At 37.2% G+C, this 70980-nt stretch overlaps 6 protein-coding genes, 1 long non-coding RNA gene and 1 other non-coding gene across 10 annotated transcripts; 4 read left to right on the forward strand and 4 right to left on the reverse strand.

Moving 5' to 3' along the window:
• Positions 1-450: 450 nt before the first annotated feature.
• On the reverse strand, positions 451-2813 carry LOC103943419 (protein BOBBER 1). Its single transcript, XM_009353725.3, is given in 7 exon segments — positions 451-738; positions 820-903; positions 1139-1305; positions 1615-1663; positions 1883-2055; positions 2384-2427; positions 2429-2813. Coding segments are annotated over 7 exon segments (891 nt in total). The 5' UTR covers positions 2764-2813; the 3' UTR covers positions 451-699.
• Positions 2814-9533: 6720 nt separating this feature from the next.
• TRNAA-CGC lies at positions 9534-9606 on the forward strand. Its single transcript has one exon. It is a non-coding gene; the product is annotated as a tRNA-Ala (tRNA).
• A 6896-nt stretch (positions 9607-16502) lies between these two features.
• Positions 16503-20712, forward strand: LOC103943418 (probable pectinesterase/pectinesterase inhibitor 34). The gene is made up of 3 exons (XM_009353724.3): positions 16503-17509; positions 18903-19039; positions 19869-20712. Exons 1-3 carry the CDS (start codon positions 16503-16505, stop codon positions 20564-20566), a joined length of 1842 nt encoding a protein of 613 aa, XP_009351999.2. The 3' UTR covers positions 20567-20712.
• Positions 20713-25328: 4616 nt separating this feature from the next.
• Positions 25329-29301, forward strand: LOC103943417 (protein phosphatase 2C 51-like). The gene is made up of 3 exons (XM_009353723.3): positions 25329-26072; positions 28275-28380; positions 28778-29301. The coding sequence occupies exons 1-3, from the start codon at positions 25347-25349 to the stop codon at positions 29017-29019; spliced, it is 1074 nt and encodes a 357-aa protein (XP_009351998.3). The 5' UTR covers positions 25329-25346; the 3' UTR covers positions 29020-29301.
• Positions 29302-34599: 5298 nt separating this feature from the next.
• LOC103943416 (spermine synthase) lies at positions 34600-39487 on the forward strand. 3 transcript variants are annotated; one of them, XM_009353720.3, is made up of 11 exons: positions 34600-34822; positions 35883-36103; positions 36198-36242; positions 36771-36847; positions 36937-37059; positions 37837-37941; positions 38027-38099; positions 38201-38272; positions 38496-38691; positions 38927-39056; positions 39156-39487. In XM_009353720.3, exons 2-11 carry the CDS (start codon positions 35914-35916, stop codon positions 39249-39251), a joined length of 1107 nt encoding a protein of 368 aa, XP_009351995.2. In that variant the 5' UTR covers positions 34600-34822; positions 35883-35913; the 3' UTR covers positions 39252-39487. The 3 variants fall into 3 exon arrangements, with proteins under 3 accessions (XP_009351995.2, XP_009351997.2, XP_009351994.2); XM_009353722.3 differs by having other exon boundaries at positions 34600-34777; XM_009353719.3 differs by having other exon boundaries at positions 34601-34859.
• A 3183-nt stretch (positions 39488-42670) lies between these two features.
• Positions 42671-48452, reverse strand: LOC103943411 (cyclic nucleotide-gated ion channel 1-like). Its single transcript, XM_048571194.1, has 8 exons — positions 47834-48452; positions 45713-46097; positions 45388-45585; positions 44942-45246; positions 44708-44819; positions 44324-44590; positions 43588-44058; positions 42671-43312 (listed from the first exon to the last, which is right to left on the reverse strand). Exons 1-8 carry the CDS (start codon positions 47896-47898, stop codon positions 42902-42904), a joined length of 2214 nt encoding a protein of 737 aa, XP_048427151.1. The 5' UTR covers positions 47899-48452; the 3' UTR covers positions 42671-42901.
• A 3234-nt stretch (positions 48453-51686) lies between these two features.
• On the reverse strand, positions 51687-52668 carry LOC125471094. The gene is made up of 3 exons (XR_007253365.1): positions 52388-52668; positions 52183-52293; positions 51687-51729 (listed from the first exon to the last, which is right to left on the reverse strand). It is a non-coding gene; the product is annotated as an uncharacterized LOC125471094 (long non-coding RNA).
• An 8623-nt stretch (positions 52669-61291) lies between these two features.
• LOC103943415 (cyclic nucleotide-gated ion channel 1-like) lies at positions 61292-66846 on the reverse strand. The gene is made up of 7 exons (XM_048571195.1): positions 66564-66846; positions 63934-64411; positions 63629-63826; positions 63190-63494; positions 62973-63084; positions 62600-62851; positions 61292-62345 (listed from the first exon to the last, which is right to left on the reverse strand). The coding sequence occupies exons 1-7, from the start codon at positions 66689-66691 to the stop codon at positions 61863-61865; spliced, it is 1956 nt and encodes a 651-aa protein (XP_048427152.1). The 5' UTR covers positions 66692-66846; the 3' UTR covers positions 61292-61862.
• Positions 66847-70980: the final 4134 nt, after the last annotated feature.

Below are 70980 nucleotides of genomic sequence, written 5' to 3' on the forward strand. Positions count from 1 at the left end.
AAGCTTTTATCCCCAATTTTAAGGTGTATACGCCGCAAGTTTTCAATGCCAAATGGCAAAGTTAGGTTTGATGTCACTGCAAAGAAAGTACAAGTTAATGGACACAAATAGAGAACAAAACATGACCGTCGATATAAAAACTTAACTTTTAAGCGAACACTAATGTAATAGTATCACAAACCAATCAAGCACAAAGTGTAAAAATTTAGAATTTAGGTCGAAATACAGCCACAAGACGTTACAATCCACATAGGCCGCTTGAACTACAAAACCCTTACTAATGGTATTTTAAGTTGAACTCCAATAGGCTTGGCCCAAAATAGTTCGGTCTTAGCCTCATTGTTTGGGGTTGGGCTCCGAATGTCACCGGAAGGCCTTATTTCGGGGCTAGAGATGCAAACAAGAAAAAAGTAGAAACCACTTCAAGCAACAAACCAAACTCGAACGATAAAATGTGCAGGAGAAAAAGTTATACTAAAACTTGAATCAATAAATGAAACAGATCCCACAGTATTAACAGCGTTCGAAACAAATTGGACGTCCTAACCACCCGTAAAAAGATCACACACCGATGACATCAATTTGTTTTTGAACTCAACATTAAGCAGTAGCTGAATGAAAATGTGTTTTTTATCCTCTCCCTTCTGATCAATGAATACAAAGTTATTAAACAATGTCCGTGAACCGAATAGCTCAGATTTACTTTCTCTTGGCCCTTGAGAAATCCATCTCCGGATGCTGCAACAGAACGGTATATAAACAATGTAAGTAAATTTCTTGATTGAATGACTAGGGCCTAGAAGAGCCTCAAGATATTACCTCAGACATGAGCTTCTTTAACATTTCTTCTTTTTCAATCTCCTCGCTAGTGGGGAGCCCCAACTGCTTCTGTCTCTGATCAAACTGTAAAATCAAAACATACACCTCTCAGTAACTATGAATAATCAAAACGTACAAATAGCAGCGACGTGAACATGAATGGTGAACATATAAACTCGTGGAGGACCAAACAGCAATGAATGATAGTCTCTACTTGGAAACATCATGGCGAGTGAACTGCCTTTCACAGATGTTCCTAGGTTAAAAACAATTAGCAGTGAAAACAAAATACAGAAAAAGGCAGAAGTGGGAGAATTACCATCATCTTTTCAACAGTCCGGCGCATTTCAGAATCCAGTTCAGACAATTTGCTGGGCTCAGGCTCAACCTTGTGAGTGTCGATCTCAGGATCACCTTTCACCAGACACTTCCACCACTCCATTTGGTTGTGCTTGGTCAGAAGAATTGAGACAGCACTCTGATCCTCTGCAATTAGCATGGATATTACAAATTCAAACAGCTCAGATGCTCAAACCCATGGATTATAATTAGGAAATCACAAAAACATGATACACGCACTTAAAAGACACTACGTCCTAAAAGCTGTGTGTGGAAGTGAAACTCATAACCATGGAACCCTACAGGCATTCCGACGTGTTTAAAATTCACAATGTAATTATGAGTTATGAATTTATTTACTATTTACAAAAGTGAAATATATTTCAATGTGTATTTATGCTCCAATGTACATAAGCAAGTGATAAGTAATTAGTTGAACAGTGTCAATCAATATACCTATGCTCCAGTAACAATCATCGGGCTTGATAGACTGCAAAAGTTCGCCCTGCAAGTATTAAAGTTTACATTAGCCGAGGGATATTACAATCTAAACGAAACAAACTGGCAGAACAAAAGGCATTGTCTACTGGACAAGCATCCGTTGTCTCAGATCAGTCAGATGAACAACCATCTTCCTTATTTTCGATTACATTCACACTCCCCTACTGAATCATAGACAATATGTTCATCACAAAAGTCGATAACTCATCCAAATGAAACTTACATCAATGATCGGAGGCTGCCCCTTCAGTCCAACCTTCAGATGATTCTTCTTGATCTCGCACACAACAAAGCTAGATTTAGTTCCAGGCGGCACATGGACAACGACATTAATCTCCTGAAGGCTCTGCGTCCACGAGTACTTCTCCAAATCCAGTCCATTCCCTTTGTTTGGATCTGTTCACATAGATTAGTGTTAAATAGCGAAAGCAAGATTATAAATTACACACATCCAAAAACACTTGTATCCCAACAGGCATTGATGAACAATCATATCAAAGTTTACACGAAAACTCACTGTCGAATTGGTTAAAATATTCAAACTATGTTAGTAATTTATCTTTCACATAACAAAAACACACTATCCCACCTTCCAATTACTCTCAAAGAGCAAAATTTAGGAATTTATGGACAAAAGAATTGAAATTTAAGATATATCATACTATATGCACAAAGAAAGTAGAATTCGAATCAAATATGAAGCAAAAGATAAAATATTTGATACTTTTTAAGCCATTTTCCTCCTCCTCAGTTTCATCCTTTATCACCTTCCCCCCTCAGCTCCGCCTCCGCCCTCTTCTCCGCCTCCTCCTTCTTCCTCCTCTCTTCCTCCTCCTGCCTCCTCTTCTTCCTCTCCTCCTCCTCCTTCTTCCTCTCCTTATCCCTGAAGCGGCGCGCCAGCGCAAAGACCTCCCTCTCCGACGACTCCCTCTTGAAGAAATCGCTCTCCCGAGCAATAAATTCCAACGTCTTCTCCACTAAATCAAGGGGGTTCCTGCGATCAATCTTCGCGGTGAAGGTATACTCTTTCGACGACGGCGACGCCTTCGAAGGCTTCCTCTCGGGCGCCCTTTGCTCTTCCTGAATGTCAGAGATTATCGCCATGGATTCGATCAAAATTTGAGACTTTAAGCGGAGTCTTTCGATTTCGAATTTTCGAGTGTGTAGGTATTTATAGTGTTCCTTTTATGACGATAATACCCTTGACGAGTTCATCGGATCCGGGTCCGGAAAGTCTTTTTTGGGCTTTGGCTTGGTCTTTCTATGAACTCGTTCTTACACAACACCCAAAAAAGGAAAGTGGGAAAGTAAATAAATTAGTAAAAAGTAAATGACCTATTAAAACGGCGACACCCCTCAACTTAACAGATTTATTCGTTTCAGTATGACTCAGATGAGCTTCATGTGACAACGTTAATTTCGTTTAGCGGTGTGTCGTGTATGATTTATTCAAAAATTATGAAAGGTAATCATTAGACTTTCTATTTTTATTATAATGCAGTCAAATATATCATTAAATATATCTTAAACATAGAAGTTCACGGTGGTATTGTTTACCATTATGTTCTTACTCAATACTAACTTACCAAATTTTAATTTTTAGTTTTTATTTGTTGCAGTTGGTGTGTTCATAATAGTTTATCAAAAAACCGTATAGGAAACCATTTTTAGGAAAGAATTAAGGTGAATAAGTACGGAATGACTATTTTCTAACGTCAATTAGAATTCTAATTCGATTCATTAAAATAAGAAAAAGTATGAAGTTGGAGGGAAAGTGAGTGTAAATTAAATTGGAATTGAATTATTATTATGCCTCTAATTTTAAAGTAAATATTAAACTCTTTGACATTTATAGAAGTACGTTTTGAAGAAACTTTTCCAAATGCTTATTTTAGAAGCACTTCTAGAAAGAAAAAAAACACTTATAAGTGCTTCTTATAGAAGCAGTTCAAATCCCATAATACTCAAGTAAAAGTGAGAAATTTAGGTTTCATTTCACTGTGTAATGGTTTTGTATATAACAGAGAGAAGCTCTCCTTCACTACATTCAACCAAAGCATACAACAAAAAGAAGACAAAACACTTCCAAGCAACTGGGATATTACAGTGACGGTATTCTAAGCGATCAACGATAACACGAGAATGAATGCACAATCAACTAACTAAAAGAAAAACATCGCACCTGAGTTGAGCCGACTACCTGGCGTGCAAAAGCAAGGAGAATCACATTTCCCATGCAGCTGTTTGAGCTGTGTTTGCACTTGTGTCCACAAACACCTCCAGAAAGGCAATAACCATGCGCATATCAGAAAGCTTAGATCCTCTGCTGATTCTACTCTCTAGTCACAGTAAACTGCACGCCACCGTTCGCGCTAGACAACTTCCGCAGTGAGCCCTCTTTCCACGACAGCGTGACAAATGAGTTTAAGCGATTCCTCTAAATCGTCCAACAGCTTCTCAGGATCAGGTATTGCGTTTGGATCAACGGTTTTAAGGAAATTATCATTTCATCCCCGTAGATTTGCCAATGCATATGCAATGCCTGCAGCATAAGAAGCAACATTATTGAACATAAACAAGTCCAAAACAGAAGCAGTTGTTCATGGTTTTCTTTGAATTGTAGTTGACTTGGTAAATTTTCAGAGACAACTTTGTGATCAAGGAGAATTATGTGTGCGATATATAAGATATTCTAGTTTTCGCTCCCTCAAATCGAAAATATGTTGGATGAAATGGAGGGAGTGTTGGTATCTTAGCTCCTATTATTTTGGTTACGATCACAAAGAAAGCTTCGAGGGAGGGTTGTTTTCGATCAACAACAGCCTTGGCTCCGCGAACGTAATCCAACGGGTCATCTTGTAGAGCAATGGTGAAGGGGATAAGGATATAACCTATCCAATTACCCCACCTGACCTTCGACTCCTTAGCCAACATATCAGCCAGGGCCCATAGGCTGTTATGCAAACAACATTAGAGAAGTAACATAGTATGTGAGCTAGGCCAACCGAGCATCTTCCCACGATAATAACGATGTAACGGCTGAATCGCGGCAAACGGAACAAGCGTGAAGCCGGACTTGTAGAAAAAGGTATGTAGGCTAAAAATTATATTTGTTATTGATACATGAATGTGGAAAAATGGAGAGAAGAGAATGCTTATGGAAGAGAATGCAAATGGAAGAGAATGCTTATTTTTTCATTATCTTTCTCTACAAGATTACAAGGATATATATACATGATACAAATGTGTAGGTAGGACAAGGTAGCCGTCCTAGTGTGTAGGTAGGACAAGGTAGGACGGCTGTAGGACGGCTAGTGTGTAGGTAGGACAAGGTAGGACAGCTGTAGGACGGCTTGACGGCTGTAGGACGGCTTGACGGCTGTAGGACGGCTTGACGGCTGTAGGACGGCTTATTCTTCCAATAATAATATTATATACAATTACACAAGGACTCCAACCATATTCCTTATTTGTCTAACACTCCCCCTCAAGTTGGAGAGTGGATGTCAAGAACTCCCAACTTGCGTAACATACCCGAAAACTTTTCTTTCCTAAGAGGTTTGGTAAACAAGTCTGCCAACTGTTGTGCCGTACCCACATGCTTGGTCTCTATTGTGCCATCTACAATCTTATCTCGTATAAAGTGACAATCCATCTCAATGTGACGAGTTCGTTCATGAAAAACAGGATTGGCAACTATATGTAACGCTGCTTGATTATCACAAAATAAAATGGAAGGACCATCCAAAGAAATGTTCAAATCCTTCAACAAAAAACGAAGCCAAACTATCTCGCAACAAGCACCTGCCATGGCCCTATATTCCGCCTCTGCTGAAGAGAGCGAAACGGTTTTCTGTCGTTTCGTCCGCCAAGAAATCAAAGAACCGCCCAAGAATACACAATACCCAGTAGTCGAACGGCGAGTGATAGGGCAACCTGCCCAATCAGAATCACAAAACGCAGTTAACTTGATCTGGTTGTCAGAACGAAATAATAAACCTTGACCTGGAGTAGCCTTCAAATAACGAACAATACGAAGCGCAGCATCCATATGAGATATCCTTGGCTCGTGCATAAAACGGCTTAGAACATGCACAGAATAGGTGATATCCGGCCGAGTGATAGTGAGATATATTAACCAACCTACTAATCGTCGATACTTTTCAGGATCCTTGAGAAGTTCTCATTTTTCAGATAATTTTGTGTCATCCATAGGAAAAGCAATGGGTCGTGCTCCCAAAAAACCATAGTCCTTGAGAATCTCTAATGCATACTTGCGTTGAGAAATATAAATCCCTTGTTTGGAACGAGAAACCTCAATACCCAAAAAATATTTTAAATCACCAAGGTCTTTTATCCGAAAATGATCACGGAGAAAAGACTTCAGAGAATTAATGGCACTAGCATCATTGCCTGTAATCACAATATCATCCACATAAATGAGCAAAGCTGTGAAAGAAATACCAGACTTTTTAGTGAACAATGAATAGTCAGCTTTGGATTGTTGAAAACCGGCAGAAATGATGGCACTAGTGAATTTGGCAAACCATTGGCGAGAAGCCTGCTTAAGACCATAAAGTGACTTGTGAAGGCGACACACAAGATTCTCCCCCTGTCGCCGAAGACCAGGAGGAGGAGACATATAGATTTCTTCATGTAAGTCACCATGTAAGAAAGCATTATTAACATCAAGCTGATGAAGAGACAAAGACTGACTAGCAGCAAGAGCAAGAAGACAACGCACCGTAATCATCTTAGCAGTAGGAGAAAAAGTGTCATGATAATCAATACCTTCAGCCTGAGTGAAGCCTTTAGCAACCAAACGAGCTTTGTAGCGGTCAATAGAGTCGTCGGAATTGTGCTTGAGTTTGTACACCCACTTACAACCAATGGGAATTTTGCCAGGGGGCAAGGAAGTTAAAGTCCAAGTACCATTAGCATGTAAAGCTTGAAGCTCCTCAGTCATAGCACGTTGCCAATTGGGGTCAGTGGCAGACTCGGCAAAGGAGGAAGGCTCCACAGCCCGACTGACAGAGTTAATGTAAGAAAAATGCCTGGGAGAATAACGGTGATAAGAGAGAAAATTACAAAGTGGATATCGCGTACCTTGTGTAGAACCGGGTTGCGAAGTCGAAGATGGGTGGGATGGCAGAATCCCCTGCGAGCAAACGTAGTCTTTTAAATAGGATGGAGGTTTATGGGCACGGGAAGAGGTGCGGGGAAGGGGAGGATTGGTAGGTAGTGGGGGGGGGGGGTAGGGATGTCCGTGGGTAAAAGGGTGAAAGGTAAGGAAGTAGCGGGGGGGGGGAAGGAGGGGATGCCGAGAGGGCAGGGGCATGGGGAGGAACGGGTAATGGGGCAGCAAGGGAATCTGTGGGAGGCGTGGAAGGGGAGGAAGGTGGAGGAGGGTGAGGCGTCCGGGCAGGAAGGGGTGGGTTATATGTAAAGTCCAGAGGGGGTGGGATGGGTAGGGTAGGCGAAGAGGATGGGATAGGAGGGTGAGAAACGGCATAAGGGAAAGTACTTTCGTGAAAGATGACGTCTCGACTAGTGAAAATGCGGTGATTGTCGAGATCGTAAAGGGTATAGGCCTTTTGTCCATGAGGATAACCGAGAAAAATGCAACGATGAGCCCGAGGGGAAAATTTGGTGGTGGGAGTGACAGAGGTGGCATATGCCAGACAACCAAAGACGCGGAAGTGGTCATAAGATGGGGTTTTCGAAAAGAGAACCTCAAATGGGGATTTATGATGGAGAAGACGGGTAGGGAGACGATTGATGAGATAAGTAGCGGTAAGAACACATTCCCCCCAAAACTTGATAGGAAGATGGGATTGAAAACGAAGGGCGCGAGCGGTTTCAAGAAGATGACGATGTTTTCTTTCAACAACTCCATTTTGTTGAGGGGTATAAACACAAGAAGTTTGTAAAAGCACCCCATGATCAGAGAAAAAACTACGAAGAGATAAAAATTCACCACCATTGTCAGTACGAATGCATTGGATGGTAGTGCGGAATTGGGTAGTGACATAAGCAAAAAAATCCTTAATTAATTGTTGAGTGTCGGATTTATGTTTCATGAGGAAGACCCACGTAAAGCGAGAAAAATCATCCACAATGGTTAAGAAATAATTAGCACCAGAAAGAGAAGATTGACGATTCGGGCCCCAAATATCACAATGAATTAAAGCAAAAGGGAAAGTTGATGAAATTGAACTCAAAGGAAAAGGTTGACGAGTTTGTTTTGCCAACGGACAAACATCACAAATATGACTAGAATCAAAAGTGCAATTAAGAGAGCTAGATGCTAAAGCTTGCAAACGAGTGGAGGAGGGGTGACCAAGACGCCTATGCCAGAGGGAGAAGGGGATGGTAATGATGTTGCAGAGAGGTTGACGGGTGGGGAGAGAAGAGGTAAGGGCCACAAGGTAATACAGATCGCCACGTCGCTTACCCACACCAATCATCGCCTTCGAAACCAAGTCCTGCAAAACACACCAAGAAGGAAAGAAGGTTATGGAACACGATAATCCATCTGTAAGTTTACCAACCGATAAAAGGTCCACTCGGAAATTAGGGACACATAAAACATCCTTCAAAGTAACTGAGGAATTTAAAGGAAGACTGCCGGTAAAAGTAATGGGAGCGGAAGCACCACTAGGCAAAGAAACAGGCGGCAAATGTGAAGGAGAACGATTAACCAAACCTGAAGCGGAAGAAGTAATATGATCTGTAGCACCACTGTCAAGAATCCATTGACCATGACGAGAGGTGACAGGTAACAAACCTTGGGCAAAATCAGTAGTGAGCACGGCATTGGCCTGAGGAGGGGGTGGTGGTGTCACGTAGAGCAGCTAGAACACGGGAGTGCTGCTCGGCAGAGAGGTCAGGCATGGCAAGCTGCAAGTCATGCAAAGTGGGTTGGGTCCCGTGCACTTGGTGGGTCGCTGGAGTAGAAGAGGAGGCGGGGGCCTGGGTGCCTTGCACGTGATGGGCCTGGGTGAAATTATGTGGCCGGGAAGCAGAAAACCGTGGCTGCTGGGGAGGACTGGAAGGTGCATGGCTGCGGGAAGAACTGGAAGCAGTGGCACGGCGCGGTGGTCGCCACGGTTGGCCATGGAGGGGATAGCCAACGGGATAGCCATGAAGTTTATGGCAGGTGTCTCGGGTATGATAATCAAAATTGCAGTAGGTGCAGTGGAGGGGAGGACGAGCAGAGGAGGGACGGGACGGACCACGAACAGCCATGGGAACGGCAGAGAAAGCTGCCGAAAAAAAAATTAGGGCTAGGGTTATAAACCTGCTCTGTATACCATGTAGAAAAAGGTATGTAGGCTAAAAATTATATTTGTTATTGATACATGAATGTGGAAAAATGGAAGAGAATGCAAATGGAAGAGAATGCTTATGGAAAAGAATGCAAATGGAAGAGAATGCTTATTTTTTCATTATCTTTCTCTACAAGATTACAAGGATATATATACATGATACAAATGTGTAGGTAGGACAAGGTAGCCGTCCTAGTGTGTAGGTAGGACAAGGTAGGACGGCTGTAGGACGGCTAGTGTGTAGGTAGGACAAGGTAGGACGGCTGTAGTACGGCTGTAGTACGGCTTATTTTTTCAATAATAATATTATATACAATTACACAAGGACTCCAACCATATTCCTTATTTGTCTAACAGGACTTAGATTCAGACGATGATGATCTTCTTTCGTGATTGACTCCCCATGAGTACTGCAGGTGCTTTATTTGTCTCAGCTGGCTCCATGTTCACCGCCCTCACGCGTCACGCCCAAAATATGAACAGTACGACTTGTCTGCGTGGAAATTATTAAATTTAAATATGGCGACTAATAAACGAACCATTAATGGGGGTGTAGCTCATATGGTAGAGCGCTCGCTTCGCATGCGAGAGGCACGGGGTTCGATTCCCCGCACCTCCAGCCTATTTTTGCCTTATAATTTTATTTTTTAAACAATATGGGCTCAGCACTCTCTTTTTCTGATTTTGGGCTTTGTGAGCCCACAATATAAGTTTTAAAAAAATACAAGAGTTTCGCCCGTCCACATTCTTAGTTTGTCCCATGAAAGGGATTTTTTTTTTTTTTCTTTCTTCTTCTCAATTTTTTTATAAAGGGAAAAGAAGGTCATTCACTTGATCAAGTTAATTTGATGAATTTGGTGTAAGTTATCATACCATTTGTTAAGAAAACAGAGAAAAGAAGGTACAAAAGTTTTCACTCATAAAAAAAAAAAAAAAAAAAAAACCGACTCAAACCAATAGTTTTTTTTCAATACCTTTCTTAGTTGACTAATGTGCATACGAGGAAGAATACATTATATGTATCAACTAGCTTTTAGTTTGATAGTATTTATCTTCATAACGCCACAGGAGGTCCCATATCTGATTATCATATTCTTCGTTAACAAAGAAAAAAGAAGACGTTTTATGTGAACCCTAATTAATATATGTCCCAAGTGATCATACATTGTGAGCACCAAGATTATGTATGTTTAAGATTTGGGTAATGTAATAGAAACCAAATTTTTAAACCAAATTTTGTAAATCAAATTATGTGGTTGTTGATGATTGGATTATTACTCAAATGTTGATTAACCTGCTTATTTCTTATTAATGACGTATCATTTGATTTGCAAATTTAATTTAAAAGTTTGATCTCCCTAACATTATCCTAGATTATAATAGTTTTCTCATACAACGTCCAAAGAGTCCAAACTCCACAACGAACTTCCACTACATCCCCTCCATCCATTAACTCAACATGCATGGGCCATGCATGATCCCTCCATCTTCTTTTTCTCCTTTTTCTAGTCCCGTAATAGGCAAAGGTGAGGCCAGAGAGGTGACTAAACGTACAAACGACAACCATATAACGTGTGGTTTGTATGACTACTTGTCACAAACATCGCAATTTCTCAATGTCTTTGATATTGATATCTCTCGATCAACATAGTGGACAGCTGCCTTACAATTGTATCCAATAACATCTCTCTCTGTTTCCATTTGCACATAATATTAGTCAACGTTTTGTGTTTCAATGCTTAGTACAATCGATTGTCTATATATAATTTTTCAAGTGATGCTAGCGGTTTAATCATAAAATTAATAAAGGGTACAAATTTTAATGTATTTTGTATTAAATTTGAGGTCAGTACAAACAAAAAAGGCATTTGTCAGAAGAATAGTTTGGCTCCTAAAGCAAGAGTTCATTGAGCAAAGATTTCGTCGGTGGGTTTTTTTACATGTCATTTTGGGCCTTTGTTCAATGATAAGCACATTTGAACCGACAAACTGGGCCACCGGGCAAAATTAACTTAGCCGTTGAACCTCAGTTTTGTTTGGCAAATCTTCAGATATTACGAGTCATTTTTCCCTCCTGGCGCCAAAACGTTGCCTGACGAGTTTCACTTTGCCCTACGACTCTCTTCTGTCGCATCAAGGTTTTGAGTAAAACTTAAGTGTTGACTAGCTTTGCCCTCCAACTGAAAAATTTGTCAAGTAAAGTCACTTTGGGCAACAAAATTTGATTCGTAGGAAAAACTCTTGTAAAGCAAACCAAAAATTCTGGTACTGGGTGCTCTCAAACCAAAAATTCTAGAAACAAACACCCAAAAAAAAACGTCTACTTGCAAAAAGAACGCAACCAAATCTTGATTATCATTATCTTATACTTTATTAGATTAATCCTAGTTATATGGAAGTTAATTAGCTTAATCCTTGGGCTGGGCTGTGACTGATCTGTGATTTACCTATATATCTAGCCAAAAGTGAACGCGATGGGTGGAAGTTGTTTTCTATCATTTTTCTCTTGTGAAATGGCTCTACATGTAGGGGAAAGTCATGTCGTTTTAATTAACTCCTGTTGCTTTTAGAAATCTTAGTTTGGTTTAATGAATATGATTATGACGTCCCTCTTATATATGTGTTTGTGTGTCGAATTTAAATATAAATGGTGTATACAATTTAATACAATTTAAAAAATGATGCATGTATGATTGATTGTCTACAATGGATCATACTGCGCTGTTTTAGTTAGGGAAGCATGTGGATAACTCCACCATGTCCATGTCGATGCTCTTTAAAGAAAGCCTAACTATATATGAAACACTCATTGATGTATACATACAAAAGCTTCCGACGTTAACAAGTTATTTAACCGTAACATGATAAATAAACAAATACAGTGTTGTTGACAAATAATGAAATACTCACAACAATAATAAAAAAATGAGCGATTCAGATTATGAGACTATTTTGTGAAGTGAACTCATATGAGTAGTTAAATCTGTATTAAGTTACTAACTGGTTAGCGTTTGAGCCCTCATATATATTGCGAGTAAATTATTTTGAGAAAACATAATTGATGAATAGTTTTGTCAAGCATTGCTTAGATGAGCTGTAGCATTAATCAGTGCATGGCTCCAAATAATGATAAATCAATGTATATGTAGAGATACGTTAATTAGAAACAAAAATTAAACAAACCATGTGATTACGAAGCCAGCAAGAGGCCCTGTGTTCCCTACCTTCATATAATTAGGCACATGCAGTTGCATGGCAGCATGGCAGCATGGCTTTCAATCTCTTGCTTTGTAAGCTTCGCTTGGTGTGAGTGTGACCACTCTCCTCAAATTTTATCAACCTGGTCAAATCTTTCTCTTTCTACGGATCCCTACTGGATTTCGTAGGCAACCAAATCATTTTTTTTTCAGTTGCATATACAACTAATTACGTAGAGGACGTATTTAAATCAAAATAATTATTCATTGATAATACTCAATATAATATTCTTCGTAAGCATACTGTAAATTAAATACAATTTTGAGATAAACATTGTCGGTGAATCTTACTGGAAACTTTATGCTTCAGAGCATAGTATATACTATACAATTTTGAGATGAACACTATTGGTGAATTTTAGTAGGACCCATGTTTATGATGACACTAATTCGTTGGAAGAGATCGATTTTTCTGACATGAATATATTGATATGGGGCGTAACATGCTAAAACATAATCATACAAAACAAGACATGCTATCATTAGCACACAGAAGGTTTCGGTGTCCGTGCCCGTGAGTCCGTGAGGTCGTATGACTATAAACAAGTTAATTTGCTCCATATTTTAATTGAACGCTAAGCCCAGAAAATAATTATAAAAAATTCATATTTTCTTTTCTCTTTTTCCTATTATAATAACCCTTTCTTACTAGATTTTTAGTGCTGCACTTTCTTAGTTATTAGGATTTGAATTACAATTTTACTAAAGTTTTATTTATTAAATATATAAATTAATGTCACGGGACTCTCCAAAATCGTGAAAGATTGCTTTTTCCCAATTTTTTTCTTCACCACCAAATGGTTTGCCTTCCTCATCGGGTAATCAATCATGCACCTTTTGAGTCCCTTTTCTTCTTTTCCCTGTCACTGCACATCTTGGCACAAGCTCCCCACATCTACAATCCATTTTGTTATTATTTGGTTTATTATTGAGTTGCTTTGACAAAAGTGGGTATATATAAAGGCCTACATCATGGAGTTGGGCATTGAAATTTGAATGAGAAAATATAATTAAATTTATAACATCTTAATTTAATTTAATTTATGAAAGCAAGAGAAAATCTAATTAATATAACATCTTAATTGAAATTAATTTATGAAAGCAATCTTAGCTTTGACCTATTTTGGTTAAGTTATAATTATAAAACTGATCATAGTTCGTTTTCATACTAAATGTGACAGATATAGGGGTGGATATTACGACTTAAATCTTAGCAGGGTCGACAACTGTAAATGCATTTAATTTGTACCAAAAACCCTTATATATTATCATTATATTTGTACACACACACACACACACACACACACATATACGACACTACTTTTTTTACATAACTTTTGGACTTTTTAGCTAAAATATTTAATGACATTTGCATAACTTATCACTTTAATCTTTGAGATTTGCATAACTCCTCACTTTAGTCCCTGAGATTGTCCATTTGGTCATTTCGTGAAAAATCTCCATTAAATAAGAATAAAATGACAAAAATATCCTCAATTTTTGTCAAATTATTTTGGCCTATTATTTATTGAACTAAGGGTATTTTTATCATTTTGATCTTTATTTAACATAATATTTCATAGAATGACCAAAATGATTGATGGTGGACAATCTCAGGGACCACTTTTATTGATTTCAAATCTGAGGGACCAAAATGATGAGTTATGAAAATCTTAGGGACCATTTTGGCTAAAAAACATAACTTTTGACACACGCTTTTTGAGAGCCCACTTCCTAACGTGTTTCAAGAATTTAAACCGTCTATCTTTTAGGTTATCACCCGTAGATAATTTTTCCAAAAAATTAGACAAATCCAAAACCGTTAAGACATTTATTTGTAGTGAAGAAAATTGACGAATATGGTTCTAAAAAAAACCCTAAACCCTTAATCCAACAATCATATAATTGCATATTTGGGTTTTTTTTTTTTTTTTTTTTTAAGCATAATCTTTGAGGAAAGATCTAAAAGATAAACGCTACGATCGTTAAATATATTATGAAGTGATTTCCACAAAAATATATGTAAAAAATTGTGTAAAAAAATGATTTTACTTATCCGCCATCATATGAATATGGTTCTGTAATGTATTGGTAATTAGGAGGCAGCCCCTGTGTAAATCGGACCAAACGAAAAAACCCTGAACGGCTAAACACCAGTTATCGTCATCAGTAGAGTCGGTGGTCATCAGTAGTCGGTGGTCAATTCGTGGACTCTCTGGATGCATATTGTTCTGCTCACTGTAAGAGAACGTACGTCGTGGAGATGAAGAGGTTTAATTTGTTACCATCATCATCGCGTTTCGTCTCACTTTTTGGTTATCAAACCCTTAAAAGGTGCGTATTAGTCCTATTCATATTGTTATCAATTAATACAATATTACAAGTAGAAGATCAATTTGATGTGGAAGCCAGCATCACATCGGTATATCTATACATGTCACTATATACATTAGATACCATACATATTTTGGCAAAATCTACAAACAGCTATGTCATGAATCAATCATTCGGAAAATTCTATTTTAGATTTAAATGATTGAAATTGTTTTTGGGTTCAAAAGCATTTGAAATGTTTTTTGGAAGAATTACCAGTTATGTACTTCTTGTAAAAAAATACTTCAAATGTTTTTTTTCAAAATTTACTTACATATTTATTAAAAATCAGTTATAAAAAAATTTCATCAAAAAAAATTTTAGTCGTTTTAAAAATATTGCCAACGAGTTTCGCTAGATTGACCTAAATCTATAGCTCAAGACTTCCTCTTTTTGTTTTTAATTTGACTTTTCCGCATATATTACTTTTTGAAATTAGGTCCTTCCGAATATTATTACAAGTCTAAATAATTAAATTAGTTTCATAAGAAGTTATAGGGAAAATTTGAAATATGTCTAATTTTATAGACTACCTTTTGAAATAGGTCTAATTTTTAGTGATTTTTGACTTTTAAAATAAGTCCAATTTTTAGTTACTTTAGACCCATTTCAAAAAACCCCGAAGTTATATCACTATACCAGTTTTCATTTGAAAACAAGGGGCGCATGCATGTTTCGGATATATGGACAAAGTATTATTATATATGTTAAACTGTGGGGAACTTTTGACTGAGTCTGATTCTTTCAATATATATATTGTTTAACAAAACTACCTAGCCCCTTCTGAAATTTCTAATATACAAAGACAAAAGTTTAATTACTATATAAAAATGAGCTTGTAGTTAATTAAACCAAGGGAAGTTGAAACCTTTATACAGCTAGCCAAAAGCCTGGAAAGGTGATTCTTTGTTCAAATGGATTAAAACTTAAAAGTTCAACAATGCTTAAACCCCTAATTAATACAAATATACATTATAATAACTAATGCGCATCCAGCCGTTTAATTTCATCATATAACTTATGCATACCCGCTTGATTGAGCTGTTTGAGATCGATGATGCATCAGATAGGTTCTTTTAGTATTCATCTCCGGAGCTCGATCAGATGCTTCAATCCTTAATTCATATTTAGTCTAAACATTAATCTACTCTAAAAGTTTGGAGTGAAAAATTTACTTCGATAGCAAGAAGCCTTAAAAAAGTGATATTTCTTGTTGAAACTGGATTCTCTAGGTACATAGCATAAAGGAAAAAGAGCAAGAAGCACTAGTCTTAGCATACAGTTTAGCTTAAGAGCTAAGAGAATCATGCAAATGCATGCACTGTGTACAGCACTCAACTTTGATAACGATTTTGACCCTCCTAGCTACTCCACTTGTTCAAAGCAATATTCAAATAAATTAATCAACTAAAACCAAAATTAAGTAAAAATTTAAAAACAGAGAAGAAGGAAGATAGAAAGAAAGAAGACTGAAAAACCTCTTTTGGGTTTTGGGTATCTCTATAAATTATGCAAAGAAGAATTTACATATCACGAGTACAATATTACTGCAACGTTTTGTGTTTAAGTTATTGAAAGTTGCAGCCAGCTCATCTCCTCTTCGACATCGACCTCACAACAACCTCTTTTATTCTCCCACGTCCCCACTTTGTTCATATTGTTTAGATTTTAAACCTAATTTAAAAATGAGTTAATTTCCCAATCATATAAATATACAGCCCCCACTCTATATTAAAACCCCGCACTTCTTCGATCTTCTTTCATTCCCTCCCTCAGTCTTTTAGCTGCAGCAGAGCGAGCTGCTGCTGTCGATTTTAGTAATTTCACTATATCAGTCCTAACAACGTCGTAAACTTTCCATTCTCAGTTCTGCACCTAAAGAGAAATGGGCTACGGCAGACTCCAGCCGTCGGACCCTGGAGGCTCCCCAAGTCTCTACGGGGCTGAAAACCCATCACTCCCACAAACTGCCACGTCATCCTCCTGCTCCAACGGCCGCAGCCGCAAGAACAAGCTCATCCTAATGTTCCTCCTCGCCGTGGCACTCATCCTAGCCTCCGCCGTCTCGGCCGTGGTACTCATCGTCGGAAAATCCAAAGCCTCAAACTCCGCCGTCTCCTCCGCCCTCCACCGCAAGCCGACGCAGGCCATCTCAAACGCATGCGCAAAGACGCGCTTCCCCTCCCTCTGCGTCGACTCCCTCCTCGACTTCCCCGGCTCCAACGCCGCGTCGGAGCTGGACCTCGTCCACATTTCCTTCAACATGACTCTGCACCGACTCAGCAAGGCGCTCTACCTATCCTCCTCCCTCTCCTACCGCCAGATGGACCCCCACTCCCGCTCCGCCTATGACGACTGCCTCGAGCTCCTCGACGACTCCGTAGACGCCCTCTCCCGGGCCCTCACCTCCGTCGCCCCCGGCGTGGGGTCCTCGTCCACACAAGATGTCCGGACGTGGCTGAGCGGGGCGCTCACGAACCAGGACACGTGCGGGGAGGGTTTTGCGCAAATCAAGGGCGGCGACGTCAAGAACGAGATGGACCAGCGGCTCAAGGACTTGTCAGAACTGGTGAGCAACTGCCTCGCGATTTACTCGGCGGTCGCGGGCGACGATTTCTCCGGGGTGCCGATACAGAACAAGCGGAGGAGGTTGTTGGGGAATTCAGAAATGGAGCGTGATATAATGGGGGATAATGCTGACGTCTCGCGAGATTTTCCGAGGTGGTTAGGAAGGAGGGAGAGGAGGCTGCTGTCGGTGCCGGTATCGCAGATACAGGCGGATATTATCGTGTCAAAAGACGGCAATGGGACGTACAAGACGATCGCCGAAGCGATCAAAAAGGCGCCGGAGTATAGTTCTCGTCGGACAATTATTTACGTCAGGGCAGGAAGGTAACTAGAACTCACTCCATAAAGTTGTTCACTTTGGCACTTTTATTCCCTCCAACTTTTTTCTTTCTTTTCGTTCAATTATTTAGACACACCACTGCTCATACTCGCTATTGATGTTGAATTTTCTTTTAGGGGAATTATAAGGTGGACCATAACATTGTATTTAAATTCGGTAGTCGTGATTCGTGCGCTAATATACCTAATTTTATTTGTCTAAATAACATTATTTATATAATGTAAAAGCTCTTTTAGAAAAAGATTTCATCTAAACATTACTTTTTCCCCTTTTCGTTTAATTACTTTTTGGCATCCGATGTTATGTAGTTGCTTTAGATTAACATTATGTCGGTGAAAAGATTTTTCTCCAAAAGATTTTTCTCCAAACTTTGTGTTAATTCCTTTTTTTTTTTTTTTTTTGGAGAAAACTTTGTGTTAATTCCTTGTCTGTATCGATTGGAGCATTGACTTGAGCGAGCTCCCTCTGACAATACACAACCATAATCATGTGAGAGAACTTATTAATCCTTCTACCACGCCCTCCCCCTCCTCCTCCTCTACTAATCACGTTTACGAAAATACCCCTTGTTTTCTTTGAAATTGGTAAGTGATGTCATGTTTTTAATTAATATGGTGCCCATCCATGGAATTTGAATTTTTTATTTTATCTTCGTTATGTTGTGTGTGGGGTGGTTGTCGGTGGAGATTGGTCGCAAGTCATGACACATATCCATATAGTAACTGTACGGTGCACGTTGGATTTTTGCATGTAATGTGACACCTACTTGACTTGTGTGGTCATCAATTTTACTCTCTGCTGTCATGCACTTCGTAGTTCAACGATTCCTCTTCGATCCCTTCCATCCTGATCCTTTATTTTCACCCTCACTCTTCTGTTCAACTTCTTTCATCTTCTTCAGTTCATCTTCTGTTCATTTCTTTTTCTATTCATATTTTTATGTTCATCTTTTTCCCTCTTCTCCATCTCTCTCTCATCAACTCCATAATTGAAGGATCCAGAGCATCCGGAGAGAACCCCATTGATAGTTCAAAATGTATGTATGCATATGAATTTCGAGTGGAATTTTCCTGCATTTGAATGTTATGATGACAATATTTCAAGTTAACTATTGTTATATATGATCTTGTAAATGACTTGTGCTACTGAAATGTGACATTTTTTATATAAGTAAATTTTTGTCGCAAACAACACTTTACTGTAGGGACGAAAAATAATAACGCATATGTACTATGATGCGAGTTTAATCCTCATGGATCTTCCTTCCTTGACACTTAATAATTTAACCCACAACATTATCAAGTTTTTGTCGTAAGTTGGATTTCATTTTTCGGCTTTCGGTAAACTATTAAGGATGATTACTTGTTTATATTTTAGATACGAAGAGAAGAATTTGAAGGTGGGGAGGAAGAAGACCAACTTGATGTTCGTCGGAGACGGGAAGGGCAAAACAGTAATCACCGGCGGGAAAAGCGTCTCTCAGAACCTGACCACATTCCACACTGCATCCTTCGGTAAGTTCCGTCAAATACCGTCGTCTTTCACGTTGTAATTTTGAATCACCGTCCTCTTTCTCTGTGGTCACCGTAAACATGTGGGCCACATCACTCATTACCATGCATGACATGCGTTACTACTTGCACGTGGTGATGCTTGTCTGATCTCATAGCCTCAAATTACCTTTCCAACCCCATCTCCCAACAAGGGAAGCCTACCTACTTTAGAAAGTTGGGAAGTGGTTTTCACTCACTCGCTTCGTACTCTTTTAGTTTTGTTTTTGGTCTTTAGATTGAATAAATCAATAACAATCGAAGATGAGCTTTAAATATGGGTGGGCAAACCGGTCACTAGCTTATAATTTCGCATAGGAGTGTGCTACTCACACATCTCTTTTTACTTCATACATACCTTTTTAATTTGCAACCGTCGGATCGAATGATTTAAAGAAGATCAAATGACAGAAATTAATAAAGAATGTGTGAGAAGTAAAAAGAAGTGTGTGAATAGCACACCCGTTTCGCATAATAAAAAGTCACGTTGCATGAAAGTTTCTCTCTTGTTTAAGATGTTAGCCGTTTTCTTCCACTTTTTACTGCAAATAGGTGGCATCTAAATTATTCCATTGGAGGCTTTGTAAGCTTACTAATTTGGGAATTTAGGGTTAGCATCATATAAAGAAACTGATTAGTAGTCTTTGTGTCATTTCAAACCCACAATAGTTGAAAGCAAGACAAATCACATTATTGGAGGTAGGTGACTTGTCAATGGCCATATTTCATAGCCATATTTTATAGGTGAATACAGAAATATGGTTTATTGAATTTATTTCTTTTTGGTCCACAGCTGCTACCGGAGCTGGTTTTATTGCACGTGACATAACGTTCGAGAACTACGCCGGACCGGCCAAGCACCAAGCCGTTGCCCTTCGAATTGGGGCGGACCACGCCGTGGTCTACCTTTGCAACATTATCGGATACCAAGACACATTTTACGTGCACTCGAATCGTCAATTCATCCGTGAAACGGACATTTACGGTACGGTAGACTTCATTTTTGGCAATGCGGCCGTAGTGTTCCAAAACTGTAGCATCTACGCTCGCAAGCCCATGGCCTTCCAAAAAAACACAATCACTGCCCAAAATCGAAAGGACCCGAATCAGAACACGGGCATTTCAATCCATGCTTGCCGGATTCTCGCCACTCCAGAGCTCGAGGGATCAAAGGGTAACTTCTCAACGTATCTAGGCCGTCCGTGGAAGCTGTACTCTAGGGCAGTGTACATGTTATCGTTCATTGGTGATCACGTACATCCACATGGATGGCTTGAGTGGAATGCCACTTTTGCTCTCGATACGCTATATTATGGTGAATACATGAACTATGGCCCCGGCGGAGCGATAGGCAAACGGGTAACTTGGCCGGGGTATCGGGTCATTACATCCCAGGTGGAGGCGGCTAGGTTCACCGTGCGACAGTTTATATACGGGTCGTCATGGTTGCCGTCCACCGGGGTGGCATTCTTGGCCGATCTATCACTCTAAATTACACTCAAGCGGTAATTCTTGGCCCAAACCATGCATTAGTGGATAAATGCTCTTTTTACCCTTGGTAACTGTAAGAATATAGTTATTGTTTATTTTTGTTGTATATTTTTTAACATTATATAAGAGAATAAGTTGCTTTGTTCTTTTTGGTCATATAACTCAATGATTCCCTGGAGTCGTTGCCACTTTTATATGGTTCCTTGGATTTTGATTTGAAGTGTTTGTGGCGGTGCTGTCGTGACGTTTTGGAGAAAAATTGTGCTGGGAGCCAGGAATCTGACCTTCCTCGAAGCAGCTCAGATTATATATAGCCAAACTATAAAACAAATTTCATCAAAATGGAAATACCATGAAACTTAGGCCACAACTCCACAAATGCGGTTTCTTCTTGCATGGGAGAGAAACTTGCATGTAACGCATCCATTACGTGTAACTTATTTTTTTTGTCTTTCGAATTAAGTGACCTGCAATTATGGCTGCCAACATGGAGATATCACTGCAGTTATATCTCAAGTCAAGTACTATTTTTGTGTGTTAAACTTTCATACAACGGTGATATTTCATTGGTGCTTAGTTTATCTCATTAACACGGCCAACCACTGCCAATTAAGTTGTCATAAATCTACCCCGGTTTCCTGAGAGATCAAAAAATATGAACGACCTGACCATGTGATTGTCCACTATAGGCACAAAACATCCCCCATCTGCCCGGCTGAACGGCCTGATTGTCTCGGATAATATTTTCCAATTTACTTTCAAATTTTGTCAAACGAAGTGAGAAATGAGTGAAGCATGTCTTGTTAGAAATCACCATTCGATCGGAAAACCCACCTTAAAGGCCGATTTCTTGTGGTGGACAAATTGCATAAAGATAGCTAGTGACTAATGGTCAATTATATTGTCTGCGCAAGTAAATTGTATTTAAGTCAAACCAGGTGCCCCTTTCTTTGGTCTCTCCTATAAGTGAAGGTTGGCCAGGGATAGATCGATAGATCTAGACGGGTACCCTACATTCACAAGACCAAAGGCAAAGGGAATTGCCAGCTCACGTGGTGCTGCTGGTGGTGGTGGTGGTGGTGGGAGATCACTGAGTCAAGTTGATGTGAATGTGACTTTCGAACTTTTCATCCATTTTTTGCCACCAAACTCCAAATTCTCACATGGCTCTTCCCATAAGGATGTTCACTACCCAAATTTTGATATGGTTCAAAACATCATGTATTTTGAGTATTATTTTAGTTTCTTTTTCTTTTGGTGAATGTTATATATGGCCTTTGGTATTCTCTGAAATGATTTGAAAATTCTAATGCTAAATAATGATTTTAGCAATTGGAACGGAAGCGTAATGCTTGTGTAGTTTATATTCGCTGTAGTTTTGTATTTTCAACTGATTACTTCTTGTCTTGTTAAAACTCGTGTATTGTAGAAGTTGTTGGTACTTTGTTAAAAAACTTCAATGAATGATTCGAGAAGAATAGAAACCTTTATAAACCAGTCTTGTTAACGAAATAGCAAAAAGGAGATTTTAGTTATTAAGCTGTGATGGCGTCGGCTGTGGAACCTGGTTGATCCGCGGCGGCAAGGCCGACGGCGATGAGTGGAGAGCCTAGTTTTCTTCCTGTTCAGTTTGAATCTAATGCGTCTGATGCCTGTGCGGATAGGCGTATTGGTGGGAATCACTGGTCGAGCCAATGAAGGCTCAGAACCTTCTCACTTCCAAGTTTTTGTTATTTGATTGTTTCTATTTGTTTTTTATTTTTTAATTTTTAATTTTTTTATCAAAACGTTTAAGGTTTTGACCCTTCTGGTCCATTGAAAAGTATGATACTTTGATTTCTTGACTTATATCCTCAGAGATATAACTCATGAATGAAATTTACTATTTCTATTTTTTTCTCTCGATTGTGTCAACGATCACTAATTAGCTAACTACTAACCCTAATTATACAATTTATGTCTAATCATGTCATATTAGAAATGTAGAAATTAACATACATTATACATTTAAAATTGTCTACAACGGGTTTTCAAACTATAATTGTACGTGTTGTTATATAAGCTTTCGTAATTTTTTTCCTTTTTCACTTTAAGTTCATAGATATTTAAGATTGACCCCCCCCCCCCCCCTCCATAATAGAATTTATGACTTCGCTACTAGTGGAGTATTGGTCCTGCTGAAGAATGTAGTTGGGCCATCTTTGGTCCCAAAGCTTAATTAGTTTCAAAGATAAGCTTATGCAATCCAATCGGCGTGTTGTACTGTGTCTCACGGTGAAGAGGGGCCTAAATTCATGTTCTCTGATAAGGCCTTGGAGAAGCTATGTCATCCTTGGAGTAATGCGATGATCATCAAGTTGTTGAATGAGATGTTGAATGAGAAAGATGATAATAGTCGCATCACAGGAAAGCAAACCATGAAGGAGGTGATATGATGATTTCAGGGAAGGGATCAAGATTTAATGTCGTTAATATCGCTGATGAGATGTTGAATGAAAAATATGTTGATACCGGTAAGAGCTATCCGGAATAAGAAGGATTAGGTTTCCGCGAAGAACAAAGGCGATGGTGTAAGGGACGCTCTTGGGTTTCCATGTTTTGAGATTGTGGACGCTGTTAGGTTCTCTGGAGGGCTGTGGATGCTTTGGAAGGATGCAAGATTAAGGTTAGAGGTGATGGCCACCACCGTTCAAATTATTTCTTAATGATGGCAGTCAAAATCCATGGCATTTACTGCTGTTTATGCTAGCACTTGTATCGCTCTTAGGGCAAGGTTGTGGGAGTATCTAAATTTTGTTGTTGGTTGTCACCAAGTGCCTTGGTTGTTGGTGGGGGATTTCAATAAGATTCATTTTGTTGACGATAAATTAGGAGGAGTTCCTTGATCTAGATTGAACGGGTTCAAAGATTCGATGGATAAGAATTAAGTACTTGATTTGGGCTTTATTGGTTCAAAGTTTACTTGAACTAATAAACGAGTGGTTAGTGTTAAATTCAACCAAGAAATTGTTGGTTGTAACAAGAAGAAATTGTCGAGTCACAAATGAATTATCAAAGAATGTACAATGCAAAACGTTGCGGCTACTGCGGTGATGATGTCATTGATTCATTCACATTGGATTCCTCCATTGGTGTAGTACAAGCTTATCAACAAGCTGTTCAAATACACTAATAACTGTTAATTCAATCCAAGCCTTACAACACACTCTCTAATCTAAGCCTTACAGGTGGTTATAAGATAACACTTCATCACCTAACCTATTTTGCATTTTAAAAGCAAACTAGCCGTTGGACTCTTAGGCTTCCTTGCTGGCTAAGGAAAAGGATCATTTTCTTCGGGATCTCGTGATCGTGACTGTTCATCGTACATTGTGCGGTCAGTTTTCATTATGTACTATTTATATTTAATTTTAAATTTTAAATTTTAAAAGATTTCTAACCGTACGATGTATGATGAACGATCACGATCGCATGATCCTCAAACTCATTTTCCATTGGCTAATCCAAGATCGAGGGCCGAGATTCATTTGATTCCAACACTTGAGGGAATTGATAAAGGTGTTTGTAATCTGGCTTGGAGGAATATTTTTTCAGAGGCATATGTGCACCACCTCTCTAAAACAAAGTCTCACCACTATCGTCTCAAAATTTGTCTCAAGTCTAATCACCTCCCCAAATCCCAACATAGGCCTTTTCACCTTGAGGCGCACCACCTCCCTAAAACTAAGTCTCACTACTATTTACTTAGTTTAGATACTATATGATTAGGTACCACATGAGTAGGCTCGACAAAACCTTGGATAGCTTCTTTAATTTATCTCAAGTCTAATAACCTCCCTAAACCCCAGCATAGGCCTTTTCGCTTAGAGGCAATGTGACTTAATTAGGCATAATAATTTTGATGAGTTTATATATAAAAATTGGGTTAACAATGGAGGATCCACCATGAATAAATCTTGTGCTCATAGAGCCGCTAAAGAAATAGAATATTGAAATCTTTGACCATCACACTTTTCGAAAAAAAAAAAATCTTATGCTGATTATTTAGATAGTGGGAGCTACAATATGTATCTTATTTTTCGTGATACTGCTATGTGGATTTGGATCGTGTTTATAGAGAAGTGCTCAAGAATCTCCATGACTCGTTTTGTTTGTTCTCGCGTTATTTCTTATTTTTGTTTTGGTTGTTTAAACCCCTTATTTAACCAAAAACATGGTACTATTTGGAATTGGATATTCTCTTGAGCAGGATCGGATCTCCTGACCTATTAACTCGACACCTAATCTCTGCTCAGGAGAGAGAATCCTGGATCCAATTCCAAATTATTTCAAACCAAAGAAACCGGTGCACGACAATCGGCAACGACACAAGGAACGAGATCTAACGAGGACACGTGTTGCTACATTTTTCCACAAGTCAACATCCTTGTCAGCGAGCCAAAAACATAGAAAAGAAAAGTAAACGAGAGGCACCACCCCATCCCCTCACGACTCGCCACGTACACCTTTTCTAGCGACAGAGGGTAGGCCCCGCACTGCACCAAAAGATCTCCTACCAATACAGAATCACTAGCGGCACGTCCATCGTTCCACGTGTCCAGGATCGCATCAAAACCGTCCACGTCTCTCTCAAAAAATCAAAGCCAGTGGTCCGCACAATGCATGCCTGGCGATCATCCGTCTGCGGTGATAAAATCAACGGCTGAGATTTGAAGCTCGTTTACGCCTCTCAGCTTTTTCATCTAATTTAAAAGAAGCCCTTCACCTTCAGGTTGGGGGAATGAATGGAAAGATGAGACGACAGAGCTTCGTCATCGAAACCAAGAATGCCCGGCGACAGCGACTCAGAGTCCGACGACTGAAATACACGTGTCAGGCGAAGAAGATCCAGGTGCAGATCACCGGCGGCAGCGGCCAGAAACATGCTTCCGAAGATTGCAAGACATTGGAGTTGAAGGAACGAGAGAAAGATGTTGGGAGTTCAATGGAGATATTGTCGGTGTCATTTTCAGCATCGAAAAATGACGTCGTGTTGTCTAGTGGATCCGTGACCGGATCAGATGAAGGCGGAGAGAAAAGGAGTGGTGAGGGTTCGGAAGAGAGGGGAGGGTGTGGCATCGTCTCGGTGAAGGGGATGAGGAAGGAGATGGAAGATGCAGTGACAGCGGAGGTAGGGTTTGGGAAGTTTGACTTTTACGGGGTGTATGACGGGCACGGTGGGCCTGACGTGGCCGGGGCTTGTAGGGAGAGGATGCATGAGGTGGTGGCGGAGGCGGTGGAAAAGGAAGGGACTAAAGGTGATGCGATTGATTGGGAGACGGTGATGGAGGGGTGTTTTGAGAAAATGGATGGGGAGGTGAGTGATATTGCAGCGGCAAGGACAGTTGGGGCGACAGCGGTGGTGGCGTTGGTGACGGAGGAGCAGGTGGTGGTGGCCAATTGTGGCGATTCTAGGGCTGTTTTGTCGAGAGGTGGTGTTGCCTTGGCCTTGTCCAATGACCATAAGGTGCGTAGTTACCAAACTTTATGTATGTATCTGTCACAACGATGACATTGTAGTTTATTTTCATTGATTTAACTGCTTTGTTGTGACTATATGCATCGTACATTTAACTAATTAGTATCCAACACAAAAAAATAAAAAAATAAAAATATAAAAAAAAACTGATTAGTGTCAGTAAATTAGCCCAAAAAGATGTACAACTCACGGCAACAATTCTGTTCCATATTTTGAAATTAGTATAAATTCACATTCCAGTGTATATTTTGCAAGATAGGATGCCTTGTTGAGAGGAAATATTGCATAATATTGACTATAAAATTGAAAAGAAAGATAGAAAATATAGCTCGTTTGGAAGAGTTTGTTAAAGTGTTTTAGATGAAAATATTTTTGAAATAAATTTTTTAAAAACTAGATTTTAATCCCTAAATAAGATGAAGTTTAGAAAAATATCTTATACAAGATTTAAAATTGATTTTATTCCTTGTACTCTATTTAATGCTAGTATATTAAATGTTTTATTTATTTATAATTATATGATGTTTATGAATTAAATTTTATGAAAATATTATAAATTTTAAATCTCATTGTGGTAAGTATCTTATATGAGAAAATATTTTCTTAAATATTTTTTGGTATACATGTTTTTGCATATTTTTTTATGTGACATTAATTCATTACAATATATTTAGGTATGAATGTTTCGTTACATTAGGTTAGTATAATATGTTTAGGTACAAACATTTTTATACATTAGCTTATTATCATATATTTAGGTACGGAATTTTACGGTATACTTATATTTTTGAATATTTTCTTATATGACATTAATTAACTATAATATATTTAGATACGGATATTTCGGTACATTAATTTAGTAAAATATATTATAATACGGATGTTTAGGTACCCGAATTAGAGAAAGTAAATTAAATATAATGAATTAAAATGTATATAATAATAAATAATTTTAATAGAATGACATTAAATAAGATATTTATTAAATATTAAAATAAAAATATTATATAAATTTGAAGTAAGTACACATTAGAGTACTAAAATCAATATCCAATCAAACATCAGGTTTTTATTGAATTTTAATCTTGTTCAAGGATTAAAGTTCAAAAATCTAACTTTTTAATAAAAATATAAGTGAATCATGAAAAAAAAAGGCTTGCTTCTTATGCATCATATAACTCGCATTTGTAATATAATAATTTTAAAATAAGTTAAGTACATATTAGAGGACTAAAATCAATATCGAATTAAACATTAGGTTTTTATTGAATTTTAATATTCTTCAAGGATTAAAGTTCAAAAATCTCATAAATTTTTAATAAAAATATAAGTGAATCATGAAAAAAATACTTGACGTGCTTCTTACGCATCACATAACTCGTGTTTTTTGCAATAAGTCCATCGCATGGTGCATGAAGCACTCTCAAGTGCATTTGTAATATAATAATTTTAAAATAACTTTAAAATGAGCATATAAAGCTGTATTGTTTGAACTTTTTGGCTAGAGATATGTGATGCAGGTAGTCTCAATATTAGACAAAGTAATCAGTACTTTCAAGTCAAAATCTAACAAAAAGCACTAAAGTTATTTAAAGGCTTCCTGAAAAAAATTTACTTCAATCACCCTCTTTAATCGAGGGAGTCATATAATAATTAATAATTGTGAACCAATAGGAATAAAGTTTTTCATTTAAAATATTATTAAAACAACAATAATGTGATGAGCTCCTTTCTCACTTTTTAAATTTAGGAGATCAAGAGATTGGAGATGAAAATTTTCAACGTCTGCTCATATTTGACTAGGAGTTCATATAGAGAGTCCATTGGTGAGAGTTAAATTTTTTTCACCATTTAATGTGTGTACAAACAATTGGAGATAAGGGAATTGAACACACGATTTCAGGTGTAAGGATGAATTTATGCTCTTAATTGTTTAAGCTACAAGTCTCTTGCGCAACCAAGTAATTTGTATTACATGTATTTATGTTTTAATACTCACTATTTATTACATGTATTTATGTTTTAATACTTACCGTAATACTGAAAAATTTATCCAGTAGAGCTCTATGTACTTTATTATTAAGTTCACCTAAACACATTCATCGCTGCTTTAAAATTTAATTCCGCTTGCTGAGTACATTTATTATTTTGTTGATACAATGGTTTTTAATTTCTACGTGCATATATAAGCCGGACAGAGTGGATGAGTTGAAGAGAATTGAAGCTGCAGGTGGGAGAGTCATCAACTGGAACGGAAGCCGTGTACTTGGGGTGCTTGCCACTTCTAGATCAATAGGTACGTACATTATACGATCGGCGGGGCATAAACTCTAAATCTTTCAGTAACGGCGTTACAAATAAAATCACTAGGCATCTCGGGCCAAATTAAATCCTGGTGATTAGACAAAGCAAATCGAGGAGCCTAATTCAAGTGAACGACCAAAGTTACCTTTATTAAACAGTTGTAAATTAACATTCACCTGCATTAGGTTACAACAACAAAACTTTATCTCACTGAAGTGGTCGGCTGTATGAATCTTAGAACGCTACTGCACTCGGTTTTGTGCAAACTCAATTCACTTGCATTAGGTTGGTTGATTTAATTTTCAAACGGATCCCCTTTTGGATTAATTTGGAATATTGCTAGTACATTTCACTGATTTGGTGATGTTTGAAATTGATTGGGGGTGCAGGTGACCATTACCTGAGGCCGTATGTGATATCAAAACCAGAGGTGACGGTGACCAGGCGAACCGACCAGGATGAATTCCTCATCCTTGCCAGTGACGGGCTGTGGGATGTTATATCAAACGACGTAGCATGTCAGGTTGTGAACAAGTGTCTTCGTGGCCGAATGAGGAGAGTATCCATTCACGACGAACATCGTGTTCTCCTAAATGTCGGAAGTCGCACATCTGAGGCAGCAGCAGTCTAGCTGACCTAGCTATGGCTCGGGGAAGCAGAGATAACATTAGCGTGATTGTGGTCGACCTCACAAAACCCAGTTAACTGTAGCGAGTTAATTGTCGTATATCTTGGTCATTCTTGGCTATTTCATTACTCCAATATTAATCTTGGTCATAACTCCAATATTAATTCGATATAATCTTAGAATGTGTGCTGTTTCAATTAATGGGATACTAAGAAAGTGTAAATAAACCCTTTGGTAGATCCTGGAATATAAAAAAAGGGGGCAATTTGCCTAATGTTGGTAGAAGTCTACTGGTGACTTATCAGATGTCAAATTTTTAAAATATTCGATATTTGGAATATTTTTAAAAGTTGAGGTTAATTTAAAATTACTGAAATTGTTGGGTTGCTTTTTATACTTAACCCATAAATAAATAAAAAATACTAAGTTTTATAATGTTAAGGAGTTATAATTGGCACACCAAAATCATTATGTATTTTTTATAAATGTATATTTATTTTTTAATATAAACTGTTAGAAATGAACAATGAAAATTTTAAAATGCAAATAACGATTTCTGATTAAATATTCAACGTAATTTATCGTTCTTTAATTTAATAATAGCCGTAGTTGAGAATTGAGAGGGTATTTCGTTATTCGATCTGCAAAAATGGTAACCAAAAATATATCTGAAATATCAACTTTGGTTACGATCACGAGCTGTGAGAGAAACTATACTCCCTTACCTTTTGAAAAGATGATGTTATGAACTTACGTTAACTTTACATGCATGATTGTTTACATTACAATATGTGCACACCCCTTCCCATATATTTACTATGGCATGCCATCCACCAGAAGACATACCAGGATAACTATTCACGCACCTATTTTTTGTCACTTACACTTTCTTGTTAATATTTATTAATAATTTTTTTCAATTTATTGATTCAGCAAATGAAAATATAAAAATATATGAAAAATAAAAATGTATACGTGAATAATACTATTCTAAAATATATGACTCGGTGATTCCGTATTAAGACCGATAGTTGCCGCGTCAATTCAATTGCAGGTTACGAAAGGTTGGGGAGTGCTAATCACGTAATTAAGGGGGGAATATGGCCATCATTGCGGATCTAGCTTTTCCAATGGAAAGTCCTTTTGAGGGCCCGAGGTTGTAAATTTATTCTAGACTTATGATAAAACGTGTCATGGATGCCCTCCTTTTAGGCCTTTCTTGGCCATATTGGATAAAGATTGGATATGACTACTTATACAGACTCGGGTGTTTGACGTTCACTCATATTAAATAAGCGTCAAATTAATTTAACCCGTCTACTTATTTAACACGATATACGCCTGCTTAATAAAACCAACCAAAAGGCTCGGAATATTAGTCGGTTTTGCTCTCTTCTCTCGTGAACTTGGCCCTCCCTCTCGCCCTTTCTCTCGACGTCGTTGTCCTTCTCATCACCTTCTCTCGCCATCGCCATCCTCCCCGTTGCCTTCTCTTGCCGTCGCTTTTTCTCGCCATCTCTGCTCTCCTAGTCCACGTCGTCCTCTCCTTGTGGCTTTCCTCATCGCTTACTTGCTGTCCTCCCCTGCAACTGGGTCTTGCAAGGAAACATGGTGCGGGCAGAGAGATGATTTCAATTTGGGATCTTCTACAGTTGGGAAGAAGAAGAAAGGAGAAAGAGGGAGAGAGTTTGGGGGGTGTGGCAGAGAGATTTGGGGAACAATTAGGATTTCAGGAGAGAGAAGGAGAGGGAGGAGGGATGTCTGGGGAACAATCTTGAGCAGTCAGGGAAGAAGAAGAAGGAGAGGGAGGGAGGGAGAGAGTTTGTAGGGTGCAACGGAGAGATCTGAGAACAAAAGAGATGATTTCAGTTTTTTTTTTTTTTTTTTTTAATTTTATTTTAAGTTTGATTCCTCCTATCCAGTATAATACTAAATACAATATAAATAATACGGTCATTAGTCCGATACTGCACCAAACGCCCGATTAATTTAGTCAGTACTATCCGGTGGCTATTTATCCTATTCGACAAAAATAATCAATACAGTCTGAGCTGCCAAACGAGACCTTAATGGTTTATTGTAGTCCATTGTTATAGTCCTTTAATTTTTTTCAACAATATTATCTACATTAAAGGATAGACGAGCGGATTAAGTCTCATAATAGACTAGTAATAATATGATTCAAATTTGCATTTGGCGAGAATCAAACATAAAACCTTTCACTTATAAGTAAATAAAAATATCAATACACCGTAATATTAAATGGTTAATTCTATAAATTTTTTTATTATCTTATATTTCTTTCTCCATAAAGGGGTATCATTGGACATACATTTGAGAAAGACTTTTACAGCATGTGTGCAATATGGAATATGTTTCTCTTCCTTCTTTTTTTTTTTTCTTCCCTTCCCTCTCCTCTTATTTGAACGGTCACAGTTAAGCAACGTCAACATATTATATTAATTATATATATAAAAAAAAGAAAGATAAAATAGAGAATGTGAGAGGAGGAGAGGGAAAAATATGAAAAGAAAATGAGAGTGAATCCTAGTCCGTGCAATATTGTCACCGAGATTCAATTCCATTGAAGAAAACTGCAATGGTCCAAAACCTCTTTAAGAGACATAATAAGATATAATTGACACGAAACGCTACAATAACGATTTACACGTATCGTGAAAATTGCTCTCTATACTAAAAAATGAGATCTTTATTTATCATTCTTGTTATAAATTCGACCGGTGCTTTTCCTAATACACGTGTTGAAATCCAACCACCATTGTTCGTTCTAAACGGAATCGAAACCCAAATTGACAAGGACATATTTCGAAAGATAAACGTGTATCCGAAATTGGAATTGATCCGTGAAAGAGACCACCAAAACTTTGACAGCTATAACTTAAATAAACAAACAATCAACTTTTTCTTTTGAAAAATACAAGCCAGACCAATTATTTAGACAAGTTTTATAAATAAAATGATATGACATTCGTTGTTTATATATTTTTTAATAATATAAAAAAAAAAATCTACCACTCATAACATCATGGAGTCTACAAAATATAGTCTAAAAAAACGATATCTCTCGCATCACCATTTTCTTTTTTATAAAACCTTAATTAGTGTCTTTCCAGCTCAATCGAATGGTTCTTTAGCACGTACCAAAGTAAGAAGCACATGGAGTTTCTTTGTTTTCTTTTCTTTTCTTTTCTTTGTTTTTATGCCCAGCAGTAGCACCCACTGTAAGAAAAGTGAGCAACCAAAACCACTCATTATTTGTCAATTAAGGAGCTGTGTGCATAGCTTCCTTTATACGAAAAGCTGAAACTGAAGGCATGCATGGATAAATCTGCTGTTCTGTGCTGTGGCGGGTTTCCCTTTGATTTTAGCCACTGAATCATTGAAGGAAACAGCCCAACAACAGGACGTCGTGAGACAGTACTGCATGAATCAAAAGCTAGCTAGAGTCCAGAGTGCCGACACATTTACCATTTATGATCGGGGTTTGAGATTGATGTATGAGGATGTGGACTCGACATGTTTAACACGATCTGGAAGGTTGAATGAGAAATCTCTGTGTCTTTTTCGGCAAGTTTATGGATATTTTACGACAGATTCGACCTCATGATCAGCGTTAACCACAAGTTTATATACAAGAGTGTGATATCCATATTTTTTTTTTTTTTTTACTTCTCACACATCTCTTATTAATTTAGAAAAACTAATAATAAAAAAGGATAAACCATATTTTACCACCTCAGGTTTGAGATTTATTGCAACCTCATACAACATCTTCAAAACATTTTATTTTCATACCTTAAGTACTATTTTATTTCAATATAATACATCCGTTACATTTTTCATCCATTGATCCGTTAAGAGCTGACGTGGCTGCACATTTGTGCCACGTGGCAGAAAAATAATTTTTTATACATTAAAAATATTATAATAATTTACCTTATTTAAAAATAAAAAAAAAAAAAAAAAAAAAAACTGAAAACCCAGTACCCATTTCCCTAACTACCTCCGCTCTCTTCATAAATTATTAAAATATTTTTATTTCATAAAAAAAATATTTTTTTTGCCACGTGACACAAATGTGACAGTCACGTCAGCTCTTAACGGATCAATAGATGGAAAATGTAACAGATGTATTATATTGAAATAAAATAATACTTGAGGTATGAAAATGAAATGTTTTAAAGATGTTGTATGTGATTGCAATAGACCTCAAATCTGAAATGGTATAATATAATTTACCCTAAAAAAAACTTCAAAACTTTACATTTTAACAAATAAAAACCATGTAATACCTTTATTTAATAATAAAAACTAGAGAATAAAAAAAAATAAGATCTTCGCTCACGCCTCCCACCATGCACTCCTACCTTTCTTTCTCGTCATTGCAGCGATGGTTTTCAAATATTACACAATACCACCTTCCACTGTAGGCAATTTTTTGTTCCGAAATCACGTGGGCTTAACTGTTCAATATCCTTCAACAATACTTGAAATTAACTTTAATCTTTTATTGCAAAACATGTCACTTCCATTTACAAACTTAGCAAATGAAGAATTTGGATTTGGAGGTTTCTCAGTGGCATAGTAAAGTACCAAATTATAACCTGGAGATTGAAGACTAGTACAACTTACAAATGGAAACTTCTTTCCGGCTTCGACTGGACAAGGCACCAGGGATGCAGTGCGAACCTATTTATGATTTTATCAACTTTGAACCGATCTACAGTTATGAGCTTGACAAGGGGATCTCCTCCCATTCCCTTAAAATTGTGAATGTCTTTTGATAAAAAGGAAAATTAATGAAATAATATCCGCAGATTTCACTCGTACCTTCTTAAAGCAAAAGATTGAGGTGACTACCCAATCAAAAACTAGAGACCCAAAATTGAAGCTCTGAAGTGATGATTCTAAATGACCTCTACAGCCAAAAAGGACACTACCTACCAATACACCTTGCCCTTCCAGTTCTTATACATTCTCATCCTCTCTTATTTATGTGATTACGGTTAAACCACGTCAATATTTTATATCACTATTATTTTTTATCTTATTATCTCTATAAAACTTAATTGTGATCGCACAAAATAAGAGATCATGAAAGTGTGTGAAAACTGAGAAGGCAAAAAAGCCGGGTCCAAACTAGAGACCCAAAGTTGAAGCTCTCAAGTGATGATTCCAAATGACCTCTACAGCCAAAAAGGACACTACCTACTAATACAGTTCAGTCCCTAATGACTATAACGAAGATTGTCATTAGTTCCTAATGAGAATTTTACCTCGACACATACTTAGTTGAAATACGATCCAACGCACCAAATCTAGGAATATAATTAGTTAAAAATTAAAAAAAAAATCTACCAATTATATTCTGATACTTAACGTATCAGACTATATTATCCGCACATTACAAAATTCCTCATTAATGATAAAAGGGCTGCCTTTATTCGTATCCGTAAATTCGTTCCCCCAATTGAATTTAAAACTGATTTATCCTTTCACGTTGCAAAAATAAAATAAAATATTATAAATAAAAAGTACTATAAATTCTTGGTCTCCATAGGCGTTCTCGTGCGAACCGAATTGGAGCAGCAGAGAGAACCAGAGAGAGGCAGAGCAAAGATTTATCGACAGACTTCTCATTGAGAGAGAGAGAGAGACTGCGAGTGTGACTATTTACCCAGTTCGTACTAATTTTCGTTTCTCACTAGCGCCACGAAAACCCAATTTGTGATCAACCCAGGCAAGATCAACCCTTCTCTTTCTCTCTGTGCATCTATATCTCTAGGTTTCTGCTTCTCTCCCTACATCTGTATCTACCCGCTGTACGTTTTCTCATTCCTTAATTTTAATCTTTGCCGCTCTGCAAGTTCTGAAGAAAAGATGGGTTCTTTTGATTTTATTTTCCGATTTTTTATTTTTTAAGTTAATTTCCTAATTTGGACAAATAGAGTGGTGTTCACTATCTCCGGCTTCGCTTTTGGGAACGCTCTTTTGTTAATGGCTTAAAGCCCTGGACTTTTGTTTGTTTCCCGGGAAAATTGTGGCCGAGAAAATCGAAAATATACTTTTTACTTTCTTTGTTCGTGCAATGAATATATCAAATTTGTTTATTTATTTTTTAAATTTCCCATTTTTTGCGCTTTTGGTACTTGTTGGTACAGAGGATCCGATTTTTGAAGTTTTGTGTTTTTGGGATTTTCTGGGTTGGTAATACTTCTTTATTTCGTATTAGGTACGAGGTGGTTAGGACTTAACTCTGCGGCGTTTGACTGGAACATTTAAAATTTAAAAACTGTTTGGGACCCAGTAAATGAATTAAATAGACTCAGATTGGTCTTTCATTATTTGGGGTGGGAGGTGTAACCTCTGTCTTACTGTGTGATATAAATTCATGGTTTAATTAGTAGATTAATAGCTTTTGTAGATAACTTAGGGATTTGATTTAGTTTGATATGCTTTTGTTCAATTAAGGTGTTGAAATGGAAAAGATCTTGCATTGATTGAAGATTGTGATTAACTTAAACCCTTTTGCTTTAACAGGAAGATTTTAAGTGCAAATCTAGCTTACTTAAACGAAAAGTTTTAAACTTTTTCATATGTTTATTCCGGATGCTGTTACTTAAACCCTTTTGCTTGGGATCGTTTTTGTGATAGTTCTTCTGGTATTTCATTAGTTTAACTTTGTTTGTTTTAATCTGATTGTTTAAGATAGATGCTTTAACTTGGTGCAACATGAGTGTGTTGTGCTGTGCCTGAAGAATCGTTTTTTGATTCTGAAAGATGGTTTTTATAGTGAATGTATTATTTCTGCTATATGTTACTTATGAGTATGTATTGATTGTTAGAGACTGGAGACGGAGAAGAAGAAGATAATATATGGAGGACGGCGCAGGAAGAGGTTTGGAATGCCAGAAGACTATGGATGGGAAGGCGAGTAACGGGAATGGTTCGGAGAAGGCCATCCCTTCTTGTTGCGTGAAGGCTATGTCTTCTACCCCTGAGGCCGAGGCAAAATGTCATTCCACTGTTGTTTCTGGGTGGTTCTCAGAATCCCAGTCTCGCTCTGGTCATTATCTATGATTTTTCGCTTTTGTAAATTGACTTCTTGTTGGTTGTTTGTAATTGACTCGTTTCTTTTCTTTTCTTTTTTGTAATTGCAGAGAAGGATTGTAAAAAGGTTTATTTCAACAACCCTATGTGGCCAGGTATGCACTTGTATGCATCCACACATTTTGTGTTCACAATTGTAGTTTCTTTATATACCACACAATGCATGCTTCATTTTTCACTTCTGGATCAAGATCCCTTTCTTGTGTTCTTTACTGAGGTTGCTAAGTTTTATTGCTGGACATGATCTCTTGCTTATTTTGTGATCTTTCATTCTCAGTATAACTTTAGGAAAACTTGTCCATTAGAGGACCGCTCTGTCAAATTTACACTGTTTTCATGTAATGAGGGAAAGATAAAACGAACAGAGTAGTTTTTCTTGCTTCAGTGATATCTTGTATTAGCAACTCCATGATCTGATTTCATTTGTAACTTTTTGAAGCTTTTGGTAATTGTTTTTTTTTTCTTCTCTTCTTTTTCTCACTATTCATAGTAAGGGGTGCTTCTTTTACAATTATTGCTTCTAATCGGAATACTCCTTTGTGAAATTTCACACCTCTAACTTGAGAGTTTTTCTGCATGTATTTGTGTTGAAGGTTTTCATTTTTGTTATTATTTTTTTTCAGGTGAAGCTCATTCACTGAAAGTAGAAAATATTCTGTATAGGGGAAAATCAGAGTTCCAAGAGATTTTGGTGTTTGAGGTTTGTCATTTTTAAGACAGTTTAATTTGCTTGTTTATCTCCCTTGCATTCCTTTTCTAAATCTTATTTATGAATTCCTTTTTATGCAGTCCTCGATATATGGGAAAGTGCTTGTTCTTGATGGCATTATCCAGCTGAGTGAGAAAGATGAATGTGCATACCAGGAGATGATAGCACATCTACCTCTTTGTTCAATTTCCTCCCCCAAGAGAGTAATTATACATGATCCATCCCTCCCTCATGTTTTTTGTTGTGTGTGTGTGTAAAGTCTGCTGAATCTCTTGATCTCTTGATCACGACCACCCATGACCATGAGAACACATGGTATAACTAGATTGAAATCAATTTTTTGCATTGATTTCAAAAAGTGAAACACTTTATCTGGGATTTGAATAGAGTTTGAATGTTCTTCATGCACTTTTCTTTTGCATATTCTCTGAAAGCTTAAGATGGTTTTCACTGCAATATTGAGCAGAACCCGAATACATGAGCTCATGGTCATGTTGCTGATCGTAGTATGAATTGCAAAGGCTATCTGAACATCATTTAGGGATCCCTTGTTCGTTACCAGCTAGGCATCACATATGGTGTTTAGCTCATAAAATTGTATTATTCTGCCTCATTTTGGCTTGACTTGGATGCAATGATTTTGTAACCATATCTGCACAATGGTACTGCTCTGCCAAACTTCGGATTTGGCTGAAGTTATCCTGTAGATGACCATTTGCACTATGAACCAGCTTCCCTAGTTGGCAGAGAATAGAATGTGGAATGTGGAATGGTGTTATTATGAAATTTAAAAGCCCACATCTTTATAATATTTTGACTTGGTTACAGGCTGGTGATTGCTGTTGGGTCTACTTTTGTGCTTGAATATAGTGATAGAAATTAGAAGTGATAAAAATGAGAAGGCATTTATGCCCTCATAAAGTTGTTATTGTTTTCTTATTGCAGCGACAGTGCTAAGTGCTATGTGATTTTCGATGCAGGTTCTGGTTGTTGGTGGTGGTGATGGTGGGGTTCTTAGGGAGGTTTCTCGCCATCCTTCGGTTGAGCATATTGATATATGTGAGATAGATAAGATGGTTATAGATGTAAGTGGTGTAAGTACTCCTTTGTGTATTTGATTGTTAAGAATTTGAGCTGACTATCTGTTTTCTTTTGATTGACTTTTTGTAGGTGTCCGAGAAGTTTTTCCCTCAGTTAGCCGTTGGATTTCAGGATCCTCGCGTCCACCTTCATGTCGCTGATGGTTGGTTTAATACTTACTATTTGTTGATCCAATTGGTAAAATCGAATTGACTTTGTATTTGGCTGGCTGTCCCATTATATCTCATTTTAAATGCATGTCAGCTACTGAATTCTTAAGGCTTGCACCTGAAGGGAAGTATGATGCTGTAATTGTTGATTCGTCAGACCCTGTCGGTATGATTTTTCTCTTTACAATAGTTTTGCCATGCATTTTTGGGCTGGCTGACTTCAAATTTTTGTCGTATTGATTTGTGAGCATACAGAGATGTCTTTGAGCTGTTGTTCGTATAAATCTTACAGGAGGACATGTTTGTTTCTCGTTACTCTCTATTTTGTGTGCCCCCTATAATAAGGTTCTAAATCTAGTGCTTAAACGTATGGTTTCCTTTGGATGCAGGTCCAGCCCAAGAGCTTGTAGAGAAGCCATTTTTTGAGACAATAGCTAGAGCATTAAGGCCTGGTGGTGTTCTCTGTAATATGACAGAGAGCATGTGGCTCCATACGCATCTTATTCAAGATATGATCTCTGTTTGCTGTCAAATATTCAAGGGGTCTGTCAATTATGCTTGGGCGAGTGTTCCTACGTATCCAAGGTAATACTTTCCTCTTCACGCATTAATCTACTCTCGCTCTCAACCTCTCTATATATATATATATGTTTTTTTTTAATATGGCAAAGAAGTTTTGAGTTTCTTTGTGAACTTGTATTATTTATGCATTGACAATGACTAGACTAAACACCTCGCTTAACTGCTGATTCTTGATCCTTCTTAAGACCGGGTTGATGTCATGAAATTATTCTTACTTGTGAGATTACTTCTTGTGCAGTGGTGTGATAGGTTTTCTGTTGTGCTCAACAGCGGGGCCTCCCGTTGATTTCAAAAATCCCGTCAATTCTGTTGAGAAGTTAGAAGGAGCTCTCAAACATAAGAGAGAACTTAAGTTCTATAACTCCGAGGTAGGATTCTTTTTACATGGTAATCTACTATATTTGCATCCATTTCTTTTGCTTTGGATATACTTGTAAAGCAAAATAACATCGTCGTTTGTTTGGCAGATGCACTCAGCTGCCTTTGCGTTGCCTCCTTTCTTGAGGAGGGAGGTGAGTGCACTACGTGAATCTTCAACACCGGCAAGACAAATCGGCGAGTAGTTACTAGTAGCGACATCGGTTAGAGAATAGGTAATTTGTTAAGTGTGTAGATGGGGGGTTCTTGAGCTCTCCCTTCAAAGGCATTGGTGGGATTTAGGTTTATTTGTGTGTAGATGGGGTTCCTGAGCACTTACTCCAATAATTATTTGTGGATGATAATTATATAGCCATTCGACATTATGTTATTGGAAATTTACCGTGGATGATAATTATAATTATGAATCAGACTTCTAAGATATTGTTGTACTTGAAATTTCGACTATTTCAGGTGCTTGATATTGACATGCCAAAAAAAAAAAAAAAAAAAAATCATCACTCACTCTTTCGTAACAAAAAATATAAGGAATTGACGAATTTAGGATAAATGTTTTGACATTCTAATAACAATAAAATAATGACTTATGATTGTTTTGGTGTGCTACTAACAATAGCACAATGGCGTATTTAACTCTTTTGGTGTGTTAATAACAATAACATAACGATTGTTTTAGAAATTTAATTAGGTTTATGATAGATAAAGCGTTTAGTGCTTTCCGTTATAACAAAAACTATTCAGTGGTTCTTTGTACAATCATTTTTTCATCTCTGGATGCCCGTAAGTTTTTCTTATTTGAATAACCATTGTATTAGGGAATAATTCTCCGCATTTTAAAAATAAAAGGTTAAATTTTGGAGCCAGATCGTTTTAGGGAGTTGCAGCCACCATCCAACTCACACTCTCTCGGGTGCAAAGCCACCCATAAACTTCATTCGTTATCTCTTCTCTTTTTTGAACTCTTCACCGAATAATGGTGACCAGTGCACCTTCCACCATCAAATCGGCGGATTTGCTAACAACCATTTTCCTACTACTTTGGGTGGTGCTTTAGCTTATAATAATTAAAAAAGAAAAACCATTGTTTCTCAAATTTTTTTGTGCAATGGGTCTACTTAGCTTTTGCCATCAATTTTGATAGTACTGATGTTTGTGGAAACTGAGATTTGATGTTTTTGTAGAAGAATGAGGAGAGGCAGAAGCAGAGGAACAAGAGGAGGAGAAAGGTGGGGTGGGGATTTTGGCTTGGATTCACGGTTGAGGTGTGCTCATTTAAGTTTTTTTTATAATTAAGTAGGGATAGTTTTAAAATATTATAAATTTACTTGAGTGTCCAGAATATATGTAAATTTAATTGTGGATATCCAAAGAAATAGGGGATGTTTACCAAAGGGGAATGAAATGGGCAAGTGTCACATCCCGGCTGGGCGGGACCACATTCCGGACCCGACTCCACCGTAATACGATATTGTCCGCTTTGGATCCCTAGCACACCCTCACGGATTTGTTTCTGGGAATTCACATGAGAACTTCCCAGTGGGTCACCCATCATGGGAATGCTCTCGCGCGCTACTCGCTTAACTTCGGAGTTCCGATAGAACCTGAAGCTAGTGAGCTCACAAAAAGTCTCATGCTAGGTAGGGATGGGAAGATACATATAAGGATCACTCTCCTGGGCGATGTGGGATCTTACGGCAAGGCCTCAAAATTTTTCTGTAGTGTGCACACCATATGTATGCACATTACAGAAAAATTTTCACAAATTTCTGCAATTGGACACTTGAACCAAAAATTGTTCCATCCTAGTTTTGTAGCACGTAAAAATTTGAAATTTATTTCACAATCCATAGGCCCCAATATGAAACACAAACCCTAATTTAACTTCTAAGTATTAGCTCATCTGGGTTTTTGGGTTGACTCATATCTATGAGCATATTATGTGTAGGTCATGTACATATACAATGGGCAAATCCTGAAAAATTTATCATAAAAAACACCAACATTTAATGACTGTGCTTTGTTCCCACCCTCGATGAGAGTCTAGTGATGGTGGTCTCAAGCCTCGATTGTTTGCCGTGTTGACGACAAATGACCAAAAAACTTGTAGCCTGCTTGAGTTTCAATCTCAACGATCGTGGATAAGATTTGTGACAAGTCTAAGTGTTTTGGACTTGTGAGGATGAGATGAAATTGGTGGTGACTTCGATTTGGATGGTGTTAGTCGGAATGACAGTGCACCGTGTGTGCATAGTGAGAAGGGGAGAGAGTGCGTGAGGGAGAAAGTGAGAGGAGAGAGAGAGAGAGTAGAGAGAGAAATCAGAAAATAGGAGCAAATAACTCATTTATATACAAGAGTAATTAAGTCATTTCAAGGTGTTAAAAAATCTTATTTGTGTTTGGCTTTTGTGCATGCTGTGTGCATATTTGAAATGTCCTATTTCTGTCCTAAAATTAAGAAACTGTCATATTTCTGGATATTTCCCTTTTTTCTATAACTTGATTTGTATAAATATATGAGTTGAGCCTCGTAATTAATTAAATTGTTCAAAATTTGGAACATTTGCGGCAGGCACTGCCAAATAGTGATCAAATTTCTGTAGTCTGTTTTAATCAACTAGGGTTATACAGAAACCACGGCCGCTGCTGATGTTGCTACTCCTGACGTGAAGCTCTTCAACCGCTGGAGCTTCGATGATGTCCATGTTTCTGGCTATTTCGTTTAAATTTCGGACCTTTGTTTTCCAGAATCAATGATGAATTTGATAAAATATATTTGAGTTTGGTAACAATAAGTTTAGCTGGACTGTAATTATTGATCGCGTATATTGAGAGATACATTAGGTTTGTTGTCGATATACTCTCTGATATTAGATAATGTTTCAGAGTGAACCGATGGCTGTTTAGCCGAGGAGGATATCTGTGTTTGTTGTGCAATTCCTTGTTGGTTGTTCTCTTCCTTTTTAGAAATTTTAAACATCTTTTGTGGCCTCTGTGTTTCCTAGATATACCGTACGTATAAGTTTGTCCTTGTTGCCACATGTATTCGATGCCCTTCCTGAATGTGCTGATTTTACTTTTTAACGTGTTTTTAAGTTCATATTAGATAAAGTAAAAGTGTATGTAGTCTTTAGTTAATTTCGTATATGTGTTGATTCTCTTCCTGACTAAAAGAAAAAACTTTAAAATTTTGAGTTTAACCAAAGGCCATGTTATAATTTTATTTAAGCATTCTAAAAGAAAACTAATAGTCACTTAGTACTACGGTCTAGTGGTATTCCTTTTCACTTGTAAGTGAGAGGTCTTAGCTTCGATTCTTGCCAAAGGCTAATTCGAATCACATTATTGCTAGCTCATTGTGAGGATAAGGTTGGTTTGATATTGCTGTGCTTTGAAAAAAAAAAACTGCTTTTACTGTGCTGTGAAATAAGTGCTTTTGAAAAAAAAACAGTATTATAGTATTTGATAAACTTTTATGTAAAACAGATGTTAAAAAAAACTAGTTTTTCAAAACTGGATTTTGCAGCTTTATGCTTTTGGCTTTTTTTTCACCCAAAACTGTGAAAAAAAAGTTGAAGTTGAATGTTTACCAAACATAAAAAAGCTCCCAGCTTTTTTTGATAGCCACTTTTTTTAGAATCACCTCAGTACCAAATTAGGGCTAAACCTTGCCCCTCTCATTTGTGTAGATACAGTCGGTTGTTAAAAAAAAACTAATAGTACTTGGGGTTTAGAAACGTTATAATACAAAAGCATTTTATAGCGTTCCAAAAACGCTATGGAAGAGGCTTGAGAGCACGACGGTATGCTGTTGCTGTAGTAGAAGCTGCCATGTCCTTCACCTCTTGAGAACCCTCTTCTTCTCGTTTTTCTCCCACTGTAGCGGGTACTTGGAAATTACAGTTTTCAAGTCCTTGGCCATAAGCACAAATGCTTCTACTTTTGTCTGACATCTGACATGTTTGCTAGAGATTGGAAGTTTGGTGAAACTGTCTGATGCGCAATCGAGAAGCTCTTCCCCGTAGAAGTCACCTTTCCGGAGAGGCTTGGGGGCCATTGATGGGATTCCTTGCTCAGCTTGAACATCACTCGACGTGTAGGTCCACGCTATCCCTCCGATTATGAACAGCATGCGGTCGATTGGATCTCCCATTTGAAAAATAAAACTGTTCTCATTGTACGACACTTGCGTTGTATAGTCGCAGATCGACGTCAACATTTTGTCATCCATGTCTTGAAGCTTTTTTACCTAAACGCATGCTCGCGCACACAGACATATTATCAGAACAGCATTGCAGTGAAAACGGATGCAATTAATAAATGGATGCGATTAACCTAGCTATATTAATAACAATTTTATCTGTGTTGTTAACTAACTTAGCATTATTATATAACTTTGGACTATAAACTTTAACATTATAGTGCAATTTTATCTTTATTGTAAATCAAATGTAGAATGCTAACGTCATTTTGTTTTAAAACAATGTATATCATAAATTAATGGTGAGAGATGGAGGAACATACTTTGGTTATAGCTCGGAGACGACGACCACGACGGAATGTTGTTGCTATAGTAGAAGCTGCCATGAACTTCACCGCTGGAGTTTGAGTACCCTTCTTCCACTGTAGCCTGTGTTTGGAAACTACACTATACAAGTCATGGGCCGTGAGCAGGAATGCATCTACTTTTACCCGAGTTTTGACATGTTTGCTGGAGACTGGAAGTTCGGCGAAACTGCCTGGTGCCCAATCGAAAAGCTCTTCCCCGTAAAAGTCACCTTTCCGGAGGGGCATGGTGCCCATTGATGAGTTTCCTCGCCCAAGTTGACTATCACTCGACGCGTAGGTCCACACTGTCCCTTCCATAATGATCAGCATGCAGTCGAGTGGATCTCCCATTCGAAAAATGTTGCTGTTCTCAATGTACGTCACTGGCTGCAGATAGTCGCACATCAACGTCAACACTTTGTCATGCATGCCTTGAAGTATTTTTACCTAAACACGAACGCGCAAGCGCGCAGACATATATCAGAACAACATTGCAGTGAAAATGGATGCAATTAACCTAGTTAAAGTAATAACAATATTATTCTGTGTTGTTAACTAACTTAGCATTATTATATAACTTTGGACTATAAACTTTAAGATTATAGAGCATTCTTATCTTTATTGTAATTCATTCGTTGAATGTTAACATCATTTTGTTTTAAAAAACAAAGTATACCATAAATTAATGGTGAGAGATTGAGGTTGAGCATACTTTCTTAAGTGTTTTCATGCAAAGACAACGCTTCAAAGATGTTTTGGTTTTCCTGGGAAGAATGGAGAACAGAAAATTATGGAGATCAGCGTCAATGTGTTGTTTCAATGTTTTTTGTTTCAATGTTTGCTTTATGCTACTCAAGATTTCTTCCCTTATATCATAAGGAAGTTCATTTGTGGACATCCAAGCGTGTACGTCTAGCTTCTTCATCTTAATCTTTTGTCTTATCTCCTCTTTTTTTGTAGCTTCCATCTGCATAAAAGTCTGTCACGCCGCAAATCAAACAATTACTTAATATACTCGAAGAATGATCTCCGCATACAGTCCCAAACACGGGAAAATTGTTGAAAGCTTATGTACAGAGAGATTGAATATACCAACCTGCACGTTTCCAATGAGATATAAAAACAGTAGCAAACCAACGATAGAAATGAAAATCGCAAACAAGTTTTCCCACACATATGTACTTGTTGTCAGATTAGTCCCAAAATTACTGCAAAAATATTAAGGTACATGATATCATATTAGACAATACTATTGAATTATATAACCCAAAAAAAAATTTATTCGTTACATATTTTCTAAAAATTGTTTTGTCAATGATATAATACGAACCTTATATTTCGTAGGCCCCACCATAAAGAGTAAAAAAACTTTTTTCTGAACAGTATATGCTCTGTGTTTTGATTCTGAAGGGAATCAATAAAAATTCCAAAGTTAAATGGAGATGAAGCACCATTTGGATTATCTAACGGGCAATGCTCATTTAGAAATGTTATATTTCTTGCAATGGTACTTCGACTATCACAGTTGAAAGTATTCAAACATGCTCTGGGATCTTTACTATGATTTACACAAGCCTCTTGCCAACATGTTAACTCTCGTTGAATAGAAAAAAAATACCAAAAAGCTCCGAGTACCTAAATACATAACATGCAAACACAAAACCCCAGATAATTAGTCTAACATTAAAAAAAATAAAAAAAATAAACTCCATTCGTAAGCCAACATTAATAATTACCAAAGGACTATAACAAAATGCCAATTGAGGTGAAACTTACGTGGCTGGAAAGAATGTACAGAAACATGTTGTATAGACCCTTAATCCACTTCCCATTAATCATTTTGAAATCCTTGGCCGATAGGTAGATTCGATAAATCCTCGGAAAATATTGACAGAGAAGAAAAAAAGTCAGAACGTTTTTGTGTTCCACAAATCCTGAGCCTTTCATTGTGTAAAAAATAATTCCTATTAGCAGCTGCAGAAAATCAAAACATAAAAAAGGGTTAGAACTCAGAACATAGAAGTCCATCAATTCCAGTCAGCCACAAAACAAAACCAAAAAAAAAAAAAAAAAAAGGTTGAGTTTTGTTAATTTCTCTTACTTGTGGGAGGGGAAGAAGAGCGAAAAAGCCTATTACAGTAAAGACAGATAACCATGGCATCTTCTGAGCTATTTTCACGGAAACATGATCAATCAACTTTCTGATTTTCGATTTCTTATCTGAATTCCCCCCATTTTTTTGGGTTTGTGGTTTTGGATTTTGAACACGGTCATAAATTTCAAGTATAAAATGAACCAGGAAAATGACATCCGTGAGTGATCGCGTGAGACAAGCAACAATGCTCAACGTTTTGTCCATTTGAAGGCACTTGTCATCCTGATCGATGATCATGACGTAAAAGAACAAGGGATCCAGAGAGACAGCAAATACGCATGATATCGCAAATATCATGTTCCATATTGCTTTTGAACTTTCTCCAGCCTTTCTGGAACACACGCAACAAACCACAAATGAAATCCATAACGTAAATTGATACTCTTATCAGAAATGCACAATTAAATTTTGAAGTATCAAAAGTAGTGCCCTAATAATAATTCAACAACAGTTTTACGAAATTAATTAAAATACTTATATTTATTTAATACAAGCACTACTATTACCTACAAATTCCCCCCTCCCCCCGGCGATTGGGCTTTGGATTTTCCAGCCCATCGTGGGCTTTATTTCTCCCACCGGCGCGCGAGCACCACGAGCCCAAATGAAACGACATGTCGTTTGGATCTTCTTCTATAGATCCAGGCCCCACCGCCTCTCTGGTTTTCCCCGACGCCACTGACAACTTCAGGTCGTCGTGAATGTCCAAAATCTCGTCTTCGATGTCGGCGAGATTGTGAGATTATCCTAAATCTCTCCCGAATTTGGGTATTGTGCAATTGAACTTACCACACCACCGTCGATTTTGACGAGGCCGATGTTGGTGAGGTTGCAGCAAGCAACGCTGCAGGCCTAGTGGCTTCTAAAGCCACCACCCAGGCCCAGTCTTTGCCGCGAAAAATGGAGTTTTATTTACGAACTTGTGGCGCTCTCTTTCTTTCCCTTCGCCTGGACCATGTCGACTGTCGAGAAGACAATGGTGGCTTTGAGGCATATTAACCTTCGAAGCTATTCGCTTTAGTTGAATTGGATTTAACCGTCGATTATATTGTGCAATATTGTTTTTGTGTTTTTCAATTGAGTTGCATGTATCGTTTATTTGTATTTCTATTGAGAATGCAGGTATGTTTCAGTCTCGAGTTAGAAGTTTCGAGCATGCAATAGAAACCTTTTGAGTTTCTAAGAACACACCACTCATGATGAGACCATATGTGCTCTATGATTAATTTGTTAAAACTAATCATGTATTAGAAATTGAATGTTCTAACAATGATGCCAATGGATGTCTTACTCACATAGCGCTAATTTTCACACTTGTAAGACGCCAATTGAAATAGGTCCAAGATATAAAGTTCTACTTGACTATTGAGAAATTGAGAAACCATTGGAGCAAACACTGGCGTGGAATGCTCTCCATACCTAACATCACTCTTCTGACAACCAAGTTGGTCCATCCAACCTGTTTCTAGGCCCGGGCATCGGCCACCTTCTAGAGGGGCCCTTATCTTCTCTCGTTCGGAAAGAACGTTGTTGAGATTTTAAGGATATTTGAAAGGACAATGATCATGTTGAAACCGCCATTGAGAAAATTAACTAGAATATCTTCGCATCATCTCCAATGAATATAGCACGAAGCATATTTTGAAGATGATGGTTCGCTGCCCCAAATGAAGTGCACCGTGTGGCTGGCCGAAGGCCGTGTGATTTGAGCACTTTTGTGTTTTGGCACGACCTTTTGGGGATATCTTGATTAAGATATAATGCGATATGGACATCATCTTACTCATCATAAGATTGTACATGTTGACGCTCAAAACTGGTGAGGCTAACAAAGGTTGACGCTTGATGGACTTGGGCTTTGCAAATAAATAAGAATAAACATAGTATTTTGGAACTCTCAATGAATCCCCAACGCCTTATCAAAGATTCCCTATTGCTACGCCAGATTGCTCGCCTTATTGTGCAAATGGTGCACTGCTATGCTATAAGGGTGACAGATAGGGAGTATGCTAAGTTCAGAATTTGAAATATTTTAAAGAGAGATTGAGAGAGAGAGAGAGTACGAACCTGCCCATTTTCTTTGCTACCGGGTCCTCCCCATCTGAAGTTTCTATACTGACGATTCTCTCCATAATAACTCAAATATATATGTACTCAATGACCCTGATGATGAGCAAAAGAGATTACCTAAATAGCTACGACGAGGTTTTCAGTTTACAAGGTGGAGGGAGAATAGCACGCAGAGAGCTAGCATTTGAGTTGATAAGATCAAAGGACTGCACGTTTCAACACCAGCAGTAATTATATATTTAGGGCATATCATATAATACGCTAGAAAAACATCATTACTAGGAGAGATTTTTATTGTATCGGAAACACAATCTAGTACATTAAGTGTCATAATATAAGTGAACAGACGATGAGCAAAAAAACAGTTCCCATAATAATAATAGACACTCGTGTTAAGTCATGCAACGTAAATTGTTGCTCGATTATGACTTGATATTTGGACTCAAATGCCAATTTAAGGTGTGCCATTTTTCAAACCAATAATATAATATCAATTTTATTAAAAAGAACAAAAAAAAAAAAAAAGTAGTTGATTAGATTAAGGATGAAGTGCCGATTTAGTTCTTGAATTTTTTTTTGGGTAAATGAAGTCCCTAAGTTCATTAAAAATTGCTAATTTCATCGATGTTATTACATTCAAAGCTATTTTATCCAATTTTTCGTCAACTTAAGTCACTTGACACACTAGAGTATAATACCATCATTTTCTCACCTAAAAACCCTTAACATTTTAATATAAGTTACGAATCTAACGTCTAATTTACCTTCAAAATTAACTTCATACATTACTTCTTTATGAAAAGTATCAATCTACTCTCCAATGTGTATCACATGCAAGTAACATGACTTAAATTGACGGAAAATTGAATATAGTAGCTTCGAATATAATATTAAGGATGTAATTGACACATTTGTATAATTAAGGACTGATTTTTCTAAAAAAAAAAAAAAAGTTTAGAAATCTAATTTTCACTCGAGTAATAATTTAAAGACTAAAATAACATTTCACCCTAGATTGTATGATTGACATCAATAAAAATATTGAGTAAGAAACACAAAAACCTCGGTTACATCTTTTAAAGAAATATAATATTTTGTCTCACACACATATGGAAAAAGCACAAAAACAAGGGCAAAGAAGAAAGAAGAAAGAACAAAGAGACAAAGCGAGGGACAAAGAGCGAAGAACAAAGAACAAAGAACAAAGAGGAAAGAACCGAGGGAAAGAATAAAGAGAGAGAACAAGAAACAACAAAGAAGTGAGCTCAAATTTTGTTCACACAAAGATATGGTCTTGGTGTTTAATATATGGGAAAAAGCCAATAAATTTTCTCCACAAAGGGACCAACAACATCAAATTAACATAAAAATTATAGATAATGCTTGTGTTCTCTATAACGATTTATTTGTCCTACCACTTATGGTTAATGAACATATTATCTGAACATCATAATTAAAACTATTCATTCTCTTTATCATTATCTAAAGATGATGCATGCAAAAGTTATTCAACCTGGAGAGTATCTTTTAGCTAATCATATGCATGAAAAAATAGATAGTTCATAGTGTTACTTGGTATCAAAATCGTTGATCGATTTAGCATGTATAGATGATTAAATGATATCCAAATTGAATGATTAAGAGAGTAGACAATTCCAATTATGATGTTCGAAAAATAAATATTCATTAATCGTAAGTGAATGACAAGTACTCCTAAAGAGACAAGCATTACCCAAAAAATATTGACTTGTATGATTGTTTGGTTTCACACTTAGCTACCGCTAGCTACACGTAGCAATATAATAACCATCTAAGTCCAGTCGTCAACTGCTTCAAAAAAAAACAAAAAAAACAAAACAAAAAAAATAAAAAAACAAAAACAAAAACAAACAAACAAAGTCAAGTCGTCAGCATATGATTAAAAAGATCAAAACATAAAAAGCATTTGTCTTTACACTCGAGGTTTCATGTTCAAATGCGTCTCTTTAACATTTTTGGTGAGTACAAGTTTAGTGGGAGATAAGGCTACCCTGTCTTAGGGTGAAGGCATTACCATAAATTTCTTTGAGGACTTACAAAGGGGTTGGTAGCCCCTTATGGTTTTCACAAATTGCTCACCAAGAGGGCGTGTGAGCAACAGGACTCGAATGTAACCTTTGTTCTACCGGAAGGAACAATCCTTACTAAATCAATCCTCCTGGGCACTTTATAATTTAAATGAGTATAGTATAGTAAATGGTTTTGGGCTTACTGATTAAATGGTTTTGGGCTTGCCTTTTATCCATAAAATTAAAAAAACCCACAATTCTTTCACGTGAGATAGCCTTTTGTATACGAACGAATAGAAACCCAAACAGTTCAAAACTTGAAGTTGGATTTAAAAATGACACCGGCTCTAATATGCTGGGATTCACTTGGGTACGGGTTCTGTTCGGCTTAGGGAATAGTGTAATACTCATACACTAAAATTTTTGTACAATGATGATGTCACTGTAGTGGTATACTAAACTGCTAATAAATAGCTACGTAAAAGTTTCAAACACATAATTGACTCGTAATAACACCGATATGGTGACATCTTAATTAAATGCGGCCAATCACACCATTGATCATAATATTATTCTAATATTTAAAATTTTATTTTTATGTTAAAAAATGTGGTAAGAATAACATGCAATTCATTCCGAACAATTCTCAATGACACACCCCAACCGAGATCAGGGCATGCTGGCCGTCACGTGGAAGTGACGTAGCCATGTGCACAGTGTGGAAGCTAAAGGAAGTAATATAAAAGTACGAATAGTTTAAAAACTAGCATACATAATGTGATAAAATGAGTGCTAGCGTAAGTAAGACACTGAATTCAGAGCATATAGGCTACAGCAGTCCAAAGAAAATAATACGACAGTAGTACACCCGAAGGTGACCCTACACTGGTGAGTGTCTGTCAGAAATGCCGAGACGCCCTCTGGGAAAACCACCGAACCCGCTAAGCTACTAGAACCTGGAGGGGCGCAAAACAAAAGCGTGAGTGGGCAAAAACAAGCTCTTTGAAAACCATTTAGTAAAATACATTCTAACCTTTCGCCGTAAAACCTGTATACTTCCCAGAAATAAATATATATACGTATGTATAAATATGCCAATCATGTTCAAGGGTATGCCAATCATGCTCAAAAATGTGCTATGTCAAAGCCTTATAATGGTATGCAAGTGCTCAGGTATAAATCACATCAATAGCAAAACGTCTGGCAGCCGGAGTCCCCTAAGTGACCTGTACGGCTGAATCTAGAGCTCAAATCTCAATCTCAATCAATAAACCTGCCCACGAGTCGGAACCACCTATAGTGGTCTGTACGACAAGCCTGAGTGTAATACATATAAACGCTCTAGTGCTACGATCACGTGAAGGCTGTGCGAATAATCGCGGGTCACCTACGAGTCGGAACCACCTAAAGTGGTCTGTACGACAAGACTGTGCACCTAACTTGGATCCAAGCTGAGCGTATGGTGCGGGAGGTGAACGACACGTGAAGGACTGTGCCCTACTCTGGGCGGGAGCACTAACACCGGGGGTGCAGGTTATAAGCTCTCTAAGCACCTCTAATCGCCATTTAATGCAAAGGTTAAATAACGCTTACCTGGCACTTACCTGCGCCTCCACAGCACCAAATATAATTATGTATATGTATGCCACTACTAATGCATATGATAATGCATAAATAATAAGAATATGGTGCATGACATAAACAAATGACCATTTTTAAACAATTTCTGGGAATATAAATGTATATAGGTATATACGGAAAACCAAAAGCCCACTCACTGGTATGTGGAAGGGTCGTAGCCCCCCTGCCTCGCGTGAGCACGCTCGTCCTCGGGATACGTGTCACCTATATGCGAAAATACTATAAAAACGTTAATTTTAAAGCACATAACCTTCCGTTCAAAATAACTTCTCATACATTGCTCAAAATGGACAATTGAATATACCAACGTGCTCTACACAACCTCAGGATCACAACCATATTTTTAGAAAAAATTTCCACCGCCGCACGCGCCGGCCACGCGCAGGCACGTGCCTGGCACACTGACGGCGTCAACTGACGCCGTTAGGAATATTCCGTCAAAACTGACAGATTCCGTTAACGGCGTCAGGAATATTCCGTCTCCTTCTCCATTCAATCTCCGGCGTCGTCGCCGGCGCCGGAAACTGGAAAACCTGTAAATTACGTTTTCTCGTTCGTTTTTCCACCATTTTCCATGATTCTTGCACCATTTTAACCCTTAGAACTGGTAGAACACGTCCATATAAGTTTTAAGGACTAAAACTCACGAGAACTCACCTGTCACCAATTACCAAAACCGGTCAAACTCGAACCAGGCTAATCTGACGTCCAATTCCGTCCAACGATGCACTCCCAAGCTCCTTGGGACCTCACCAACACATCTACAAGCTTCAAAAGTCCAAAAACTAACTAGATTAATCTTGCATGAACAGTGACTAAAACGGACCTTGTGAAATCGACGTGAAAACGTCGAGGTTCTTACCTGATATTGGTATGATCTTGCTCCCCACGACCTCACGATCTCAACTGTGCCCTTAGTTCCTTCGATCTGTGGTGAAATAGTGTAGTTGTAGGTGTGTCCGTACGAGTTTGAAGGAAGAAGAAGAATAATAGAGGACTCGGGAGAGAGAGAGAGACAGGGAAAGAGACTGAGAGAGGGATAGGGACAATGAGGGTGTGTGTGGGTGGCCCAGCACCTGCCAACACCACACCAAGTAACCAAAAACATAACAAAACAAACTAGGGCTAAAAGGGTCATTTCACCTATGCGTTTCGATAGTTTCGGGACGGGATGTCACACTCAACCTCTTTTTTGATTTGCTTATTATTCTATCTTGTAGGTAGTTATTTTTATTTTTATTTTTGGGTCAAAAAAAGAAAAAAGAAAAAAAAGAACTAGAAACTACTAGGTAAGATGGATGCCTATCAGTAAGGTGACTAAATTGACTATATATATATATATATACATATATATACATATATATATGTATATATGTATATATGTATATATATGATTGCAAGCATGTACGTGGAAATTTGATCTCTGAATAAGGAAATTTGATTTTTTATTTTTTATTTTTGGTTTAATACGTAACTTCTTGATCTGTCATTTTATTTTGGGGTTTTTGAACTTTAATCCTTGAAGAAGATTAAAATTCAATAAAAATCTGGTGTTAGATTGGATATTGATTTTAGTCCTCTAATGTGTACTTAATCCAAATTCATATTACATTTTTGTTTTAATATTTAATAGATATCTTGTCACATCTCAGATCGGCTCCGCCGTAACATGATATTATCCGCTTTGGATTTACCATTACCTCACAGTTTTGTTTATAAGAACTCACACGAGAACTTTTCAGTGGGTCACCCATCTTGGGGTTGATCTCACCCAAACTCGCTTAACATTAGAGTTCCGATGGAACCCAAAGCCAGTGAGTTCCCAAAAAGCCTCGTGCTATATGGAGGTGGGCATGTATATATAAGGCACATCACCCCCTCTCAGTTGGTTGATGTGGGATGTTACAATCCACCCCTTTACGGGCCCGATGTCATCGTCGGCACACTCGCACCACATGGCAGAGTGACTCTGATACCATTCTGTCACATCCCAAACTGGCTCCTTCGTAGCATGATATTGTCCGCTTTGGGCTTACCATTTTCTCACGGTTTTGTTTCTAGGAACTCATGCGATAACTTCCCAGTAGGTCACCCATCTTGGAATTGCTCTCGCCCAAACTCGCTTAACTTCGAAGTTCCGATGAAACCCGAAACCAATGAATTCCCAAAATGCCTCGTGCTATATGGAGATGGGCATGTACATATAAGACACATTACCCCATCTCCGTTGGTCGACGTGGGATGTTACAATCCACCCCCCTTTGGGGCCCGACTTCCTCGTCGACACACTCGCACCACAAGGCAGAGTGGCTCTGATACCATTCTGTCACATCCCGGATTGGCTTTACCGTAACACGATATTATCTACTTTGGACTTACCATTTTCTCACGGTTTTATTTCTAGGAACTCACGAGAACTTCCTAGTGGATCACCCATCATGGGAATGCTCTCGCCTAAACTCGCTTAACTTCGAAGTTCCGATGTAATCCGAAGCCAATGAGTTTCCAAAAGGCCTTGTGCTATATGGAGGTGGGCATGTACATATAAGACACATCACCTTCTCTCCGTTGGTCGATGTGGGATGTTACATATCTTATTTAATGTCGTTACATTAAAATTTATAATTATTATACACATTTAATTCATTAATTTTATTTTACTTTCTCTAATTAGTGTACCTACACGTACGTATCATAATATATTTTACTAAATTAGTGTATCGAAATGTCTGTACCTAAATATATAATTGTGAATTAGTGACACATAAGAAAATATGCAAAAACATAAGTGAACCGAAAAATTTCGTACCTAAAATTATACATATACTAATACTTAGTTTTCCGGTACTGTTTTTCACTGTTAATGAATAATGAAATGGCGGCAATACCCTTAGCCACTCTGTTCTTTTTTTTATTTTTTATCATGGTACAGTGAAATTACATGTTTGTCAACGCTAAACACGTGTCTATCATTGTCGAGAAGTCTGCTTTGTCTACAACTTCTAGACTTTCCCACTTCTCTCTGGAATTCGCCTTCTGTCGCTCTCGGCTTCTCTCACTTTGAAACCTTGCGTTCTTTTTTCTCACAAGCTACCAACAAACCAATAGAAGTTTCTTGGTGAAAAAACCAACCAACAGTAGAATTTTCTTCGGGTTTTGAGTTTGATTCGAATAAAATTTTACCCAGAAAAGCTCCAGTTTCCTGGTGAGATTTACGGCTTTCTCGGTATTGGGATTTCTGTTGTTATCAGAACAATATCGATATCATCTGGGGGGTTTTGTTTTGTTTGAAATTCTTTTTTGTGATTTTGGATTTACAAATGGATTTTGTGTTCAAATTTCCTTTTTGTGATTTTGGGGGGTTTTGTTTGTAGCCTTCGATTCTACATACGAGTGTTTAATTTGGTTCTGCTTTCAATTTTAGGAGACCCTGTATTTTTGTTTGTTGGGCTTTTGTTTTCAGCCTCTGACGCCCCATGTGCTCAAGCCCCATGATAGCAGTGGTGAGCTTCCCTTTCAAAGATTCCTCATTTCCAGTAATTAGGGTTTATGAAGTGATTTCTCTGCTTAATTTATGCGTCATTAGATTACTGAAGGAAGATTTGAATCAATTCATCTAAACGTGGTGAACGTGATGTGTTACCATGTTAAGAGGAAATTAAGAAAAGCATTTGGTAATCTGCTTTTGGTTATCTGAATTTCAATTCATTTGTTTTTATTTTACCCGGGCTTCATTTCATCTTCAAATCCTTTCTTCGATTTTATTGCACTTTGTTTTGGGGAACACAATTGCAATTTTCAAAAGAAAAATCTATTCGCATTGGATATATTGTCAGCCATCAGACTGAACAAATAGGTTGGTATCTTTAGTTTTTCATTTTTTTTCCCTTCAATTGGGAATGGGAATTCGCATTGTCACTTTGGCTTCACATTGTTGGTACGCAAAGACCGACTGCAAACAATTTTACTTTTTTTTTTTTTTGTAAGAACTTCAGTTATTTTCAAAATGTGAAAACCACATGCATTCCCTTATATTCCAATGAGCATCGAGACAATAATATTTCTTACAGGAAAAGAATAGATCCTATGTTAGGAAGATACAAAGCTGGAGTATTTGCCAAACAAAATTGTGGGCATTCTTTTTTTTATTCTTTGAGGGACAATTGTTATAGCATCTTTTTCTTAATGGAAAATTGTTGCTAATTTGTTTGTGAAATTTTACCTAGGTTTTATTTTTCCTTATTCTTTTTGTATTTGTTTTTCCCTTTTGGTTTATTTGGAATCATGGAATCTGGACAGGGTGAGCAGGATAATAGTAGTGGTTTGTTTGTGTTTGCATTTTTTTTTTAATTTTGAATTTTGATAGGTTAAAGAACAAAAGCGCTGGCACGAGCAAGAATGATGCAAATGATCTAAATAATCCTAAGAAGCCTACAAGTGCCTTCATCGTTTTCATGTATGATCAATGCTATCTCTCTCTCTCTCTCCCCCTCTCCCTCTCTTCAAATCGATCGTTTTTTACTATGATTTAATTTTTGTAATTATATTTGTATAAAATTTTCAGTCAGTTTTATATCCGAAGCATTTTGGAGTGAAATACAAGGACCATCCTAAGAGCAGTTCCACCAGAGCAACAAGAGGCCAGCACCCAGTGGAAAAAACAGGCTGGGACTCAGCCAATCCACTCCAGCCCGTGTGTTTGCCTGGCACCCAGCACAAACTGGTATCCAGACCAGCCCATTTTTGACAGACCTGGAGACCGGCCTGTTTGTGTTGTTAAGCCTGGCGCGTGTCCTACACGCGCGCTCCTAGCGAGTAGCAGACAACAAAATTAGAGGTAGGGCCCAGCAACGCAGGTGCATTAACCTCTCCCTCGGGTGGGCAACGTGGCCCAATTTCTACCGTTGGATTTCCAACGGCTAGTTATTCTAGACCGTTGGATTTCCAACAGTAAAAAAAAATTTGAATTTCACTTTTAAACTGGATCGTCCGATCACAGATCAACGGTCCACGTTTTTTTCCCCAAAAAATTAAGAATTTCACTTTTAAAAAATACAGAAATTTTTTAATAAATTCAGAAATTATTATTATTATTATTATTTTATTTTTTATAAATTCAGAAATTAAAAATAAAAGTATTATTTTTTATTATTTTATAATAAAAAATAATAATATTTTAATAAAATGAACTAGGTTATTTTTTTTAGGAGTGGAGATGCTTTGGCCTATTACTGTTCATTGTGGTCTATTACTGTTCACTTTAGTGGATAAATGGGCTGAATGCTGGCGCAAAGTCCTTAAAGGTGGAATTGCTCTAATAAAAATATGTCACCCACTGTAAGTCAATCTTATCTTATGATCCACTCTTGCCTTTATCAATTACCATCCTATAAATGCAACATAGTCTCCACTCTCTCACTCTCTTGCAGATCATTCTTCCCATTTTCTCCCAGAAAGGATCAATGCCATCAGCCTTTACTCATTAGCCACCGCCACCCACTGGCGTAGCTACACCCACGGCTACAGTGGGCTGTAGCCTAGGGAGGATTTTAACAAAATGCAGCTATAATAGTTTATATATGAGGTTGTTGTTGCTTATTGTAAGTATAATAGCCCACCCAAATCTTGTCAAAACTAATAGTTAATGTGTTTCTTAATTTATAAATAATACTTTTATTACCTTATATATTATTTGAGGCTAAAAGTAAAAGTGGTAAATTAATACATAATTAGGTTTCTCCTACTCTCCATGCTTTTTACCCCATTCGTTCAAAACCCTATACCCTCCTCCACAAAGCTGCGTTGCTTTCCCAAGAAAAGAAAAACTATGAATCACCATCAAATTATTTTCTAATGAAATTCAACACCAAGTATGTTCTTCATCTCTTCATTAACTTATTTCTCGACTCAATTGTTAGGTTATTTTTATTTTTTATTTTTAGTCCTTGAATTTATCTATTAAGGTTAAAGATTTTGGGAATAGCCCATGTTTCATGGTTCTTGTATTTGTAACTAATATAAAGGGTTTGACAACAATATCAATTCTGAGAATAACAAAAGATTTCAATTCCATTACAGGGCACAACTTGAATTGGTATCCCCTAACCTTTTTTTTCTTTTGGGTACTTGTTATCAACAAAAGTGATAATATTTGTTCTCTTTCTATTGTTTTTTTGTATGCATGTTTTATTTGTGTAAAAATTAGTTGGAAAGTAATTAATAAACTCATTTGGATTAGTACTTCATGTTCTTACTTTTATGTAGATTATTATATAATTTTATGTAGGTAAAAGAAATATCATATGATTACATGCTAATAATTTTAGCTAGCCCACCCATGAAAATTTTTCTAGCTCCGCTATAGCCGCCACCTTTACATTGCACATCAAACTTAGAACACACATGGTATATATGTCTCTCACATCTCAGATCATTTCTTTTACTTCAATTTTTATTAGATCTTACAGAAGCATTTTAATTAATTTTTCCAGTATTGTTACTCTTACATGATTGCTACTACATAGACTCATCTTTTAAGGTTGTTGAGTTTTTTCTGCATGCACATATTAGATTTCCAAATTTTCTTTTTCCCTTTTTTTTTATAGTTCACTCTCATTTTTCTAAGACCAAAATGCAAAACGTAAATTTCAAACATCCTTGCAGACCAAATTCATTACTTTTAACCATGCACACAAGTTTGAGAGACCATTTCAGAAATAACATATTTTAGTCATGCATAAAAGTTTGGGCAATTTGCTATTTACTGCTATTTAACTCTATTTCTCATATTGACTGCCCTTTAATTCTATTTCTCATATCTAATATGGTAGCTGAGCAATCTGGTAACATAGTTCATCCTGTTACAACCTTATTTTCGTTAATTTTCCAATTTATCTCTTTAGTTCATCCTGTTACAACCTTATTTTCGTTAATTTTCCAATTTATCTCTTTACTCGGTCACCTTTAAGCAAATCACAATTGCGCCTCTTCATTTATCTGCTTATTGCAATTTATGTTAGTTTCTTATTTTTCAGGGGCATTGATCAAATGAAACCCATAATTTCGATACGCCTGGCTAAGGCATTGGAATTCCATCATTAGTAATTTGAAAAAGCCAACAAAAATCCTTGCTTTTAAGCAACATACTGATGAAGTTGACCCAACCTAAGAAAACCAGATCTATGTACATATACAAGAAAAAACTATTGGACAATTACATATACATAGTTCATATCAAAATTTATTTACATAGTTCACATGGAAATATAGTTGTTGGTAGCATAAGCAAATACACAACTTATTTATAAAAATTTCAATATCTGTTAAGCTCTTTATCATTGAAAATACATAGCCATTTTATTTACCATTTGCAATTAAAGTTGAACAATGCTTGCTTCCAACGAATGTTTGGAATTAGCTATGCATTTTGTTTTGCTCTTATTTTGGCGTTTCCTTCAAAATTTCAAATACGTGGAAAAGGTGGTAAACGTTTATATGCATGTATCAGATTGTTATGAGTTAATGAGTTGGTGCTTTTTGTTGCTTAAGTAAGATGAGAACATGTTTGTATTGCCAACTATGGATTGCAATGGACTATCATTTTTACATGTTTGCGCATATCTATGTGACTTTTTGAGTTGATTCGGCATGTAGTTAGCTTTATTTTTGAGTTGATTCGGCATGTTGTTGATTTGGATGAGAAAAAAATTGGGAATGGATACACCTATGTTCTTTAATATTCATACTTTTAATCTCTTTGATTTGATTATATTCATCGCACCACATAGTACTGTCAAGCAAATACACATTACATAGTCTAACTCTTCTTTTCCTCCTTTTTCAGTTCCCAGAAGCTGCAAGCTTTAACTCGATTCACTGTACTATCAAAGTAAAGGACCAGTGGACAATATAGTAAATCTTAACTATTGTGTACATGTACGTCGAGTATTATCTTTTATATGTAAATAGGATTATTTACTAAATCTTTTGTATGTAAATAATATGGACACACATGAAGTATTATCTTTTGTGTGTAAATAATACCACGTACAAAATTTTCATACAACTTTCAATCCTACAACATAACGCGGGCTTCCCTTGCTAATATGATACTAGACTAGAGTACCGAAATGTCGATACCTAAATATATTATTCTAAACTAGTATACCGAAATATCCGTACCTAAACATATTAACCTAATGTACCAAGTGTACCGAAAAATCTCTATGAAAATATTTTTTTATATAAGTTACTTACCATAATGAGAATTAAAATTTATAATATTTTCATAAAATTTAATATGAACACCATAAAATTATAAATAAAAAAGAGAGACATTGAATACGTATGCTGGCATTAAATAGAGTTTATAGGGATTAAATTCAATTTTTAATTTTGTATAAGACATTTTTCTAAACTTCATCTTATTTAAGGATTAAAATCTAATTTTCTATTTTATTTTCTTCAAAGAATTCATTATTCAAAACGGATGAGGAATATCTGCGAGTAATCCGAAAATGACAGATCACGCACGGATGAGAAATATTCTTGAATTGTTTGTCCATTTCAAGACACTTATTATGCTGATCGATGATTGGAATTTAATAGAACAAGGGATCGATTATCACAGCAACCACACATGACATTGTAATTATCTTGTTCCACAGTGGCTCCAGTTGATTCCAAGTAGTCAAAGTTTTCCTACTGAAAAATATACAACAAACTAACAAGAGAATCAGAATCATAAGCTGAAGCTACAACATTCGAGATACAACCAGCTTCTTAGCAGAGATTTCCTGTTCATGGAGCGGGATAGCATAGCCATAGTACAATTGTAATTCCCACATAATTTCCAAGTATTGATCACATTGTGATTGTTATACAGTATCGGTGGTCCCGTCAACGGTAGGGCGGGATCGCTCTTAAGAAGTGACTTCAATATATTCTTTTTTAAAAAGAAAAAAAATGAAGTATTAATATTGTAAAGAAGAACTAACACCTTTGATTGCGTCTGGTGCAAACCATAATTTGTGATACAATGACCCTGATTAGTATTTAGAAGATCTAGTAGTCCAAAGCCTTGTAGGCTGTAAGAACCTTGCTAAATAACCTGATGGTGACGGATAAAATGTGGTTGGTTTTTGAGAGAGAGAAAGAGTGGCTAAATGGCAATCAACTCAGTTTAAATTGAAACCAAATCTTAGACACAAACAACTCAGTTCAAGTTGTAACTAAATTCATAACATGCAAACACAAAACCCCACTAACATTTCCATAAAACTGCATCCATAATCCAATATTAGTAATTACCAAAGTATCAAAATAGAGACAATTGAAGTGAAACTTACATGACTGATAAGAACGTAGAGAAACAAGTCGTATAAACCCTTAGCCCATGTCCCATTAGTCCTTTTGAATTCCTTGGCCAATAGGTAAATTCAATATATATATATTGAATCCCTTAGCCCATATCCTAATATTTCCGATTTGGTTAATATTTTGTAAAAATGATCTATGAGATACAACTTGAAAAATAGATGGTTCGGATCGTTATAGTTCGACGTGGTGTGGACCCCACAACTAATCCTCATTTTTTATTAAAAAAAGAAATAGGGATCCCTTCCCTTAAAGGCTTCCATATATATAGCTTCAAGTATGTCAATTAGCTGCATTCTGTTGTAATTAATTCAGTTGAATGAAGAGAATTGGAATTTACTGCCTGGATTCATGATTTTAATCAGCTATCACTTTATGTGTTTTTGTTTTTGTCTGTGCAGATTCTTGAATTTATTTATTTATTTTTTTTCAAGTGTCTATCCACTTATATAAAGAAATTGACGTTTGTGCCCGTATTTCGGACACACTGAAGAATCTCTTCAGTAAGTGACTCACCATAAGAAGCTTCCCTTAATAGTGGTTGTAGCTTTGAATTTTAGGCATGTTACAGAAAATAGCAGGTAATTCCTCTCATATATTTCAAGAAGATCAGAGCTTCAATTCGGGCAAGTCATCTTAGATCAAAGTTGAATACTTTGAAGTCCTGTTTTAAAATTTATATATGATTTAACGTAAGTTTGAATTGTAAACTGAATGTCATTTAGTCTATTTGTAACAACTGTATCAATTGTGAAGTAGCATGTAATAAACACAATTATGGAAAGAACAAAGAGTTTTGACATATTTTTATTATAGCATTTCCAAATGCTATGATATGATCTATTCACTCATATAATTTTATGCAATAAAAGAAAATTCATAGCACTTCAAAAACGCTATGGAAAAGGCTTGATCGCTATTAGTGTGGGTTGACTAGCGCTTTCTAAAACGCTAGCGGTATCCTATTGTTGTGCACGTTCCCTTTTGCGGAGATGAAGACGGAATGCTGATACTATGGTAGAAGCTGCCACGGACTCCAACAATTGAGAACCCCTCTTCTCGTTTTTCTCCCACTTTACCCGGTATTTGGAAACTACAGTTTCCAAGTCCTTGGCCATGAGCACAAATGCTTCTACTTTTGTCTGACTTTTGACATGTTTGCTGGAGACTGGAAGTTTGGTGAAACGGTGTGATGCGCAATCGAGAAGCTCTTCCCCGTAAAAGTCACCTTTCCCAAGGGGCTTGGTGTCCATTGATGAGATTCCTTGCCCAGCTTGACTCTCAGTCGACCCGTAGGTCCACACTGTCCCTTCGATAATGAACAGCATGCAGTCGAGTGGATCTCCCATTCGAAAAACGAAGCTGTTTTCAGTGTACCTCACTGGCTTCAGATAGTTGCAGATCAACGTCAACACTTTGACATCCATATCTTCAAGCTTTTTTACCTAAACGCATGCGCGCAAGCAGACATATATTATCAGAACAACATTGCAGTGAAAATGGATGCAATTAACCTAGCTATAGTAATAACAATGTTATTATGTGTTGTTAACTAACCTAGCATTATTATATAACTTGGGACTTTTAAGTTAGTGCAATCTTATCTTTATTGTAATTCAAATGATGAATGTTAACGTCAATTTTTAAGAGCACTGTATACCATAAATTACTAGTGAGAGCTGGAGGTTTTGGAACATACTTTCTGAAGTGTCTTAATGCAAAGAAAATGTTTCAGAGATGTTCTGATATTCACAGGAAGAATATAGAACAGAAAATGATGGAGATCAGCATCAATGTGTCGTTTCAATTTTCGCTTTATGCTTCTCAAGATTTCTTCCTTCATATAATCAGGGATTTCATTTCTGGACATCCATGTCCTTACGTCTAGCTTCTTTAACTTAATCTTTTCTCTCAGCTCTTCTGTTTTTGTAGCTTCCATCTGCATAAAAGTCTGTCTCGCCACAAAACAGACAATTACTTAACATACTCGAAGAATGATCTCCGCATGTAGTCCCAAACACGGGAAAATTGTTGAAAGTTAATGTACCTACAGAGAGATTGAATATACCAACCTGCACGTTTCCGATGAGATATAAAAACAGTAGCAAGCCAATTACAGAAATGAGAACCGCAAACAAGTTTTCGAACACATATGTACTCGTCATCAGATTAGTCCCAAAATTACTGCAAGATATTAAGGTACATGATATCATATCAGACAACGTTACTGAATTAGATAACCCCAAAAATTTCTAAATTTTGTTGATTGTCAATATTTATAATGTGAACCTTAGATTTCGCAACCCCCACCAGAAGGAGTAAAAGAACTTCTTTCTGAACAGTATTTGCTCCGTGTTTTGATTCTGAAGGGAATCAAGAAATATGCCAAAGTTAAATGGAGATGAAGCACCATTTGGAGTATCCAAAGGGCAATGCTCATTTAGAAATGTTATATTTCTTGCAGTAGTACTTCGACTATCGCAGTTGAAAGTATTCAAACATGCCCTGGGATCTTTACTGTGATTTACACAAGCCTCTTGCCAACAAGTTAACTCTCGTTGAACAGAAAAAAAGTACCAAAAAGCTCCGAGTACCTAAATCCATAAAATGCAAACACAAAACCCCAGGTAATTAGTCTAACATTTAAAAAAAAAAAAATTGCATCCGTAACCCAACATTAGTAATTACCAAAGTACTAAAACAGAATGCCAATTAAGGTGAAACTTACGTGGCTGGAAAGAATGTAGAGAAACATGTTGTATAGACCCTTAATCCATATCCCACTAGTCATTTTGAATTCCTTGGCCGATAGGTTGATTCGATAAATCCTCGGAAAATATTGACCGAGAAGAAAAAAATTCAGAATGTTTTTGTGTTCCACAAATCCTGAGCCATTCATTGTGTAAAAAATTACTCCTATGAGCAGCTGCAAAAGATCAAATGATAAAAAGGGGTTAGAACTTAGAACATAGAATTCCACCAATTTCAGCTAGCCACAAAAGAGAAAATTACAGTTTAGTTCATTTCTCTTACTTGTGGGAGGGGAAGAAGAGCCAAAAAGTCTATTACAGTAAAGACAGATAACCAAGGCACCTTCTGAGCTAATTTCATGGCAACTTGATCAGCCAACTCTCTGATTTTCGTCTTCTTATCTGAATTTCCCCCGGTTTGTTCCTCCGTCGAAGGGGCTCCTTTTTTCAGGGTTTTTGGATTTGGATTTTGAACACCGTCACAGATTTCACATATTAAATGCACCATGAAAATGACATCCGTGATCGACCGCATAAGAAGAGCAACAATAGCCAACGTTTTGTCTATTTGAAAACACTTGTTATCCTGATCGATGACCACAACGTAAAAGAAGAAAGGATCAAGAGAGACAGCAAATACGCATGATAGCACAAATATTCTGCTCCATATTGGAAGGTAAGGCCCCTGCTGCGCATTACGAATCTTCTTTATCAAGTTAAGCCCTCTGCTGCATGTTGATTTCGAACGTTCTCCGGCCTCTCTGGGAAACACACAGCAAACAACAAATGAAATTCATATGCATTCACCCTAAACCCTTATATGAACCCCTCCAGCTAACAAATTAAACAAGATAAAATCAGGCACAAATCTGATTCTAATGGCAGCTATTAGGTATGTTTCAGGCACTCTTCACTAAAACAAGTATTCGTCCTTGCATAACGCAAAAGAATAATGAATAACAATAAGAGAATTATTATTGGTACTTCAAACTTTATGTCAGCGAACATTATTTTTGAGATGATGGATTCCAGGATTGTGAGATTTTGACGAGGCCGGTGTTGGTGGGGTTGCAGCAAGCAACGCCGCAGGCCAATGGCTACTAAAACCACCACCCAAGCCCAGTCTCCGATGGAGCCAATTGTAACCTCTTGCGGCCCTTCTCCCTCAAAAACGATGTACTCCCTTCGCGAAAATTTGGGTTTTCTTTACGAACCTGTGGTGCTCTCGTTCTTTCCCCTCGCCTAGACCATCATCCAGAAGGCAATGGTGGCTTAGAGCTCCACTGGGCCACGCTGTGGTGACACTGCCGAACAGCCGAAGGCGAAGCCCCCAACCAAGCCTACGTAAGTATCTTCTGTGGGCCGGTCATGGCGCATTGATAGACCTGACCCAAGTCATCACCCCCTTTGCCGTGGTGGGCCTTGTACTCTCCGACCCAGCTAGTACCACTGGATCCCTGTGCTCAGCCCCAGGAAGGAAAGATGAAATAAAGAAATGAAAAAAGTTTGATATTAACCTTGTGAGGCATACTGAGAGTCTCGAAGACTCCGCCCCACACACATGGGTTTCGAAGCTCTTCGATTATACCGTAGAAATCTTTTGAGTTTTCTAGAATGCACCACTCATGTTGTGAGCATATGTTCTCCATGATTAATCCGTTAAACCAAACCATGTATTAGATTTCAAATGTTCTAACTAATAACTATGATACCAATGGATGTCTTATTAACATAGTACTAATTTCCACACTTGTGGGACGCTAATTGAAGTGGGTCAAAGATGTGATATTCCACTTGACTACTAACAAATTGAGAAACCATTGAGGCCAACAATAGCATGGAAGGGGTGACAAAGTCTCCGTCATGGGTCATTCACTCACTCTTATGGACCGCTTAAGTCCACAAATGGTGCAATTCTAACAAATTGTAGAATCCGATTGAATTTGACAAGAGAAGATTTTCTCCTCCTTCCATGCTACTGCAATAGCAGTATAAAGAACGTAAGTTCATTAAATTCTCGAATATGATTACTACCATGTTGCTTCCTGAAAAGCACAACAATGCCCCTAACTGAGTTTGTCAGGTGTGCTTCTACTGGCTCAAAGATACTCCGAAGTAAATGTTGAGTGCTTCACAAAGCCCAAATAGCCGATATTGGCATATAGGTCACAACATGGTAGCAAACTCTAGCTCGTGAATAATGATAAAATCAGGGCCCACTAAGGTGTAGCAATCACAACCATGAGTGTGATCCATTGACTTCTAAGATCTAAAACTTCAAGACTTAGAGATAGTCCCTAAACCAATGTTGTTGAGGAGTACCATTCCATAGTCAACATATGAGACTTAATTTATCTTGTGATCTTAAAGACACCACCTTGTAGAGATATACCTCTAAGAGTCGGTGCATGTAAGAGAGTTTTTGACATGGAAGTCCCTATATTGGCCGAATCCCCCTAGTGAATTTAGTTGAGTTTGTAAACAACTCTTATATTCCCAAATTTAATTTCGGTGTTTGTTCTTTTCTTGGATATCATTATGGATATTTGGTGTTTGTTCTATTCTTGGATATCATTATGGATATTGACTCGAATATGAATTAATTGAATCATAATTTTCAAATACATGTGACCAAGTTTGATTAACATGTGATTTGGTACAAAAGTAGGGAAGTTAGTTATCAGGATAAATGTGCGAATTTTCATACTAACTTCATACTTAAGATCACTCCTCAGACACCAAATTGGGTCCACCCAACCCGTTTACAGGCCCTGGCACCACCCAACTTATGGGGAGGTTCTTATGTTCTCCCATTCCTAAAGAACACTGTTGAGATTTTAAAGATATTTGAAAGGACAATAATCATGTTGGAATTGATATTGAGAAAAATTAAATAGAATATCTTTGCATCACCTCCAATGAATATGACACGAACTTAAGACATGGCGTGTGGAATAGGAGCCTGAGAGTACGAAGTTGTCTGTTTTCTCTGCTGCCTGGTTCTCCACATCTGAAGTTACTCCCTTGACGTTTCCAGCCATAATAACTCAAATATTTATGTACTCAATGACCCTCATGATGAGTACAAAAGATTACCTAAATACTACGAGGAGGTTTTCAGTTTACAAGGTGGAGGGAGAATAGCATGCAGAGAGCTACCATTTAGAAACTGAAGCTGCATTGCCAAGACACTGAATTCACGTCTGTCTTTTAATATGACGTAGGTCTTTAAATATCGTAGATCTTTTAATATGACACAACGGTGCAACCAATAACAGACGCCACCTTTTCTGTTAAGATTCAGTAAATATTTAGATTACAATAAAGATTAGGAATGCATCAAACACCTGCAATATTCCTGCTTTTTGCCTACAGTAAACTATACAAACCTTCTTTTACCATAACCACTTGTACCACCAATGGCAACTGTTACAATGCCCTCTTTTTTATCTCTAGCCAATAACATCCGTGACCAAAGTACTGCACACTTCAACACCAGCAGTAATTATTTAGGCATCTCATATAATATCAGAAAACATTGCAGAAGAACCCCATTAATAGGAGAGATTTTTTAGTGTACGAGAACACGACGTGGTACACCGAGTATCATAATATAAGTGGATGGACGCTGGAGAAAAATAAACTTCTCTCCATTCATATTATGACACGCGGTGTTTCTGATATGCTAAAAAATCTTTCCTTTAATAGTTGAGACTCCCTAAAATACACATTAGAAATAAAAATACTTAAAAGCAATGGCATCCGGATTTTATCATAACCCGAATAGTAGAAACATAATTTCTAGTATTCAACAGTTAAAAATCAAGTTATGCAATGTAGATGACCAGCGCAATTTAAGTCGTGCCATTCCAATAATATAACGTCCATTTTCTTAAATAGAAAAAAAATGGTAATTGATTAGATTATATGGTTGCCATCAATAAAATAGGATAGTGTTATTTAAACACTCATTTTTACCTCTCACACTTTTGTTAATTTTTATCCGTTAACCTTTTGTAATTCATTCAATCCAACGGCTGAGAAGTAAGAAAGATATGTAAGAAGTAAAAATAATTGTATGAATAGCACCACTCATAAAATATTGAGTAGGAATCACAAAAACCTCAGTTACTTCTTTTAAAGAACAAAATATATTTGTCTGTGTGTGGAAAAAGCCAAAAAAAAACAAAGAGAAAGAGCAAAGAAGAAAGGAGAAAGAACAAACACAAAGAACAAAGAGAAAAGAACAAAGACAAAGAATAAAGACAAAGAACATGAAGCAACAAAGAATTTAACTCAAATTTTGTTCACACAAAGAATCTCTTGTCTTCCTGTATTAATATATATACAATGTACACCTCAAAGAGCAACAAAATCTCTCAGACTCTTTCATTGGTTGAATTGCTCACCTGTGGGAAAAGCCAAGCAATTTTTCCATAAGGGACGAACACCATCAAATTAACATAAAAAAATATAGATAATGCGTGTGTCCTTTACGAGGGATATATTTGTTCTCCTATTTATGGTTAACAAATATTACCGTTCGAATATTATAATCAGAATCGTTCATTCTCTTTATTATCATTAAAAAATTATACATGCAAAAATTATTCAACTTGTGATCTTTTAGCTAGTCATATCCGTAAAATAAATAAATAATTCATCATGAAAATGCCACTTGTTACCAAAATTTGGTATGCTACCAATGTCGACTTGTGGTACAAAGTGTAGCCCCATGCTTGTTTTGGGGGGGTAGCCCTAGTGTTAAACGTAATGCATTTTCTCCCTGTAAGTTGTATCAGTTGTTAAGTAGAGTTGTGTCTCTTGAGAAGAGCTATGTTTAGGAAGAGTTGTATCTCATTAGAAGTCGAGGGTTGTGTCTACAACTCTTGGAACTAATCCAAGAGTTATGTCTATTATGAAAATGTTTGAATGTTATTATAAATAGCCAATAAGATGGCCTAGTGTTGTAATAAATTTGAAATCAATAAAGCTTCAGTTTCATGTTTAAAACTCTCTTCCATATTCTCTCATATCCATCATCCTCCAACAAATTTGGTATATTAGAGCCAATCGATTCCTCCGCTGTGTTAATCATGGCATCAAGTTCAAATTCCTCAACGATTGGAAATATTCAAAATTTAATGCCTATTTTCGATGGAGAGAATTATGAATATTGGAGTCTACAAATGAAGACCTTGTTCATCTCTCGAGATCTTTGGGATCTTGTAGAAGATGGTTACAAGGAACCGGAAAAAACATCGACATGAAAAGTGACACCAGAATTGCGGCAAGCACTTACAGAAAATAGGAAAAGAGATGCCAAGGCTTTATTCCTACTTCAACAGGGAATCTCTTTCGAAGATTACTTTCTGCAACTACATCAAAGAATGCTTGGGAAATACTCAAAATTGAGTTCCATGATTCACAGAAAGTTATCTCCATCAAACTCCAATCCTTGTGGCGAGAGTTTGATAATTTACTAATGAAGGAGAATGAATCCATTCAGGTTTTCTTCACAAAAGTTTCTGGAAATGTTAACCAAATTAGAAGTTATGGGGATGCAATTCCAGACAAGAAAATTGTAGAGAAAACTCTACGCAGTCTACCGCCGAAGTTCGATCATGTTGTTGCAGCAATGGAGGAGTCAAAAGATCTCGCTGCACTTTCGCTCCATGAACTAATTGGTTCTTTGGAAGCACATGCAAAAATGATTAATAGGTCTACAGACCAATCCTTGGAGCAAGCCTTTCAATCCAAATTGGATTCGAAGGAGAAAGAAGACAAACAAAGAGGAGAATCTCAAAAGTCTCAAAACAGAAAAAGTAAATTTCATTGGCGGAAGAATTACAACAAAGGCAACTATACCAACAACAATCAGCAAGGACGCAGCCATCAAAACAACCAAAATGGTAACTTTGTCCCTGAATGTTATGTTTGTAAAAAGACTGGGCACAAAAGTGCAGATTGTCGGTATAAGTGTACCCGGTGCAGAATACCCAACCATTCTCAAAGAGATTGCAGATATCAGAAAAATAATGAAGCCAATTTCACAGAAAATAATGATTCTCTAGAACAACTATTTTATACATGTCTCAGCGCTCGTCAAGAACCACAAGATATATGGTACGTGGATAGCGGATGCAATAACCACATGACCGGAAACAAACAATGTTCTGTCAAATTTGAAGAAAATGTGAATTCACAAGTCAAGCTCGGAGATGGAAAGCTTCACAACGTGGAAGGCAAGGGTATTATCTTTGTTCAAACTCGAGAAGGTAGAGCAAAACTAATCTATGATGTGCTATATGTTCCTAATTTGGCACAAAATTTATTAAGTGTAGGACAACTCCTACAAAAAGGCTTCTCTATTAAATTTGATGATGACCACTGTGTTATTTCTGATAAAAAGAATAACACTGTAGTGACTAAGATAAAAATGACGGCAAACAAAGTCTTTCCGTTGCTACTTCATTGATTAAAATCTTATTTCTTTTCAATTTTTTTTATCAAGGTCCTTATGTATTAATAAACATCATTAATTATTTTGATAATAAAATATTTTTTATTTCTAAATATATTCATTTAGTGTTAGAGATGTTACATTTGTGACATCCCGTCCCGGCAATATAGAAACATACATGTGATTTGACCGTTTTACCCCTAGTTTGTTCTTATTACGTTTTTGATTGTTTTGTGAGGTGTTGACCAAAGCTGGACCACACACACACATCCTATCTCTATCCCTCACCCTCTGTCACTGTCTCTCTCTCCCTCTCTCCCCCGAGTCCTTTATTCTTTTTCTTCTTCAAACAAAAACGTACGGACACCCACACAACCCTTCAAACCTGGACAGATCGAGGGATCCAAGACCACCATCGAACTCGTGTAGTTGAGTGGAGTCCAGTGGTACCATTTTCAGGTGAGAAACTAGTCGTTTTCACGTCGATCTCGTAAGCTCCGTTTTGAACACTGTTCATGCAAACTTAATCTAGCTTGTTTTTGGACTTTTGAAGCTTGTAGTTGTGTTTGTGAGGTTCCCAGGAGCTTAGGAGTGCTTCGTTGGACAAATTTGGACGTCGGGATCGTCCTGTACGAAGTTGGCCGGTTTTTGATTTCGTGGACAGGTATGTTCGCGTAGTTTTTAGCCCTTAAAACCAGTCTATCGTGATTCTCCTAGTTCTAGGGGTCATTTTGGTGCAAGAAACGTGAAAAAAGGTGGAAAAACGAGTGAGGTATGGCGAGTTGCAGGTTTCCGGCGACGGCGCCGGCGAGGGGGGTTTGTCCGGAGAAGACAGGGGAATATTCCGTTAGGGTTTAACGGAATATT

The sequence above is a fragment of a genome, unplaced genomic scaffold, assembly GCF_019419815.1.
Source record: "Pyrus x bretschneideri cultivar Hongxiangsu unplaced genomic scaffold, Pyrus_bretschneideri_v1 Contig57, whole genome shotgun sequence".
Lineage (NCBI taxonomy): Eukaryota > Viridiplantae > Streptophyta > Magnoliopsida > Rosales > Rosaceae > Pyrus > Pyrus x bretschneideri.

Excerpts from the sequence above, each read along its gene's own strand:
- LOC103943417 (XM_009353723.3), top strand. The coding sequence starts at position 25,347 with ATGAATGGAAAGATGAGACGACAGAGCTTCGTCATCGAAACCAAGAAT. Across the intron at positions 26,073-28,274 it reads CCTTGTCCAATGACCATAAG|CCGGACAGAGTGGATGAGTT; the intron begins GTGCGTAGTTAC and ends TGCATATATAAG. Across the intron at positions 28,381-28,777 it reads TGCCACTTCTAGATCAATAG|GTGACCATTACCTGAGGCCG; the intron begins GTACGTACATTA and ends TTGGGGGTGCAG.
- LOC103943416 (XM_009353720.3), top strand. The coding sequence starts at position 35,914 with ATGGAGGACGGCGCAGGAAGAGGTTTGGAATGCCAGAAGACTATGGAT. Across the intron at positions 36,243-36,770 it reads CAACAACCCTATGTGGCCAG|GTGAAGCTCATTCACTGAAA; the intron begins GTATGCACTTGT and ends ATTTTTTTTCAG. Across the intron at positions 37,060-37,836 it reads CAATTTCCTCCCCCAAGAGA|GTTCTGGTTGTTGGTGGTGG; the intron begins GTAATTATACAT and ends TTTTCGATGCAG.
- LOC103943418 (XM_009353724.3), top strand. The coding sequence starts at position 16,503 with ATGGGCTACGGCAGACTCCAGCCGTCGGACCCTGGAGGCTCCCCAAGT. Across the intron at positions 17,510-18,902 it reads ATTTACGTCAGGGCAGGAAG|ATACGAAGAGAAGAATTTGA; the intron begins GTAACTAGAACT and ends TTTATATTTTAG. Across the intron at positions 19,040-19,868 it reads ATTCCACACTGCATCCTTCG|CTGCTACCGGAGCTGGTTTT; the intron begins GTAAGTTCCGTC and ends TTTGGTCCACAG.
- LOC103943415 (XM_048571195.1), bottom strand. The coding sequence starts at position 66,691 with ATGGCTGGAAACGTCAAGGGAGTAACTTCAGATGTGGAGAACCAGGCA. Across the intron at positions 63,085-63,189 it reads TGGGGGTTGCGAAATCTAAG|TAATTTTGGGACTAATCTGA; the intron begins GTTCACATTATA and ends AATATCTTGCAG. Across the intron at positions 62,346-62,599 it reads GCATTAAGACACTTCAGAAA|GTAAAAAAGCTTGAAGATAT; the intron begins GTATGTTCCAAA and ends GCATGCGTTTAG.
- LOC103943411 (XM_048571194.1), bottom strand. The coding sequence starts at position 47,898 with ATGGAGAGAATCGTCAGTATAGAAACTTCAGATGGGGAGGACCCGGTA. Across the intron at positions 46,098-47,833 it reads GTAGCAAAGAAAATGGGCAG|AAAGGCTGGAGAAAGTTCAA; the intron begins GTTCGTACTCTC and ends CGTGTGTTCCAG. Across the intron at positions 45,247-45,387 it reads TGTACATTCTTTCCAGCCAC|GTACTCGGAGCTTTTTGGTA; the intron begins GTAAGTTTCACC and ends TTATGTATTTAG.